At 40.4% G+C, this 72,089-nt stretch overlaps 2 protein-coding genes across 2 annotated transcripts; both read right to left on the reverse strand.

The window, feature by feature from the left end:
• Nucleotides 1-9,395: 9,395 nt before the first annotated feature.
• RDH14 (retinol dehydrogenase 14) lies at nt 9,396-14,341 on the reverse strand. The gene is made up of 2 exons (XM_069580251.1): nt 13,829-14,341; nt 9,396-10,446 (listed from the first exon to the last, which is right to left on the reverse strand). The coding sequence occupies exons 1-2, from the start codon at nt 14,219-14,221 to the stop codon at nt 9,829-9,831; spliced, it is 1,011 nt and encodes a 336-aa protein (XP_069436352.1). The 5' UTR covers nt 14,222-14,341; the 3' UTR covers nt 9,396-9,828.
• A 2,858-nt stretch (nt 14,342-17,199) lies between these two features.
• Nucleotides 17,200-32,028, reverse strand: NT5C1B (5'-nucleotidase, cytosolic IB). Its single transcript, XM_069580249.1, has 9 exons — nt 31,996-32,028; nt 29,870-29,959; nt 28,599-28,736; nt 26,392-26,871; nt 25,934-26,101; nt 24,721-24,850; nt 23,167-23,289; nt 22,577-22,761; nt 17,200-17,523 (listed from the first exon to the last, which is right to left on the reverse strand). The coding sequence occupies exons 1-9, from the start codon at nt 32,026-32,028 to the stop codon at nt 17,200-17,202; spliced, it is 1,671 nt and encodes a 556-aa protein (XP_069436350.1).
• Nucleotides 32,029-72,089: the final 40,061 nt, after the last annotated feature.

Genomic DNA, 72,089 nt, shown 5'->3' on the forward strand with positions numbered 1-72,089 from the left:
ATAGGAAAATCCAGCATTACTTTCACAACTCAGAAAGGCCTTCTTTTCCTTGTGAAGGTTGAAGTCACTCTCTAAGGAAAACAAAGACACCATCTTCCAAACCAGTTAAGTCAGCTCCATCTACCCTGGCTATCAGCAGGGTAGTAGACCGCTTAGTTTTAGGTCATTAATTAATGAATTAAATAATCATCCTAATATCTTGTGAGTAATACATATATTACAGCTCTGTACCAGATGTTAACAGGAAATAAGAATGTTCAAACATGTCCCTACTTTCTGCTTCTTAAAAACTGACATCTAGACTACAAATCTTCTCTCACCTTTACTTCTCTGATTTGATTTGCAACAGATAAATAGAAATATTTAGTCGTAGGGTAGCCCAAGTTTCAGTTATGAATGTCTTTTCAATCTGTTCACACTACCCCAAACACTTATGTAGGATTATCCATTACAAGTCTTTCTACAATCTTAATCAAATTGCCTGCTAAAGGAAGCCTGATATTTATTACATTTTTTCTTAAATGGAAAACAGCTGTGATAAATTAATTCACTCACCAGAAATCTCATATTAGAAATGATTCTCAGATATTTTCTTAACTGCCAGTCTTTCCAACTATGAATAATATATTCCTCCACCCCTGTGTCTTTGAGCATGGCTAATTCACTTGGCCCCTTTTCTACCTCTCTGTGAGGTATACTAGAGGCAAAATGTCTCCTGAGCCAGACTAACAATATTTAGATGATAAACAGATATTTAAAAGAAGAAGAAAAAAAGAATCACTCAGAAGGCAGCATAGTCAGCCACAACAGAATGCAGGATTACAAGGTCCACCTTAAGATCCAGATCCATCCAGAGCATCAGCTCCCCTCCCCTACTTACACAGGTATCACTGCTAATGTCATCAAATATGCCACCTCAGAATTAACTTCCTCTCTTCTGGTTCTATAATAACAAATCAAGATTCTGATTTCATTCCCCAAGTGAATTTCTTTATTTGAGTATAAAATGCTACCCAAAGGAAAGAGACTTCCCTCTCCTTTTGTGGGTTTTTTGTTATCAATGGATATTTGGACAAATTCAAATATCTGAAGCTGCTAAGCTAAGACCCAAACACTGTATACTGATATTCCCAAAGACTTGCCATGTTGTCTGCCTCTCATCATCAGCCCCCTCTCTTTCAAGCTGTAATATTAAATTTCTTCGTGTTTTCACTTGCTCATTTGCAATGTGATTTTTATTTACAAATTTATGTTTCTTCCCTCTAGTCAGTAACTCCAGTGGTCTGTTTTCTCTATAGAAAACAAAATCTATCCCAGATATTTTAAGGAGGAAGAGATAGATTATAGTACACTAGGTGCCTAGAGACTAATGGGAAGGGCTGGAAAAGTGGGATAGGTTGTAGTCCCAGGAATGACTCCAGAAACACAACAGAACTGACCTGCAAGGGGGAATCTGGAGGGTGCCCATGGAAATCCTGAGTCACAACTGGCAGCACCACAGCTAATAGTTGGGATCAAGAATCTGGGATCAGGAGCCCGTCACAACTGCAGTCCCCTCTCAATAACCATTAAGAAGTGAATGGACAGAATTATGAAGTCTCTCCCAATTGCCTCTTGCTATCAAAAAATAAAATAAAATTTAGAAAAACAACCAAAACCCCCTACCAAACTAGACAAAAAGAAATTACTCTGTACCCACAGCCTTTTTTGCCAGCAGAAAATAGCCAAAAACACCAGGAAGAAATATTTCTTTTAAATTATCTCTTCAAAATGTCACTGTAGGGGTATCTTCTTGCTGGAAACAGATTTTCATCCAGAACATAGATAATGTATGTTTTTTTGCTTCCAGTGTTACAACTCTCCAATCTATGCAAGCTAAGAAGCATGCTCCAGATGTGGGTGGCAAAGTAAACTGAATTGCAATTGGCCACATCTAGAATATTTTTGGTTCTATTCATCTTATGTTTCTATGAATTTAATATGTTATATGGGAGTTAACCTATCTTTCACATAAGCTACTGCTCACAGGTGATCACTTGATGCATGTATATGCATTTGTGGGTAAGATTGAAGTCATCCACTGGAGTTCAGTTCAGTTCAGTCACTCAGTCGTGTCTGACTCTTTGCAACCCCATGAACTGCAGCACGCCAGGCCTCCCTGTCCATCACCAACTCCTGGAGTCCACCCAAACCCATGTCCATCAAGTTGATGCCATCCAACCACCTCATCCTCTGTTGTCCCCTTCTCCTCCTGCCCTCAATCTTTCCAAGCACCAGGGTCTTTTCCAATGAGTCAGCTCTTTGCATCAGGTGGCCAAGTATTGGAGTTTCAGCCTCAACATCAGTCCTTTCAATGAACACCCACTGCTGATCTCCTTTAGGATGGACTGGTTGGATTTCCTTGCAGTCCAAGGGACTCTCAAGAGTCTTCTTCAGTTCAAAAGCATCAATTCTTCGGCACTCAGCTTTCTTTATAGTCCAAATCTCACATCCATACATGACCAATGAAAAACCATAGCCTTGACTACACGGACCTTTGTTGGAAAAATAATGTCTCTGCTTTTTAATATGCTGTCTAGGTTAGTCATAACTTTCCTTCCAAGGAGTAAGTGTCTTTTAATTTCATGCTGCAATCGCCATCTGCAGTGACTTTGGAGCCCCCAAAAATAAAGTTTGACACTGTTTCCACTGTTTCCCCATCTATTTCCCATGAAGTGATGGGACCAGAGGCCATGATCTTCATTTCCTGAATGTTGAGCTTTAAGCCAACTTTTTCTTTCTTCTCTTTCACTTTCATCAAGAGGCTGCTTAGTTCTTCTTCACTTTCTGCTATAAAGGTGGTGTCATCTGCATATCTGAGGTTATCGATATTTCTCCTGGCAATCTTGATTCCAGCTTGTGCTTCCTCCAGGCCAGTGTTTCTCATGATGTACTCTGTATATAAGTTAAATAAGCAGGGTGACAATATACAGCCTTGACGTAGTCCTTTTCCTATTTGGAACTAGTCTGTTGTTCCATGTCCAGTTCTAACTGTTGCCTCCTGACCTGCATTCAGGTTTCTCAAGAGGCAGGTCGGGTGGTCTGGTATGCCCATCTCTTTCAGAATTTTCCACTGTTTGTTTTGATCCACACAGTCAAAGGCTTTGGCATAGTCAGTAAAGCAGAAATAGATGTTAGGAGTTAGTTGCAAGTTATACTTAGTATGATGTCCTATGTGAGATCCTATATAGTTTCATTCCAATGGAGGCTATAACTAATGATTAACTATGTAACGTGTGTATCATTAAGTGTCCCCATAGCACACATAAAGAGGAAAAGTAGATAAATTCTCATTGGAAAGAATACTCTCATTTGATTTTTTGCAGCATTTACTTTAATGAGATATTGTTGTTGTTCAGTTGCCAAGTCATGTCCAAGTCTTTGTGACCCCATGGACTGTGGCATGCCAGGCTTCCGTGTCCCTCACTATCTCCCGGAGTTTGCCCAAGTTCATGTCCGTTGAATTAGTGATACCATCCAACCATCTCATCCTCTGTCGCCCTCTTCTCCTTCTGCCTTCAATCTTCCCCTTCAATATAATGAGATACAGATCCCAACTCTGCTGTTCCTTTCCTTTCTACTTTGCCATAATTTTCTAATTTAAGTATATTTGCTTTTTTATAGCTTCCATTAGTTTTTCAAAATATAGTTATCTTCTTTTCCAGTTCACAGGAAATTATAGAGCAAAAAACGTGTGCTCAGAGAAAAATGGAAAATACACAGTGACTTTTGCAACACCCTCAGCTTCATTTATCTATAGGATGGCTCGTGATAGCTTTGTGTGAGCTTTTGAAAGTTCAGCCAAGCCAGCTGCAGTGATCAGCACGGAGACAATAGCTCCCACACACGGGGCTACATGGATTAAAGAACCCGATCCATCAGTAAATCTGCCAGATGGCAGTGGAAGAAAGCTTGTAACTCTCTCACTTTCATTTCAACAGCAGCAAACAATGTTCCATGTTTAAAATAAACTCTTCCAGATGAGCTAAAGATAAACTCTGAGGTGGGTGGACTTGAGCTTGCTAGGCTGCAGCTCTGAAGTGTTTGATTACATTAACACAAAATCCCTGGGTAGAACCTGTTTCTGTCAACAGAATGCTTAGACTCGAACACCTACTACACAAAGCCATTTCCTGTGCTTTCATGGGTTGGTGGCAGAAACTCACTTGGCTTTTTTCACTGAACTAATAATGATTGTGTGTGTGTGTGTATATATGTGTGTGTGTGTGTGTGTATACACATATATCCCTGTTGAACATTTCCTCAAAGCATGTATACAACTCCTGGTGCTGCTGCTGCTGCTGCTAAGTCGCTTCAGTCGTGTCCGACTCTGTGCAACCCCATAGACGGCAGCCCACCAGCTCCGCCGTCCCTGGGATTCTCCAGGCAAGAACACTGGGGTGGGTTGCCATTTCCTTTTGCAATGCATGAAAGTGAAAAGTGAAAGTGAAGTCGCTCAGTCGTGTCCGACTCTTCGCAACCCCATGGACTGCAGCCCACCAGGCTCCTCCGTCCACGGGATTTTCCAGGCAAAAGTACTGGAGTGGGGTGCCATTGCCTTGTCCTAGATATACCTAAAATGGCAACACTGTGTGTAGGTCTGCACAGATAAAAGTGTTTTGAATATATTTACAACTGAAACTTCTATTTACTCACTCATTACTGCTCCCTTAGTAGCAAAAAAGATGCCATTAGGATTTAGTCTTTCTGCTAATGACTGGATAACTATTCAATCTATGGGCTATACAAAAAACAAAAACAGGAAGAAAAACAAAAGTACAAGTATTTTCTTAAGTTAGAATTTACAAAGGAAGCTTGAAAACAGATTTTAAGACCTGCAACTTAAGACAGATCAAGCTGTGATGCATCATGTGCGACATGGCAACTTCTGAAGATACAATGACATAGTGAAAAATAATTCTATTAAAAGTGTTCAAGAATTTATTGGTTTAATGCAATCTGTAGGAGCTTTAAATGAGAGAGAGCAGCAAACAGTTGATGATGAAAATACGTGTTCAGTTCAATTGCTCAGTCATGTCCGACTCTTTGCGATCCCATGAACCGCAGCACGCCAGGCCTCCCTGTCCATCACCAACTCCTGGAGTTCACCCAAACCCATGTCTATTGAGTCGGTGATGCCATCCAATCATCTCATCCTCTGTCATCTCCTGCCCTCAATCTTTCCCAGCATCAGGGTCTTTTCAAATGAGTCAACTCTTCGCATCAGGTGGCCAAAGTATTGTAGTTTCAGCTTCAAAATCAGTCCTACCAATAAACACACAGGACTGAGGCTACAAAAAATATTTAGGACCAAATATATCAAATAAATATATTGGGACATTAAAAAATAAAAAAATATTCCCAAATTTAGATCAGAAGGCTTTGGGAAAATATGATACAAATACATTCATAACCAGTTCCTCCAAACTGAAATTTTTCTTATATGTCAGTGATAGCTCTATTTTATACAACAGAAGCCTTCTTATTTGAACTTGGTGGGTCACATGAAAAGTCAATTAAAGAAGGAAATTGTAAAAATGAATAATATGCACTGCAACATTATTATTTGAAGTAAAAACATTTAACATATTCATTAATTTCCCAACTTCTGATATAAAGCTAAGGGTTTGTCTTCACTATTTTTCTGAGTATGAGCTCACTTAGAATTCTATCTTCTAATATTCACATAAATAGGGTAGTCTATGATTTCCAGCTTTTGTGTCTCTAGAATGGAGTGAAAGTTTAAAGCCACTTGCAAAGACTGAATATGGACAACTTTTAGATTTTTATAATATTTATTTTTAAGTATTTGACATTTGTTTTGAGACTTTATCTGACAATAAGTTTCTATTGATTCACCTTCATTTAGCTTTTACAGAGCACTCAGCTTTGTTTTCATAAAATTTCATTATCTCTTTGTATTTATATTTCATCAGTTTGCTTTATGATTAATAACTTCTTGTGTGATTAATAAGAGGAATAGTTAACATACACGTGTAGGTTTGGTTTGGTTTCCTTTGCTGCCTCCTAGGTACCCCGAACCTTAGAATAATGCCTGACACATTCTAGGTATTCAATAAATATTTATTAAACAAGTAAATGAATGGTACAGAACTTACTCTTCCTAAATGTATCACAGAACAGGTGGGGGCAGAAGTTCCAGTGATATTCTAGAGGGAGGCTGCCAACCTAGTGCCTCCCCAGCTGTGGGCATCAGTCACCATGTTCTACAAAAAGAACAGAGAACTGGTTATTATAGCCATTCTGTTAGAGATGATCGCTGGCTAACAGTGCTTCTACTGTACTTTGATTAAACATCGACTGTAGCAAAAACTCTCTCTTTGTATAACACTGAGTGCTCCCTCTAACTTTCCTTTAGGAATATTCTCTATTCCTCCATGTTAACCTGTAACTAACTTAACTCCCTGCTGTCCAGAGAAGGTTTGGGAAACATGTGAAGCTCCTTCTGTGGGGCCAAGCTCCTGAAGAGTGACTAGGAACATGTCTTCACTGCAGTGTTCCTTAGCACATTTGGAATCAATTAAATATTTAAATACAGGTTCTCTCAGATCTCAGGCCAGGCCCAGCAGGTTTGTGAGAGAGGGAGCTGAAAGCAGATAACTGCTATTCTTCACTCCAGAATCTGGAGCTGCAGAGAGATTTGAAAAATACACTCTCTCCACTTCCTGGGTCTGCAAGCAAACAGCCAAATGAGATGAGAATGACTAAGAGAAACAACATGAGCCTTATTAAGAAAACGGGAGTAACAGTGTACTTGAGAGCTGCTGCCTTACACCGTGTCTTAAAAACAAATAGAATATATTTGGATGCTGCATAAGTACAACAGTATGGCCTGAGTGATCCAAGAATGTTTTTATATTTTTTAAGGATTGTCAAAAAAAGAATATGTAGCAGAAAAATAATATATACCTGTGGCTTAATAACCTTAAGTATTTACAATCTAGCCTTTTATAAAAATTGTTTAAAATTATGTTTTAAAATTATTTATGTTGACTGTGCTTAGTCTTTGTTGCAGCTTGGTCTTCTCTAGTTGCTGTGTGTGGGCTGAGTTGTGGTATGTGGGCTCTTAATTCCCCAAACGAGGATCAAACCCAGGACCCCTGCATTTAGGAGTGCGGAATCTTATCCATTGGACCATCAGGGATGTACCCAATCTAGCATTTAAAAAAAAAAGTTTGCTGAATCTTGATTTAGACCTTTTTTTTCCCACTATGTGTACTCAACTAATTACTATTAATAGTATGGGGACAACAGAGGATGAAATGGTTGGATGGTATCACCGACTTGATGGACATGAGTTTGAACAAGCTTCAGGAGTTGGTGAACAGGGAAGCCTGGAGAACTGCAGTCCATGGGGTCGCAAAGAGTCAGACCCAACTGAACGACTGAACTGAACTGATTAACAGTACAGTGATAAGGTACGTTGGGATGAGTAAATGAACACGTGGCAGGCATTTTGTTAAACTCTTTAGTCTGTTGGTTTCTTCACTGAACAATCCTCCAAAATAGGCATTCATGTCTCAATGACAGAGCCAAGAAAACAAAAGCTCAGAGAGGTTAAGTAACTTGGCAAGGTCACAAAGTTGTTCATTAAACCCAGTGTGGTGGTATATTTAAGTAGTGGGGTCACTGTCCTAATTAAATACTACTTAGAATCCCACTATATAAAATAGTTACTCTGAGCAAAGTTGAGGCAGAAGACCCAGAAGTCTCACCTTTTCAGAATAACCTGTTTGAAATAGACATCAGCATTTCAAAAGATTTAAGTCAATAACCAATGGGTTTCCAAATCAATTATTCCATTGTATGGCATGTTACATGCTTATCTCAACAACAGTTTGCTAAGGGTAAGAGTATCATAGTAACAAAACTGCCTTTTTCTTATTTTCTTGTCCAGTGAAATAGAAGTAAGTCAACAGAAAGGGGAAAGGAAAGCAAAAGGTTTAAATACTCTTCAAAATCTAACTACTTCTACTATAGTGATTAGGGTTCGAGTCCACTGAACACCACGTGGGAAGGACATCTTCCCAATGGCAGCTTATTTGACCTAAGAGTTGGTGTTTCCAGACAAGTTTCTAGTTTTCCATGATAAGTTAATATATCCAATTTTATTATAGTGCCACAAATAAGAACTCTGAAAGGCTCAACTCTTACAAAAACGTCCCAAATCCCCTGAAAAGCATCAGGTATCAAAATACAGCCAGAAAAGATGGTATTAAATGAAAAAAAAAAAAGTTTACTTTTTAATGAAGTCAAGGTGTAGGACAGATTTATTAGCTTCCATTTTTCCAGGTTGCATTCTGATGTATTTCCTGCCTGTATTTCTAAATTCAGCAGGTCTTCTTTAGGATTATTTTTTTAAAATACATTTCAAAGAACATGATGCAGCTATAATGACTACACCTGCACAGACACACCTGTGATGATACAAACACTCAGTGCTTCTCATATTTACAACCCAGTGCCCTAAGAGGAAACAGACCTTTTATACCATCTGCCAAGATGCTGCCTTTCTTAAAAAGAACTGATACTGGTAACCAGATATTACAGTCAGGACTGCTTCTGGTCAAAATGGTCATTAAATTCTGTGTAGCTCAGTCTATTCTTTACTGTCATAATTCACTTTTCCAATATTATGAGATGGTTAAAACAGATAGTTAAAATTATTTTTGATGCCTATAATATTCCTACTTAATTTTAATACTTATTTATTCATACATAATTCATTATTCAATATGTACTGTGTATCAGGTACAATACTTGGTTCTTGAGGAAATAAATCTAGTAAGAACATATTTCCTTGGATAATTCCTATCCCAACTGCCTAACTGGAGTTATGAGCAAATAATTAGTGTGCTAAATTGCTTGTTAAACTTCAAGTACTCAAAAAGCTCATGTGTCTAGAGTCTGTCATATTGGACATTGCAGACAGAATTATTTCTGTCACTCAGAAAATCCTACTGGACAGCACTGAGTGAAGAGTACAAGGTAAGCCTGTGGCCAGTTCAGGGAGAGTCTCAAAAGTATATTAAAAAGTTTAACTGGAAATCGCTTCTAAACTACTAAATTCCACAAATTTCTTTCAGGAAAAGCCTTTGAGAACTCCATTCTCAAAGCATTGCTATAATCTGGCTTACCCATGCAGCTTCTATATTTGAATAATACTTCAAATTTTAGAAATAATACTTCAAATTTTAATATTTTAGAAATATTACTTCTTAAAGCAGTGTGAAAATGTGTGGGAAGAAAATACACTGGGCATACCATTGGTAGAGGCTAATGATATCATAAAGGACTAAATTCAGTGAAGCTTCTAAAGAAACACACAATTAAGAATCTGTATCAATAAATTTATTCCAGGTAAGAATTGTGCATTCACACCAGGCATATTATTTCACCACAAAAGCCAGTATCATCATTAAGATATTTAGCACTAAATATACCATAAAACTCACAGGTATGTGAAAAACTTCTCACGGTATCTATTTCAAGTCATTAAATTCTTTAATATTTGTAATCCATGCATAAACATATCACTGATAATTATTGATATGTTATTATATATATTTAAAACATCTTTTGGGAAATTTTATGCTCTCCAAATAATAACCTCTTAGTAATTTAAAAATACCTCTATGAACCTCTTAGTAGTGCTATTGTAAAACCAAAATTGTATTTTCAAGCAGCAAGGATCCAAGACACACCATTCCTGATTAAAGAGAGGGCTGACATCCGGTTTTCCAAATAGCTCTCATCCATTCCTTGTCCCTATTTTAATATGCCAACCATTACTTCACTGATATCCCAAAGTTTTCTCGCCACAGACTCATCCATAGCTTTGGGCAACAGTTCTTCCTCTTTACAGTCCCCAAAGTACTTGCCTGAAACACCTTCCACCTCAGGTGAAGAGGCCAAATACACTGCAGTCTGGGCCCCCTCTTCTGGAGTTTTGAAGAAAGCCCATGACACTAAATTGAAAAGTGGTCTGACTAACAGTGGGATGTGTATGTGCCTCCCGAGGTTAGTTCGCACTATGCCAGGGTGTAACACATTCACAGTGACGCTGGTGCCTTCCAAGCGGCGGGCGAGTTCTCTGGTAAAAAGAATGTTCGCCAGTTTGCTCCGACTGTAACAGAAGCTTTTATTATAGCTCTGTTCACTGTTTAAGTCTTCAAAGTTGATGTCTCCGTATTTGTAAAGTTTAGAGGAAACGACCACAATTCTGCTGGGAGCTGAACTTTTGAGGAGTCCCAGGAGAAGGTTGGTGAGTAGGAAGTGTCCCAAATGGTTCACGCCAAACTGCATCTCAAATCCATCTTCAGTCTTCATATAAGGGCACTGGAAGACTCCAGCGTTATTGATCAAAACATCCAGTCTAGGCTCTTCCTTCAAATGGCAAAAAGAGAATGGCAGAATTAGGAAGACAGGCCTTAAACGTGTCTAAAACGAAATTAAAAAAAAAAAATCCCACTAACTACTAAAATTCTAAAAAATGCCTCTATGAATTTTTAACAACCGAGAGAAAAAAGGACGATGACAACTTGAACGTGTACGAGGTGCCTGACCTGTGCTTTTCACATTATCATCATCTACTCTTAACAACTCTATAAGCAAACTGAAGCACTAAAGTTAGGTGATCTATCCAGTATCACAGGGCTCCTCAGTGGCAAGCAAAAATCTGAAGGTGAGATTGACACCAATGGCCCTATTCTTAATTGGTAAGCTAGACTGATTTTCTAATTGAGATTTTTAAACCAAAGCAAGACAACCAATGTGAGCTCGAAAGTGGACCTACAGCAGAAGACAGGTCAGCACTGTTCACTCCCAGGGATAAGTCAGGATTGCTTTACTCTGGTTTTCTAAAAGTACAAGGCACCCTGCAGATAGAGCACCTTCAAGTTGTTTCCTTACAACTGGGCCAAGCAATAGAGAGCATCAGGGATACAAATTAAGACTGGAGAGAACGTCATGAATAAATCAAAGAAACATTAAGACAAAAATTATATTTATACAAGTATACAAATATCAGAACCACCACCATGAATCAGATATACCAAGTCTCACAAAAACAGCAAAGGAGACTAACAGGAGGTAGGCCCCAAAAGCACCTTTGACCTCTATTACGATTTTAGAATTCACAGTTCTTTTTTCCTATATGAAAGGCTTTCAAGCTTCAAAGGGCCCCCAGCTTCGGAGATCTATATAGTTAGAATTCTGCAGTTTGATCATATCCTTCTGCATCCCTCCAGATTAAAGTCCTAAAATTTAGACTGTCCTAAAAGGGAAGTCTTTTAATTCCTTACTTAATGTAAGGTGGCTTTCCCTCATCCTTTCCTGGTTCCTCTGTCTCTTTTGATAGGCAGAGGGGAAAAAAAAAAAAGAAACATAAAACGTGTTCCAGGTGTAAAGACACAGTGATGACCCACAATTATATAAATCTGAGGTCAAATTTCAAATATTACTGGTCCTTTTGCCAAACATAAGTGAAAAGAAAAATGTGTTAAATTTCACAACTGTTATCAGAGCCTACCTGTCAGAGGATTACTATTTCTCATTCTGTCTGTCTCAGCACCTTTTGCTTTTCCAATAGTCAACTTCAAAAAGAAGGCAAAAGTTCACCCGTGGGGGAAAGAAAGGAGTGTTCTTTTCAGTAATCCTTTGGAAGAGTTTCCTGTATTAATCATTTCTGAGCCATCATTCTTTGCTGGGCTTGTGTATTTTAAGACTTTATCATTTACTGTTTTTTAAGTTCTAGAAGATAAATGAGATAAATACCAAGAATACCAACTTGTGGGAAATTTACACTTCCTTTTTTTGAATTCTGATTACAGTCACTGAACTACTGAACTTCAGAGCCAGAAAGGAACTTAATACATACTTAGCAGGAAGGACAACAACTTTGTTATCTGTTTATCTCCTCAACTTTTAATTGGTTCTGTCAAGTGCCTTTACTTTTCAAAGTAATAAAAAACCATAGTATCAAGGAATAAGTATACACTGCTGCCCCATCTACACCTTTAATGAATAGGAAGGTCCACTTTTGATCCTTCCAACATCTCATAAACTATTACTTCTTATTTTCTAAACCTGTTTTACTTGATAATGAAATACTAGTCCTAAAAACAAAATGAAACAAACCTCTTTAGATCTGTAACAGCTTCCCAACTGTGCATTAAGGAACCCTAAGAGTCACAAGGAACTCTCAGGATGATCTGGAGTGTTTTAAATTTCACGGCAAACAAAACAATATATTGCTCAACATCTCAAAAACTACAGTCTCCAAGTGGCGCACAGCTTCAACATTTTATATTGAATATATTCAACATAATATATTCTATATTCCTTCTGATGATGTCCTATCTTTGCAAAGGGGAGTGTTTAGCAGTTGTTGTAAGAAATCCAAGTATGATGTTAAAAATCAGCAGAGAACAGAAATGAGGGTGGCAAAGTCCAATCTGATTCCAACAAGCTGGTACAGTGAACAGATGCACATTTCCCAATAGTATACTGATGGTTATGATAATTATGGTTACTAAAAAATGAAATATCTTTTATTTCAGCTATGTGTATTTTTTTTTCCAAACAGCTATTGTTATAGAAATAATTAATAGGTTGTTTGGACCTAGTTACTTAATGAATAAACTAGGTATTTGTTTTGACCCAAGGGCATCATGAAAAAATTAGAACTGTATGGAGCTTCTGTTTTAGACCCAGGAGACTTCTTTTCATATGGGCTCTTTTTTTTTATGCCAGCTAATTCTAGACATCACTCTTCTGAAGACCTCTGGCAAGTCACCTCTGCAGGAAACCCTTCTATCACAAATTCAGCAGAGGACATCCATTTCAGTGTATTATTTACTATCTAAATAAAGAAATCCTCTACCTCACTGGCACACAGCAGAAGTACAGGGGTTAAAAGCAAGGACTTTAGAGAGATCCTGGGCCAATTACTTAGCCTACCTATGCCTTAATGGCCTTAGGATGCAAAATGGGGATAGTAATGCCGACTTCACAGGGTTACAGTGAGGACCAGATGACAATAGCAGCCAAAGTCACTTTAATTTCATTAAAAATTAGAAGCATATATATATATATATCTGAAATGCTTAGAACAGCTCCTGGCACACAGGCATTTTCAATAAATACTAGGTATGATATTTTTATTTCGGTCCCTATTTAGAGCACATGACCACTGGCATTCCAAGCTCCAGTCTATTTGAAAATTAGGCCAGAGTCCCCGCTAAAGATACTACTCAAGAATTCACTGGTGGCAGAGAGCACCTTCCTACTGCAGCAGGGAAAAATTAAAAAAAAAAAAAAAAAGACTTGCTTCAAGGTCCCTGGCGAGCAACCTCCCCTATCTGCTCTCAGGCTCTTTGAGAGATGGCTTAGTGCAAAAGAGTCACTTGGGACATAGGAAAAAAAAAACAATCAGAGAACTGGCGTGTCTCCTCCTGGGCTGTCCTCACATGACAAGAGGAAACGTTCAGAAATTCGCTTATTTTCCTCTTGGGTCCACTTTTTCCCCCCCAACATTTTTGGAAGACAAAAGACTGCCCTACCAATTTTTCCAGCTTTCAATTCCCCAGCCGCCTCCATCACTCGATCATTTCTACTCCTGGCCTCGGTCATTCCCAAGGTCACACCCCCTCGACTGTGGGCGGTCCTTTCCTCGTTCAACCCATGGCCCTCCAGGGCCCGCCCTGTCCGCCGAGACCCCCCACAATGGCCGGTCGCGGATCTCCAGCAGGTGCCCCGAGCCCCACACCTGGAGCATCTCCTGACAGAAGGAGCGCACGGAGCTCAGCGAGGAAAGGTCCAACTCCTTGACGACGAGCTCGCCGGCACCGCCGGAGGTGGGCCCCGAGTCGGGGCCTCCCGTCGGCCAGACCTCGCGGCGGAGCTGACCCGCCGCCTCCTCGGCGCGCTCGCGGTCCCGGCAGCCCATGATCACTCGAGCCCCCAGGCGCAACAGCTCGGCCGCTGTGGCGCGGCCCAGGCCGCTGTTCGCCCCCGTGATCAGCACGGTCTTCCCGCGCATGAGGCCGGAGTCCCCGCCTTGGTGCAGCCGCTGGACGCTGGACCCCACAAACCGCCGGGCGGCTAGCCACAGGATCCCACCTAGTGCAGCCAGTAACGCTGCCGCGGTACCCGCTGCCATAGCCGCCGGGGCCGAGGGCCCACCGGCCCTTGCGCGGGACTTCCGGGGTCGCGGCTTGCCGGGTCCAAAGCCGGCCACCTGTACGCAAAGGACACTGGGCACGCGGCTCGTCGTCTCCTGAAGGCGGCGTGGGGCATGCTGGGACTTGTAGTCTCCTTTCCGAGGACACCTGATTGGCTAAGAGTGTCCGGCGTTTGTGGTGCCTCGGTGGAATGGGCTCCCATCGCTCGAGGAGGGTGACCGCAGGTCCTTAGATTTTCAGGCTCCTGAGGTCACTTCCCACGGAGATCCCAGAGTGGTGGTGGCCTTGCCTGTGGGAATGCCTAATGACTACTTTGAATTTACGAATCTCTTTATAGGTTGCTTTACAAATCCCACAATTCAGAGCTAGTTTACTGTGTTTTCCGTTTAGATCATCTGGGACTTGTTAACCCTCAGTTCAGTTTACCTTCATTCTCTGAAGGATGGTCCCTGTGGAACTGAAGTCTGAGGAAACGCTCCCCTCCACACACCCCCCCACCCCTATAGCTGATGCTAAGAACTTAAGCAGCATGAATCAGAATAGATCTGCGGTTTTCAGACTTCGGCGTTGCATCGGAATCACCCGCAGGACACGTAAAAACAGGAATTTCAGGGTCCAGGCACTAGCGTTTCGAATTCATTAGAAGCCAAGATGGAACCTGAGACTTTGCATTTCTAACAGGTTCCCAGGTGATTCTGATGCGGCTGATCTGGGGACCACGATCTGGGAACGGAAGACTATTGTAGCATTGGTCACTGTATAAAAAGTCATCCTCAGATGGTCTAATGGGACACTGTGAGAGATACACTGTGGAAAGCTTGGACTTACTGTACATATAGACTTACAAACAGGCTCATCCACAAGTGTCTTCTTTCCTGTTTGCAGAGGATATTAAATGTAACAAGGAAGTGAAAGTGTTTTTTACATTGTAAAATGCTTCAGAAATGAGGGAGGTGGGGGTGGCTATTGCCACAGAGATACATCTTTAAGCTGCAAACTTCAAACTTTAGGCCAAATTACTCTTAAACTGGAATACATTTATCTACTCACCCATCTAGTGTGTGCCAGGCCCAGTGCCCTGTGAGAGTCACAAGGAAATAGGGTACTATTTCTGCCCTCAGGATGCCTACTGTCTGGTACAGAGACCTCCCTGCTTGCTTCCATTCTAAAATCTTCAGGACAAAAGAAGAGACACACAGCTTTTATAATTTGAACTACACTCCACAGATGATTTTGATAATCCCTCCTCCACTTCCTTATATTTGGGAAGGATATAAAATGCAACCAAAGGCATTATATTAATACAAAGAGCAAACGGGTAGGATGCCAGAAGGTAGTTTCTTATGAGTGCTGAGAATGGAGCTCAGAGATGGGACGAGCACCGGGAACAACAGTCTTGAAAGGGAAGCCTTTATTCCACCCTACCTGTAACTTGAAGCTGCCTCTCCAACTCACTGAGCCAGGAGCACATGTTTCCTCTCTCTCTTCCTTTCTCTCCTTCCACATCTTCCCATCCTTCAAAGCCCACCTTCATTTCCTGACAACTTCCAGCCCATATAGATCTCTGCTTCAACCTCATGTGTGATCCTCAGTTGGCACTGAAGACTTAACCCTCTGGTGTTGGGTATTTGAACTTATACATTTGATTTCTTCTAAGGGATTGTTAAATAGGATGGGATGGAATAATATCTGAGTCTGTCTTGTGGCCTTATTATTGGGGAATGCATAGAAAAGAGTAGGTACTCAGAAAGCATAATGACTGATATTATTTTAGACTGGCTTACATCCAGTTAGGAAGCAGATCAAAAAGTCTGTGTCAGCAGTGGTCTGGTTTACTAGAACTAGGGATGGAATATGTGGGTGGGGTAGAGAAGAAATGGAGTAGAAGGAGCAAGAGAGGCTATGAGGAAGAGAAATAGCATATAGCTTTTGAAGTGAGATCTGAATTTGAATCTTAGTCCTACCATTTATTACCTGCACATCGCTGGTCAAACTATTTAATCCTTTTGAGTGTTAGGTTCTTCATTGATTCAAAAAGAAAAAGGGAAGGTAATAATGTCATGAAGTTTGCTTTGATGAAAAATAAAGTAACCATTGAAAATAACTAGCTCATTGTTTCTAACATTGTAGTAGATTACGATTACTAACCAATCAATGCTGCTTCTTTTTTTTTTTTTTTTTTTTGTAAACGAAAATCACAATAGAATGACAATGAACCTAGGAAACTACACTTACTGTCACATTTTGAAGTGGTAGCCAAGACTTCTTTCCTCATACAAACATTGGACCTACCTGCCAGAACCAAAGCCAGAGACTTCAGATATGAAGCCATGTAGTCCAGAGGCAATGAACCCACCGAATAAGCTTCAAAGATTCTAGGATGCTCTGTCTGGAACTTATCTTGGATGAAAGTAACTTGTATGAATAACTAGCTTCTTTATTTCTGAATGAGCAATATCAAAATTGGTATACTCAGGCAGGTAGAGTGGTATTTTCATTTTTGCATTGACAGAAAGGCAGGGACCACAGACTAAAAAGCTCCAGTTTTCCAGGGTGTACTTAACCCCTCTCTTTCCATTTGTGAAGACCCACTCTTCTATAACAATGATGGGTAATGATTCTAGCTACCAACATCCAAAAATGAGAAATGCTATGTAAAACTAAGTAGGCTTCTGACATAGCCCTTTTGCAAGTTCTAAACTTACTCTAGAGTCACCAGTATGACTTATACACAGAGGTAGTTGCAATGTTATCAATAGCATTAACAGCTTGAACGGAAGTAGCTTAAAGGTAACTTGAGAGTTCAAAATGTTTTTAAAAACTCAAGAGAAAACCTTTCCAAATGAACAAAGTTGTGAGCTCTAGTCTACTGAAATACCTAATTACCCTAGGGATCCACGGGTGTTTCCATAATACCAGATTCGATGCTTTATTTCTCCTCCCCAGCCCTGATTGTTCACTTTTGACTAATTCCATAAGGTACATGAGTTGTGGTGGTGCCATATTTCTGCGCCCCTTCAATGTGGAACATATGATCATCAAAGAAGAGATGGGGCCTTATCTTTGCCAAAATGGGACCTTTGGGGGCTCCAGCAAGGAAAAGAGCTTCGTCTATCTCTAGACCCCAGCGGCGAAGGGTTTTCAGCACGCGGGCGCCTGAACTGGCTGCACTCCTGGCTGTAACCAGGTAGGTCCGGATAGGGCAACATAACCGTTCGTCTTTGGCATAAAACTTCTTTTGCAGTCTGCCTAAATCTTCCATAAAGCCTTTCAAGGGACCCTGCAAAAGGAACATATGTCACAGCTGTCATCCAGGGAGCAAAAGGAAGTGAATGCTAAAAAAGCAGATATTTATAAGAAACTTGTAATACTGCATGAAGCATGAAGTATAGGCCAGTAATACAATGCTGAAACTCCTTCGTTTATTGTGATTATATTTCCCTGTATGGAACCATCCTTGCATTCTTAGAATACAAAATAGGATGGCCATATAATTTATTATTTGAACACACATATTTTAAGAGTGAAAGAAGCTTCTGTAAAAAGTTGAACCAGGGCAACAGACATAAACCATCCATGGGAAAATGGGCTTACTCTAAAGTATAGCTTAGAACTGAACCAAAAGCACTACTTTTAAAATTTATTTATTTTTGTAGAATTGTACATTTTAATATTTATATAAAGTGTACTTTTCTATCTTGTTCAATTTCTTCAGGGTTTGAATCCAATCTTGTCTATATGTACTGTACTTTATATATACCCTACTTCACACTTACTTTTATCTTCAACCTTTCTGAACACTTACTTTTAGCCGTACCTCTGGCACAGGACAGAGAATTGGATTTTGCTATGTGATATAATCATAAAGTCTTAATTTTAAAAAACAAAACTTGAGTTTATAGTGTAGGTGAAATTAAAATGTATGACAGTATCACAAAACATGGGAGGGAGGAATTAAGCGTATACTATTGTAAGTTTCTTCCATTATACATGATGTGGCATAATATTATTTGAAAGTAGACTGTTATTAATTAAGGTTGTATATTATATATCTGATGCTAACTACTATAAAATCTAACATGGGTAATAAATCATTAATGGTTATACAATTTTAGGAATCCCAAAACATACAATATATACAACAAGTGCTAAGTCACTTCAGTCGTGTCTGACTCTTTGTGACCCCATGGACCATAGCCCTCCAGGCTACCCTGTCTGTGGGATTCTCCAGGCAAGAATAATGGCATGGGTTGCCATTTCCTCCTCCAGGGGATTGTCCCAACCCAGGGATTGAACCTGTGTCTCTTATATATCCTGCATTGGCAGGCAGATTCTTTACCACTGGTGTCACCTGGGAAGCCCCCATGTACGATAAGTTAAAAAGCAAAAATAATAAAAGAAAAAAACAAATTAAAGTCACTAAAGATGAAACAAATTAAAAAAATAGGAAGATGGTAGATTTTAATCCGAGGCTTCCCTGGTGGCTCAGGTGGTAAAGAATTTGCCTACAGTGCAGGAGACCCAGGTTTGATCCCTGAATCAGGAAGATCCTCTGAAGAAGGAAATGGCAACCCACTCCAGTATTCTTGCTTGGGAAATCTCATGAACAGAGAGACGGGCAGGCTACAGTCCATGGGGTCTCAAAGAGTTGGACACCACTGAGTGACTTAACAACAGCAACAAATAAGTTTCTGCTAATTGAAGGACACTGAATAATATTTAAAGAATTAAAAACAAGCACAGACTGAGAGAAAATATGTGCAAAGAAATATATGATAAAGGACTTGTACCCAGAATATATAAAGAACTCTCAGATCTCAATAATAAAATAAAAAACAACCCAATTCACATGAGCAAGAGATCTGAACAGAAATTTTTGCCAAAGAATACATATAATGGCAAATAAGCACTTAATAAAATGTTCAATATCATTTATCATTCAGTTCAGTTCAGTTCAGTCACTCAGTCATGTCCGAGTCTTTGCGACCCCATGAATCACAGCACGCCAGGCGTTGCTGTCCATCACCAACTCCCGGAGTTCACTCAGACTCACGTCCATCGAGTCGGTGATGCCATCCAGCCATCTCATTCTCTGTTGCCCCCTTCTCCTCCTGCCCCCAATCCCTCCCAGCATCAGAGTCTTTTCCAATGAGTCAACTCTTCACACGAGGTGGCCAAAGTACTGGAGTTTCAACTTTAGCATCATTCCTTCCAAAGAACACCCAGGACTGATCTCCTTCAGAATGGACTGGTTGGATCTCCTTGCAGTCCAAGGGATTCTCAAGAGTCTTCTCGAACACCACAGTTCAAAAGCATCAACTCTTCAGTGCTCAGCTTTCTTCACAGTCCAACTCTCACATGCATACATGACCACTGGAAAAACTATAGCCTTGACTAGACGATCCTTTGTTGGCAAAGTAATGTCTCTGCTTTTCAACATGCTGTCTAGGTTGGTTATAACTTTTCTTCCAAGGAGTTAGTGTCTTTTAACTTCATGGCTGCCGTCACCATCAGCAGTGATTTTGGAGCCCCCCAAATATAAAGTCTGACACTGTTTCCACTGTTTCCCCATCTATTTCCCATGAAGTGATGGGACCAGATGCCATGGTCTTTGTTTTTTGAATGTTCAGCTTTAAGCCAACTTTTTCACTCTCCACTTTCCGATCAAGTGTAGTATCGTTTGTCATTAGAATAATGCAAATTAAAATCACAAATTAATAATCACTATTATGTAACCACTGAACAGCTTAAAACAAATAGATGAAAAACAACTGACATCACCAAATACTGGCAAGGATGCAGAGAAAAAGATCTCTCATGGAAATGCAAAGTGGTATGACCATTTTGGAAAATAGTTTCCTTAAAGTTAAACATAGATTTATCCTGTGACCTAGAAATCTTACTCCAAGGCATTTACCTATGAGAAATGAGATTTTATGTTACACAGAATCCTGTGTGAAAATGCTTAAAGTAGCTTTATTTATAAATGTCCCAAACTGGAAATGACCTAAATATTCTCCAGTAGGTAAACTGCTAAAAACATATGGTCCATCCATAGAACAGGCTGCCTCTGCTGCTGCTAAGTCACTTTAGTCGTGTCTGACTCTGTGAGACCCCATAAACAGCAGCCCACTGGGCTCCCCAGTCCCTGGGATTCTCCAGGCAAGAAAACTGGAGTGGGTTGCCATTTCCTTCCCCAATGCAGGAAAGTGAAATGTGAAAGCAAAGTCGCACAGTCATGTCCGATTCTTAGTGACACCATGAACTACGGTCTACCAGGCTTCTCCGTCCCTGGGATTTTCCAGGCAAGAGTACTGGAGTGGGTTGCCATTGCCTTCTCCGTAGAACAGGCTAGTACTCAGCCCAAAAAGGAATGCGCTACTGATACACGAATGACATAAATGAATCTTAAATGCACCATTTGAAGTAAAATAAGTCAAATTCAAAAGACTGCATCCTTTGGGGCTCCATTTATATGATACCTGAAGAGGCAAAACATTAGGGACAGAAATCAGATTAGTGGTTGACAGATCCTAAAGAGAGGGAGTACAATGACTTACAAAGAAACACAAGTGAATTTTGTTAGTATTTTGAGTTTGATCATGGTTTCGTGTCTGTACGCGTATGTTTGCCAAAACTCTCAGAACCACGCACTAAAAATGATGAATTATACTATATATGAAGTACACCTCAACAACTCTGATTAAAACACACATAGACACATACACACCCATGTGCGCATGCACACACACACACACACACATACACAGAGATCACTATTCTAGAATGGCAAAATGAGACAGATATCAAATCGGGAGACAATGAGAGTGGATAAATTAATCCTGTCCAGCTGTCCCATTTGCTGGTGACTCTCAGATCTCCTCCATTTGAGACAATTGAACATTGTTATGACCAAACCACAAGCCCCATGGCCAACATCACTGAAAGTCATGGCTAGGAACCATACCTCATAACTTCTTTCCCATCAGTGGAAACATCTGGCAAAGTCTGGTCTTCATAGAAGAGCTACCCTTTCTATGTGAAAAGTAGCATATTTTTCCACCGTCAGAAGGACCATATTATGGAAACAAGTATGCTTAATAAAATTAATTGGGTATTTTTCCAATAACTAGTGTTGAGCTTCACAATTGTTTAATGGGAAAAATGATTTAAAATATGGAAAAAAGGAACTGATAAGTACAGAATCTAAAAGAAAGTTTTATTATTTCTCTGAGATGAGGAAAATGGTGTTTTAAGATTATCTTGAAATAATTATTTTCAGAATTTTTAAATGCTATCTTTTAGAGATCTTGTACATTTTAATAATATTTAAAGGCTAATATACAATTGGCTCTAAATTTCAGCAAAGCAGGCATATCAATTATAACAAAGGGTATTCCTCTTATTAGTAAATTTTGTTAACACTGAACAACTTCTTGACATGAGCTCAAGACTTCTAAACAAGCTATTTAGGAAGAGACTATGAAGTTAAACACACACATGAACACATAGAAATTAAATATCACTTGAGCTGTAATGTGTGGTAAATTAGTAAAACATTCAGCTTTCAACTAGTCTCTTCATAGTTTTATAAATGTAAGAAAACTAACAATATTTAAGTACATCTTAAGTTCAAGAAGAACTGAGAAAAAAATGCCAATAAAAAAAAGGTCTTGGTAAGATTCACAGCTTAAACCTGAATGATCTATTGTTTCCTATTCAGTTTGGAGAAAATTTTGATATTCAGATCTCCTTTGGTTCCAAAGTTGTAGGTTTTGTTTATTTTGGACCACAACTTTAACACTTCAATTCATGGATTGATTTCCGCAAATCTAACATTTTAATTTCAGTTTGATTCATTGTTCATAGTTTGCACTTGTTTGAGGCTCATTATTTGACTGCATTCAAACTATCAGTTTTGCAGATTTTTCCCAATCATGTTATGCCTTCATGGAGTTTGAGGTCGTGGATGAGAGGTTCAACAAGTTTACCGACTGGCTGGAAATGATCTTACTATTTTGAGAACTTATTATGTAGAATTGGCTAATTGGTAAGCTGTATTACCTCTCTTTACTTATAATTTGGAGGAGATGAACTCTTTATCATGAGAAGAGGATAGAAATATTTCCAAAAGGATAAAAGAACACTAAAATTAAAAAAAAAGTTGGCAGCAGATACTTTAAAATGAGGAGTTCATGAAAGAAAGAGAGAAAGCTACAAAGGATAAGAAGTGAAAAGTGCCTTAAAAAATTCATAAATCATCACAGTGAAGAAATAATTATATCTATATGTTGGAAAATAGATCAAAATTAAGTAGCTTTCACTGAACCTACCTGACCAAGAGGCTTATTGTCTGCTATGGCTTCGTGTTGGAAGCATTTGTCTGGCCCATGATCCTTGGTACCATGTTCAGGCTCCTCACAAAAGAGGACGGCGTCCCCATCAAAGACCACACGGAGCTGTGTGTCACAGTAAGCCACGTCCTTGGCGCTGTCATACATTGTTGCAGAGGCAATCCCTGGCAGACCATTGAAATTAATAAATAGTCTTCTTAGGACCATGAGTTTTAGTATCTACTATTTAAAACAAAAAAAGAACAGTCCTCCCAGACCTTGAATTTCCTCTCTGGCTATTACCTGACAACTCAACTCCTCTTCACAACCACACATCTCAAACGAGCTGTCTTTGAGCTGCCTCTGTTGCTATAAGGGATGGGAGAGTGTAAAATCGGTATAGGACAATCACTGAAGATGTCCGCCTCAAGGAAGGTCAAAGCTCTAAAAGACAACCTTAAGGGCTGCCACTTGTGGAAACATCTTAGCAGAAAATCCAATGACAATGATGTAAACAACACAATCATTGAAGCCCAGTGAAACACTAGTGAGACTTCCTTATTAATGAGAAAGAAAAAAACAAGGAATACCTTCTTGTATTGCTTCTAGTACTTTTTCAGAATCCGCAGAAACATACAAGTTGGTAAGATATGCCTTCAAATAGCCAATGGGGCTTTTTCCTCCAGTTAGACAGAAGCGGTCAATTAGTAATCCTATTATCAGGCAAGAAAGACTTTGTTATGGCAGAGACTAAAGACAGCATGCTTACTGGAAATGCAAATGAAAGCTGCCTTCAGAATAACTGAGTGCTAAAGAAATTTTAGAATTACGTTCAGAGTACCAACATTGAAAAATGTCTCAGCTATTTTATATAATAGTAGGTATGTCTGGTGCATGATTATTTATGAAGTATATCCAGATAGGCCATGCCAGTTTACTGTCAAAACAGCTGTTATGGCAGGCATTATTATCCTCATTATAGAAAAGGAGACTGAGACATAAATACTTGTTTAAGCCCACTAGAAAACATTGACTCTTGTCTAGGCTAGAACAGTGCACCTTTACTTCAGCTATAGCATCCTCACTTGATGAGAGGGCCAGTTGAAATGTGGCTCTATTTTTAAATACCATTTCTGTATTTTCTTAGTAACAATACAATGCAATAGCCAGTAGTGATAGGATTTAAACTATTTCCCTAAAACTGAAGAACAAAAGGTCTGAAATTGTCTCCCTTGACTTGAAATTTTAAATGAGGTCATTATCAGACTAAAAATTAATAGACCTTTAAATGCCTTCTGAATCAACAACAGTTTTTAAAAAAACACTAGATGCTGGTGAGAAGTCTGTAAAATAGGCACTTACATACACTATGGATGAAAGTATGAATTAGTACAGACTGTCTAGAAAGTAATTTTATATTTAGTGATAAAAATATTTTTAAATTAAACTTATTTATTTTTAATTGAAGGATAACCACTTTGCCAAATTTAAATCTTATTTTTGCTTGGACATATCCGTAAGACTGGATATGTCACTTAGCAAATAGGCTAAAGGTCTCCACATAAGTCAGGCAAATTCATAAGAGGAAAAATGGGGACCTCCCTTGAAACTCTCTAACACACTGATGGAGATGTCACGAAGAGAATAGTGTCAAACAAATTTTCCCCGTAAAGGAATAAAGACAGTTTTGCTGGCATAGGTATGAATTTGATGTATGGGGCAAGCAGCTGGGGAGAGTCAGATGTTAAGAGTGGAAAGGAAAGGTAAAAACCTTAAAACCTTTAACATGCATCTGTGGTGAGCAAGAAGTCTGATCACACAGAGAAAGCCCTAGGTTGACGGCTCCTTGAAGTCAAGTTCAGAAGTGGAAAACATAAAACAGAGAAATATATTGCAGGACCTGGGATTAAGACTTTGAAATTCACACTTGACAAGTTAAGTCCAGAGCTTTGGGCCCGACTGGGCTGAAGTTAAAAATGAACATGGCCTCTCTTGTTCTGACATAGGCAAATAAACATTCTCACGCAGAAGGGGGTGTCAGTATCAAAGAGGCTGCATTAGTTAGGCCACGGCGAGCAAAATAACATGGCTTCTCTCTTCTAGAGCAGCAAGCTGTTTCTCCACACGGTATTTATTTTACTTACCGTAGTGATTGACGCTGTTTATAAGTCGCACTCCCACTTGGGCATGGTTATTAGTCATCAGTACAATATCAAATAAGTCCTGTTCGTCAGGATACAGCTCACGGAGTCTACAGTTGACATGCTGCAGTGCCTGAAGGTTACAAACACGAATGTGTGTGAGGAGGGCCAGGCAAGGTGGGCATCGGGGGTCTGGAGGGAACAGATGCCTTAGGTGTCCAATTCAAGCTCCAAAGGCTCTTCTCTGAGAGATTGTGCTTCCTTTAAGGCAGGGTTATGCCATTCATTTCAGTATTTTCAGCCTCTCCTACAAAGGACCTCAGCGAATGTTTATTGAAAGATGGGTGATGTTTTGGTTTGCTAGAATTATTTCTGTGAGGTAGACATAGGATCAGGCTAACCCTTTTAGGGTTTGTCTATTTCTGTTTTTGATTCATAAAACCTGCCTTTTTTGGTCATCTGATGATTATTTTTTATTGTGAAACATACAGGCTGCTTCAAGAGTTCTCATGCTATCCTTGCACAGGGGCCATGTTAATGGTCATTCCAATGTTAGCACAAGTGCCGCCAAAGTGAGCATTTTGTCTATTTTTTAAATGTGAGTCTTTAGAATAGGATTGTGGTTTCCTGCAGTGATTCCACTATGCTCCATAACTACTTTCTACTTACAACTAGTGGAGGTGTCATTTGTTTCTGCCTGGTTATGATGTTATTGTATCATATTTGTATAAGCTGTATAGGGGATCAGAGCTAGAAGTGCTACACATTTCAGTGTAAATTCCAAGATTACTTTCTCTATTAAAATCATGCCCCTATGTACCAAGAGCATCTTGACTTTTTTAATGTGCTGGGTTTGGGCAGGAGAAGCTAATGTGAATTTCAGCTTATTTGAATGGGGTGTTTCATTTCTACTACTTGGAATTGTAAACTCATTATTGCTTCTGGTTATTGCTCCTTCTGTGGAGGGAATGATCGTTTCTGTTACAAATCTCAGGATTTGGACTCAGAGTTCCAAATCCCGGGCTGCAGTCCCTCCCTCAACAGTGTTGAAGTTTCTTTGAAAATAAAAAGTGCCCTAGGGTCAACTTGCAAATGGCAAGAATGACAAGGGTGGGCTAGGAATGATAGGGAAAACTGGATGAGATCCTGAGGGTTGGCATGGGTCCTTGCCTGCCCTCTAGAGTCCTGGAGGGCCAGAGACAGCTTTGCCGAGTACCTTGACAAAGCGGAAGGCCGGCCCTGGGGTCAAGACAACATTCTCGTTCATAAGCTGATACTCCATGTATTTCTCCAGACCCTCTTCATCATAGATTTTCCTGCTATCCATCATGTTGAAGAGTGCCCCGGATGACACAGCAACGGTGATGGCATGCTTCGGTTTGGGCTGCAGAGAGGGGCACCAACAGGAGGACAGTCACACAGATACAAAGGGGTCAGGAATAGAGCTCATGCCAGGGTAGAGTGGGAAGCAAATAGGTGGTCCTGGCTTGGAGGACTGGGATGCTGGAGACAGCCAAGAATGGGATCCTGGAGTCTCCAGGGCAGAGGGGGAGGTTTAGGGAGGAGAAGCAGTGGCCTTCGCGAGCTTCCCTGCACCACGGAGAGGAGCCAGGCCTCAGGGCTGGGCTGCGTGGGGGTAAACCCGGGTGCCCAGGGGAGGCGGGCCCTGCTCACCGGCCTGGGGCGCGAGCAGTTGGGTGTCTTCTCGTACAGTGTTCTCACAGACGCCCAGTAGGCCTCGTCCTCGTCCTCCTCTTCCTCTCGTTTTCTGGCCAGGTCGGACACACAGTCGTGGTCCATCTGAGAGGGGTAGAGCATCCTGCGCTGAGTATAGGATTTCCATTCGGAGGGAGGCGTGCGCGAGTATTCCCGCTGGTGCGTGTCCCTGGAGTCGCGCGAGTCCCGGGAGTCTCTCTTATCCCGGCTCTCGCGCATCTCCCGCCCAGTGCTGTGAGACCAGGTGTCAGGATTCTCAGTCTTGGTGGTGCGCCGGGACGTGGTCTGCAGCTGGGCCTCCGGGGACATGGAAGACCGTGAGTCGAGCGGCATGTTTTGCGTGGGTGGCGAGGGCTGTGCCGACAGCTGCTTTGGCGACTCCTCTCGATGGCTAGGAGAGGTGGATGAAGTCCGGGAGGTCGTGGAGCTACTGGGGAGCTGGAACAAGAAAGTGGGCCTCTGGGTTCCATGTTTGCTTAGGGGCCCTGTACTCCTCTCTGCCCAGCTGGCGTCAAGGAGCTGTCCCTTCTTTCTGTTCCATTCCTAGCTCTTACGTGGATCCTGGTTCATCTCGGCGCCTTTTAAATAGGGCTTAGGAGAAAGAAATGGCAACCCACTCCAGTGTTCTTGCCTGGAGAATCCCAGGGACGGGGGAGATTGGTGGGTTGTCGTCTATGGGGTCGCACAGAGTCGGACACGACTGAAGCAACTTAGCAGCAGCAGCAGCAGCAGCAGCAGCAGCAGCAGCAGTAGTAATTTAGTTGCTAAGTCATGTCCGATTCTTACTACCCTATGGACTGTAGCCTGCCAGGCTCCTCTAGGGATTCTCCAGGTAAGAATACTGGAGTGGGCTGCCATTTCCTTCTCCAGGGGATCTTCCTGACCCAGGAATCAAACCTGGGTCTCCTGCATTGCAGGCAGATTCTTTACCAACTGAGCTATGAGGGAAGCCCTTAAATAGGGCTTAAGGGGCTCCAAATATTAGACATTTCTGTTATGTGAACACAAAGACAGCTCTCATTTTCCCCAGCTGCCCGGTCAGCACCTCTCACTTTCTTTGTTCATTTCCTTTTGTGATAGACAGGGTGGAGGTCCTTTTCCTTGCTCCTACATCGCTGGCACACACTTCGCAATGTTCTGTCACTTTGTTCACATACAACTGCTTAGTCAGAGACCTCCAGGTAGGACAGAGGGCTTGAGTAAGGGAACTTGCGTGGCCCTGTCTCCACCTGCCACTTCCAGTTAACTCAGTGAGTGGCTGGACCAGAAGTCCCCACCACTGAAGGCACTATAAAGCATCTCAGGGCATGTGTCTCCACCTTTGCCCCCTGTGGTTAAAGCAGTGAATGCTGGGAAGGTCGGCAGGCTAGAGAATCAAGTGACTCCCCTTCAGAGTTTCTTGTGCCAGGGAAGTTCAACTGGAGAGAATTATCTTCCTAAACTGGAAGCAATCTTTCTAGAGAAAGGACTCTTTCACTAAGGTGTACGAGAGATTATTAAGCATCCATATATCATTCCAGCTTTTGTGACTGTTTCACAAGTTTCCAAAGGCATGAGTGAGTGAAGTCACCCAGTCGTGTCCGACTCTTTGTGATCCCATAGACAGTAGCCTACCAGGCTCCTCCGTCAATGGGATTTTCTTGGTTAAATTATTGAGCCAGTCCTCACAGAGACAGACAGATTGTTTCTCCCAGTGCCTGGGACCGGGTCACCCTCTGCATTCAAAAACTTAATCTCACGGCAGACTTTTTCTTTTGTGTGACTAGGCCTAGTTAAGGGCTCACAGCGTCACACAACCTAGTATTCTTCAACAATTTATCTCCTTTGTTGACCTTTTCACCCCCTCTTCTGCGTCTTGAGTACTCAATGAATAGTTTTTAAATGTGTGAAGTAAGGAAGGAGAAACCATGGAGTTTAATCATTCAGGGAGCCATTTAGAGACTTAGAGACTCTAGGTTTTGATCTAGTTCTGTGGGCATTACTAGTGAGAAATCTTCAGTTTCCTTATGCTGGGGATTAGTGGGGGTGGGAGTTTGTGACACTCATTAGCTGAAAGATATAAGATACACAGAACAGGGCCTGGCACATAGGAAGTATCAATGCACATTATTGTTATTATTACTATTATTCTGCAATGTGCTCTTCCCTTTCGTGCCCATCTCTACCTTAAGACTGGTGTTCTTGCTTCTGGACTCCTCTGCTGATGGAGGTCTGGTGGATGGGCTCCGTGAAGTTCGAGACCACTGATTTCGCACTACGTACCCTCGAGAGTCTGACTTCGGCAAAGTTAATTCTTGTGATCCCTTTTGAGGAGAGAAGAGACCCAGAAGTGTAATACCCCACCTCCCCACCCCCTGTCTTTCCACACATGTGCTGATGAAATAGCCATGTCAAGCTAAATATGGCAGTGCTTAGTGAGAAGGTCCCTGCCCTCTATAACCTGTAATTCAGCCTTATCCCTTGTGTATTTTTCTAGCTCTGATTGAATCCTAACTTCTGTGAGGATCCATGAAGTGGGAATCTACCTGGAAGGGCATCCAAAACCAAGAAGCAAATCTGATATCTCATGTTTTTTCACCTGTGACTCTAAGAGTCTTATGCAAAGCTTAGTAGAGTTGAGCATTCTTCCTTCCTTTTCCCCACTTCTTTCCTTAAGGATAAGCCTCTTAGCAGATGCTGAAAAGACATCTCCAGCATTTTTGACCAGACTGCAAAGATGAAAGCAGCTGATACCTGGTCAAGGCTGCAGCAGGGCTCCAGGCAGCTGCAGGGGAAGGCATAGCGCCCTCTAACACTCCCTTTGGGAGGAACAGGATGGAGGAGACCATGGAGAGTCAAGTGGACATTTCTATTCCCGTATCCTTCCCCTCACCCAGGTTGCCTGCGGCTCCCCTCCAAAATCAATAGTTTGATCTCTGCTCACCCTGATCATCGTGATCTGCCGGCCCTGCTCCCACAACAGGCACATGTGAATATAAATACGTATTGTGCGGCAGGGGCTAAGAAGTACTTTTCCCTCAGCTGCACAAAGGCAGCGTCTACACGATGGGTGACCCCTCATGGAGCAACATCTCAGCGAGTGATTCGGTATGACTGCACGCCTCATCTGAAAGATGGTGCAGAAAATGGTCAATGTGATGGCCAGACTCCCCTGCCCTCCCTGATTTGAACGTAGACCAGTCTCTTCCCTTAGGCTGAGCAGAGGTTTCTACACCGCTTGTTCTGCATGAACACTGGGATGTGGGCTGGATTGGGAGGCAGGGACCAGCTAGTTTCTTTTAGGTTTTTCTTGACCTCTCCACAAAGGCATTAAGTATCCCTTAATGCACATCTTGATAGCTCGGTCTTTTCTCCCCAAACTCCACTGCCCCCTAATATTTTTTGTTATGCTGTCTACTCTTTAATTCTCTCACCATCTCTAAAGAGGTCAGCTCACCTGAGTGGTCAGACGAACTGATTTCTCGGAATCCTTTCTAGATTTGTCTCCTTCTAGGCTGTCTTTTGAGTACCTCGATCCAGTCTCATTCTTAATACGGAAACAAAGAATGTTTATTAATTTTTTACCTCAGGGACATTAGAAACCTTGGGTATGGGGAATGAAAGGATAAATAAGAATTAGAATTTGTCTCTTTGCCATTATCAAAAAATATAAATTTTAGATATTTTTTCCCCTGTTCTAACAAGCATGAGTAAAAAGAATACATATCAGAGAACCATACGAACAAATTTTTAATATAGAAATTTGTTGATGTATAGATTTGAGGTGGTGGTAGTTTAGGTGCTAAGTTGTGTCTGACTCTTGTGACCCCATGGACTGTAGCCCACCAGGCTTCTCTGTCCATGGGATTTCCCAGGCAAGAAATACTGGAGTGAGTTGCCATTTCCTTCTCCAGGGCATCTTCCTGACCCAGAGACTGAACCTGGGGCTCCTGCTTTACAGGCGTTCTCCTGCATTTCAGATGGATTTTTTACCGACTGAGCCCCCAAGAAAGCCCAATAGATTTTGAGACATGAAGCGTTTATCATTTGAGAAATGATAGTGGGGGAAATGCTTTGGGTGAATTTCCCAGAGGTCAGTACCGCTTGGAATTAAATGTGGAGTTGCTCACACAGAACAGTTTTTTCCCCATTACTCAGAAGTTTGCTGCTTATGGAACTTTTTTATTTGCCATGTAGAATTGAAACTTCTCTTTTTTTTTTCCCCATAAACCAATTTTCTGTAGATCTGTGCCTCATCAATAATATATTTTTAAAATCAAAGACCTTAATCCTGTAGAAATCAATCAACAGGCATGTATTCTATCCATATCATCTAACTATTCATAGCATCAAGAGTGAAAAGAGGTTTCTTATCAATAAACTAACAGGGAAGGCCATGCAGGGAAACACAAGAAGATAACTCATTTCATGGACATCTATTCAATTTTTTTTTTTTCATTTTCAATGGAAGAAAATACTATTTTACTAGACCAGTATTTCTATTGCTTCCTGCCAATTCAGTAACTATAATGCAGTCAAGATTAATATTATTTATCTGTTTAAGGAGCTCAACTTCCAGCATAAATTGAGGTGTTCAAGGGCAGTCTGTTAGTCTCTTTATGCTCTGCATCTTGCACTCATGAAAATTTCAGGTTGAGTGATTGAGTCTGTGTCTGAAGAGAATGGCATAGCTGTGCAGTCCTAGAACTAATCCTAAAATCTTTTTGTCACTGTGCCCCCAAATACACACACACCACCACCACCACCACCACCATAAAATCCTGCCACTTCTAACTCCAAAAGATATTTTAATCCAGTCCCTCTTCTCCGTTTCTTTTACCATTGCCTTGTTCTAGGCCTTTAGATCATTATGGACATGTAATCTTAAAATACAGCTCTTAACCAGATTTCACGGCCTCAAATCCTCTCAACTTCTAGGTCTATCTACTCGATTTATTCATGATATTTATAAAATATAAATCTACTGATGCTTTATTTTCAAGTGCACTCTTCATTCGCTTAGAGAGACAAGAGACTCATGCTGTATCCTGTCTACCTCTAACTTGTATACCCTCCACTCTACATTTTATCTATATTTTATTTATGCCAAATGACTTGTGTTTGTCTGTATACCACCCTTATTTTCTTAAAACCGCCTTTTCCCCCTCAGTGTTCTTCAAAGCTAAGCTCAGCATGACCTGGGAGAAGTTCCCAGTGTTAAACATTCCTCCCTGTTGCCTGTGTCTTTTGTACATACTTTACTGAGCACCAAATTGTACTTTGTTTATGTATGCTCTTTCCTACTAGGCTGTGCATTCTTCAAAGATAGCAACTGTGTTTCACCTCTTACCACTAGCATATGAGCATCTGCTCAATGAATGCTGATTATCGGATGGACTTATACCACATGCTTTCATCTCCTTTTCCTCCACTCTCCATGTTCTTTACTTCTCCTTTTGTCTCTATGTGTGGCCATCCTCTGAAATTTGATTGCTGCAAAGCAGTGCCCCAGAGCAAATGATGGGCTGACATCTATGTTTCCTCAGTTCTTTGGCAAGATTCTAGGATATTCAATTCACTGACCTTCTTTTTCTGTTTCAGAGATGTTTGACTCATTTCTCTAACTACTGATATTCTTTTGTTGTTATGTAGGTTTTCTTCTCCCCAGCTCCATTTCCTGTTGTTTCTGTTGCTCAGTTTAGGTTTGCATTTAGAATGTCAAATTTATGACATCACATGTGATTCCATAGTAACCAGCTGACTCTGTGAATATGTGACGTTTTAAAAAAAGAAATAGTATTTATTTGAGTGCATCCATTCATAACCATTGTCTGGGTTTTTATGAATCAACGTCTAACCAATGTTCAAATGTTTAATATGTAGCATCATCAGCGTTACTGTTTCCTTCTTTTTAAGCCTAATATTTCTAAGTTACTCATCTTATCAATCCCATTTGTGGCTGTACATTTTCTGGTACTTCCAAAATGAATGGCAGACTCATTTGTGGGCCTGATCATTTCTTATTATTTATCCTGACAGACTTTGGAGAACTTTCTGAAAATCTGGAGGCTATTTTTAATAGCTGAGACCTATTCTGCGCTTGAGTGTAGCTTCAGTGTTTGGTGTATCTTTCACAATGGCAAGGCCATGTCCATTCATTAAGTTAAAGTACTTAATGTGGATAGACATAGTGTGGCAGAATGACATTTGCACTGTTTTGCCTGGTGTTTGCCCCATCCCGAAACATCTAAACATACATCTGTCCCTCTTGTGTACACACAGAGAAAAATACGTAAAATCCAGTCCCTGACTCTGGTGTATAAGGTCCAATAATGTTCTTCACTTATGGTTCTGATTTTAGGTCAGAGACATGCGCCATGCCAATCTGATATTGACAAGCCATTATGGACTGAGACAGGAGAAGTTTTGACAGCTTTAATCAAAGTTCTCCAGAGGTCTTCTAGATAGTTGGTTATGTACACTCCAGGTTAGACTGCCTGGTTTTGCATCCTTAAATTCTGTCCCCTTCCATCCTCCATATCTCACTGTGATCTCTGACAAGTTGTTTAATTGTCCCAAATCTCAATATCCTCATTTAGAAAATGAAGATAATGATGGTATCAGCACCAAATGGCGGTTGTGATAGTTGAAATATTATAAAGTTTTGAAGACAGTGGCATTTATGAGTTAGCAGTGGACACTGTCCATGTCACAAAACGGATAGCTTGGGGCACTTGGGCCTCATATTAGTCAACATAGCTGCACTTTTCCTGAGACAACAGAATGGATTATGGAAGGAAAGAAAACTTTGATTTTCCTGTTGTCTCCATTTGCCACTTGAATTGGTTTGCTGTGTCCATTTTCTCCTGGTGTGTAACAAATCACCTTTTAGTTATCAGCTTAAACAAGTCTGTTTATTATCTCATAGTTCCTCAAACTAGAAGTCTAAGTGGGCTTAACTGAGTTCACTGCTCAGGATCACCTAAGGCTGAAACCAAGGTGTACGCCAGGATGGGTTGGAAGCTCTGAGGAAGAATCTGCTTCCAAGTCTGTTCATGTTCAAGGAATCCAGTTTCCTGCAACTGTAGGACTGAAGTCCAAGTTGCTGGATGTTGGCCAGGGTTTACTCAGCTCCCAGAGGCCATTCTCAGGTCCTTGCCCCAAACTCTCCTTCTCATTAATGGGGAACCTCCCTCATGTTGAATTCCTCTCTTATCTTGAAACTCTCTGCCTTTCTCTTCTGTTAAGAGACAGAGACAATGCTTTGTTCTTAAAGAAATCAAATGATTAGGTTATGCCTACTTGGAAAAAATCTCCTTTTAATGTAACCAAGTCAGCTGATGAGTAAGCTAAATGATAGCTACAAAATCTCTTTGTAGAACATATTATGGAGGTGATGTCCCACTGCATACAGGGGGAAGGAATCATTTAAGGATAAGGGTCTTTTGTGGGGCCATCATCTTAAACTGTGTCCGCCACACTCACTTAACTTACTTTACCTTAGTGACCTGTCAAATCAGGAGCTAAAAGAGTAAAACCCAGGCTTGAAAATTATTGACCACCATCTTCTACCTCAAAGAATATAGGCTAACTAGGACTTCTTTAGGCACTTGATTTAAATACCTTTTCTATTTTTTGAAAGTGTGGGCTGGGAAAGTTAATAGATGGAGAGGTGTCTGAGCTTATTCTTAAGTCTTTTGGATTCAAGTGTTTGGATATTTTTGGAGGAAAATAGCCCTCTGATAGTCTGTGACTGTTGAAGCAGTCGTGGAACAGACCTGGGAGCACTTGACACCTATTGAGTGTTTGTTGTTGTTTAGCTGCTCAGTCATGTGCTACTCTTTGCGACCCCATAGACTGTAGCCCACCAGCCCCCTCCGTCCATGGGGTTTCCCAAGTAAGAAAGAATACTGTGGGTTGTGATTTCCTCCACCAGGGAATCTTCTCAACCCAAGGACTGAACCTGCATCTCCTGCACTGGGAGATGGCTTCTTTACCACTGAACCACTGCTGCTGCTGCTGCTAAGTCGCTTCAGTCGTGTCCGACTCTGTGTGACCCCACAGATGGCAGCCCACCAGGTTCCCCCATCCCTGGGATTCTCCAAGCAAGAACACTGGAGTGGGTTGCCATTTCCTTCTCCAATGCATAAAAGTGAAAAGTGAAAGTGAAGTTGCTCAGTCGTATTGACTCTTCACGACCACATGGACTGCAGTCCACCAGGCTCCTCCATCCATGGGATTCTCCAGGGAAGAGTACTGAAGTGGGTTGCCATTGGGAAGTCCAGTGATTTTTTTTTTTTCCTAAAAATAAACTCATCAGTGGCCACAGAACTGGAAAAGGTTAGATTTCATTCCAGTCCCAAAGAAAGGCAATGCCAAAGAATGCTCAAACTACCACACAATTGCACTCATCTCACACACGCTAGTAAAGTAATACTCAAAATTCTCCAAGCCAGGCTTTAGCAGTACGTGAACCATGAACTTCCAGATGTTCAAGCTGGTTTTAGAAAAGGCAGAGGAACCAAAGATCAAATTGCCAACATCCGCTGGATCATTGAAAAAGCAAGAGAGTTCCAGAAAAACATCTATTTCTGCTTTATTGACTATACCAAAGCCTTTGACTGTGTGGATCACTACAAACTGTGGAAAGTTATGAAAGAAATGGGCATACCAGACCACCTGACCTGCCTCTTGAGAAACCTATATGCAGGTCAGGAAGCAACAGTTAGAACTGGACATGAAACAACAGACTAGTTCCAAATAGGAAAAGGAGTACATCAAGGCTGTATATTGTCACCCTGCTTATTTAACTTTTATGCAGAGTACATCATGAGAAACACTGGGCTGGAAGGAACACAAGCTGGAATCAAGATTGCTGGGAGAAATGTCAACAACTTTAGATATGCAGATAATAACACCCTGATGGCAGAAAGTGAAGAACTGAAAAGCCTCTTGATGAAAGTGAAAGAGGAAAGTGAAAAAGTGGGCTTAAAGCTCAACATTCAGGAAAGTGAGAACATGGCATCCAGTCCTGTCACTTCATGGCAAATAGATGGGGAAACAGTGGAAACAGTGACTGACTTTATTTTGGGGGGGCTCCAAAATCACTGCAGATGGTGATTGCAGCCATGAAATTAAAAGATGCTTACTCCTTGGAAGGAAAGTTATGACCAACCTAGACAGCATATTAAAAAGCAGAGACATTACTTTGTCAACAAAGATCTGTCTAGTCAAGGCTATGCTTTTTCCAGTGGTCATGTATGGATGTGAGAGCTGGACTATAAAGAAAGCTGAGCGCCAAAGAATTGATGCTTTTGAACTGTGGTGTTGGAGAAAACTCTTGAGAGTCCCTTGGACTGCAAGCAGATCCAACCAATCCATCCTAAAGGAGATCAGCAGTGGTTGTTCATTGGAAGGACTGAAGTTGAAGGTGAAACTCCATTCCTTTGGCCACCTGATGCGAAGAGCTGACTCATTTGAGAAGACCCTGATGCTGGGAAGGATTGAGGGCCGGAGGAGAAGGGGACGACAGAGGATGAGATGGTTGGATGACATCACCGACTCAATGGACATGAGTTTGGGTAAACTCCGGGAGTTGGTGATGGACAGGGAGGCCTTGCGTGCTGTGGTTCTTGGGGTCACAAAGAGTCGGATATGACTGAGCAACTGAACTGAACTGAAAAATAAATGTGAAGATAAAGTGATTTATCCTTTTTACTCCTTTCTATAGAAATGAAGTCATCACTCATGATTGACCTTCAAAATATATACCTGAGGTATCAATGTGGGTTTTCAAGTCAAATAAACCTGCATTTAAAAGCTAGTCCTGCTGCTAATTGTTTGGTAAACCTCTCAACATCTCAGTAAATCCCGCAACATCTCTGAACCTTTTTTTTTTTTATCTCTATAAGATGAGTATTATGATATATAGTTTGAGGCTATCCTAGGGAGAAAATTATGTGTAATGCTTTTAATTTGTTTGGCCCAGAATTCCTGGTTTTGCGGTTAACTAGGTCACACACATTATTTTGCAGTCCCTCTCATCAGGAAGTAGGGATTTCCCACCTCTTGAATCAGGCCTGCCTGTGACTTGTTTTATCTACGGTGTTGCTGGGAAGTAGCATTGTGTGAGTTCTAGAACCTCAAAAGCTTGCAGTAGCTCATTTTCCCTTCTGAAACGCATAAGGATGGTCTGAAATCTCTATGAATGAAAAAATATGGACCATGAGAGCTCATGATTTTGATGAGGCAAGTTGTCCAAAGTCACAAAATTGGCAGCAGATAGAATCAAGTTTCTAACTCAGTCATATCTGCATCTGAAACTTAACAATGATTGCTTTTTTTGTTTGTTTGTTTAATCACACTTCCTCATCTAGGAGCTTCTCCAGTGGCCCATTCTTGTATCCCCAGCTTAACAACAGGTCAGTTGGAAACCCTATGCAGTTAATTGAATAGTCTAAATAATTAGATCAGGCAAGCCTTGCAAGTTTCTAAATATGAGCCTTATCCAATGAGACCATGTCTCTACAAGTCACAGAGCATGAATAAGGAGAAACTTCTCATATCAATCCTGCTGATGGTGTGTGTGAATAGTATTCTTGCTATGAGCTGATAAGTGGAAATTCCTCATCCAGAATATTGATTGAAGGGCAGCATGCATATACCAGGCCCTGCCCACATGGCAGTTATGTGAGTGTTCTGTTTACATGGGTCAAGTCTGCAAAGTACAAGTTCTGGGACGGTTATCCAGAGAAGAGAGTATGCTGCTCAGCATTCACCAGTGAAGAATAAGTTGTTTTTGAAGTTCATATTTCTTGAGTGTGTCCATCTTGATTATCCATATGAATCAGGAGAAACTGTGGATTTAGGTAGCCAGATAACTCTGTGGCACAGGCTAATGTGATGTGATTGATGGATTGGGAAAAAATGAAAAAATGTAAAACACTTGTAATTTATTATTATTTATTTTAGATTTTTTTTGATGTGGACCATTTTTAAAGTCTTTATTGAATTTGTTACAGTATTGTTTCTGTTTTATGTTTTGGTTTATTGGCCTCAAGGTATGTGGAATCTTATTTCACTGACCAGGGATTGAACCTGTGACTCCTGCATTGGAAGGCAGAGTCCTAACCATTGGACAACTATGGAAGTTCCTAGAAAATATATATTTTTAAAGTTATCTGGAGGGGAATCATAAAGTTAAAGATGCTTTTTTAAAGTATAAGTCCTTTAAAAAAAAGAACTGTTACTTAATTGCTATGTAGATTAGCATTCTGAACTTTAATCTTCCCATCTGTAAAATAGGAATTAAGTGTTTATATGCGTCTCACAATTTTGTCATGAAACTTGAATGAAATCATGCAAGCATGTAGCACAGTTCACAGTGAGTTCTTAATAACACATACCTCCAAGACAACTTCCATTAATATATATATATGTATATATCTGCATGTTTGAACAGGGAGAAAAGGTCAATTGAAAGATGGCCAAAGGGCTTAAAAATTGGGCAGGCTAAGTAGAAATTGGTGACCACTTTCTCATAAAGGTGAGAGAACTTGGTGCCAGTGTGAAATCAGGGTCTTGATCTTTTTAAAAAAATCATGAGGAATTTTTTCCACTTCTCATTTGGCTAAGCCAAAATGGTCCATGTTCACCTTTTTTCCTCCATCCTGCCTTCAACACTTACTTTCATAAGTAAAGTTAACAAATGATCCCATTTCTCCCATTAGTAACAGCCATTAGCAGGAATGTTCAACACTCACCAACATTAACCAAACCCTAATTAGCCAAACACGGCCTTCCACCCCTTACAATGCACACCTTTCTTTTCCCATGCCTGCTATGACTCTCCTAAAAGAAACATTTATAGAACTCCCCTCCTTAGCCCACTCTCCCTCACATCATTAATCAGCTTGCTATGCCTCATCCAAAGGGGAAAAAAAAAAAAAGTATTCAGTTTCCTGTTGCATGCTGGCCAGATGAGCAAGTGCTAAGCAGAACTTCAGTATGTACCCTCATGTTCACGGCACATACGCAGCTGCACCTGGGACTACAGTGTGTTAAGGAGGACGTGTCCTGGATTTCACAGAGGCCGTCTGGTTCTGTATGATTCTGTGGTGCTTCCACTTTCCAGAGTCAAGTCTTGAGCAGAACAAAGCAGGGGAATACTGTCTAGCCTGGGACCTGGAGGCCGCTATCAGCTTGCTCAGAGAACCTATTATCTGAGAGGGGCTCTGAGGACTCAGAGCTTTAAAAAAAGGAAAAAAGAGAAGGTTGAGATGTCAACACATATGCATGTTCATCACACTGCCCCTGCATTGTCACCAAGTTATTTCCTGTGTGGAGGTGACAGTGGTAGGAACTTCACTTCTGGGCTCCAGGAACTCCCAGGCAGCATGTCTGCCTCCTTGGCCAGGTGGTATGTTGTGGAGATAAGTAAAGAGTTTGTGGTCTGCAGACTTGGCTTTGAGCATTAATGCTGCCACTTCCTATGGGTCTCTGCAAGTTCCTTAAGCTCACAGCCTGTTTCCTCATTTGTAAGATAGGAATGATAATAATACTGACCTCATAGAGAGAAAAGAAACAAGAAATGTGAAGGACGAAGCACAGTGCCTGGCACAGAACAGGCACTCAGTAACCATCATTGTCCCAGGTCCCCTGCCTCCTGATTCACCTGCAAAAACAAATTTCAGGGACTCTGGGGAGGATTTTATCTGGACCCTGTGACCACCTAGGGAGGGCCTTGCCCTGAACTTTAGTGCCCCATGAACAGGAGACTAGGAGTCTTTTCTCTTTGTTTTACTTTGGCCTGTTTTTTATTTGGGGTCTGTGTGATTTCCTGGCAACAGCCCTGTTGGTGGTGAGAAAATATGCGTGTTTGCTATTTGAGGAGCAAGCAGCTTGTTTCTAGAGGTTCCTCCCCCACAACATGGTTGTAAAATGTAGGTCAGCAAAGAGTGTCTCTTAGCCCAGCACAGCTCAAAGTAGAATCTCAAGTCTAGTCTACCTTGGATTCTGTATTCCTAGGGATGCATATGGGCCAAATTAACTTTCATTGAATAATCTAAGCTACTCCATTTTGTAAGGTTCTGGGAAAAGAGCCTTTGGAAATCCAAGAGCCTTTGGAAATCCCCTGACCTCACCCCACCACCTGCGAACCAATCAGAACCCTTGGCCAGCCTGGGAAATTCGAATCAAGCCCGGGAAATGGGAACCAATCAGCACCTGTGGTCAGCCCGGGAAACGAGAACCAATCAGAACTCAGCACCTAACCCTTCACCAGAAGGTGACCAATCAGACCCGGAGACTCCTGTTTTTCGAATTTTTCGCGCGAGAATACCCTATATAAGCAATGTAACCCAGCGCTCAGGGCTCCTCCCTATAGCTGCTGTGTCGGTATCGGTGGGAGCCCCAGCTCGAGTTTGGTAATAAAAACTCTCTTGCTTTTGCATCGGATATCGGCTCCCTGGTGGTCATTGGGGGATTTCACGACTTGGGCATAACATTTGGGGGGCTCGTCCGGGATCTCCCACCGGCTCCACGGGAAGCCCGATCCGGAGAGTCATCTGCAGTCGGTAAGCTTTTTTCTGTCTTTCTTTTCCTTTCTGGCAGGGCCTGGTATCTGAGACCGGTATACGACTCAGGCGGATGTGCCAGAGAGTCACCGATGGGGGTCATTGGGAGATGTCCCTGACCCCAGCGGGGTGGGGACGGAGTGCCCCTGTTCTCTGTAAACAATAGCGGGTCACTCCTGACCGGCCGGAGGCCGCCGTCATTCGGTTTTACCTCCGGACTCTCGGAGGTGTATTTCTCCTGTCTCTCTGTCTGTCTGTGTGGCTGTTCTTATTGTCTGTGTTAATTTACCAACATCTGACTGATCCAGGGACGATGGGGCAATGCCATTCTAGCCCCACACCTCTATCCTTGGTTACTGATAATTTTAAGGAGGTCAAGATGTGTGCTCATGACCTCAGTGTAGAAATTAAAAGGAATAAATTAATCACTTTTTGCAGCACAGAATGGCAGACCTTCCATGTAGGCTGGCCCTCAGAAGGCACCTTTGACTTGGGAACTGTACACCGAGTCCGAGATATCATCTTCTGACCGCAGATCAGACACCCTGACCAAGTTCCCGTTTGTCAGCACGTGTGTCTCCTCGGACAATTCATTTCCGAGTGTTAGACAAGAGCCCAGTTTCGGGCTCTGGAAGGGGTCCCTCTTCCTGCAACAAATGGTGACTCTGGTGGGGACTCTTCTTCGCCAAGACTGACATCCTAACCACTCGGGGTACTCAGGGGCCAGCTTGCCTGCCAATGGACCAGACCCAGCAGCTGCAACTGGGACCCTTTTGTCCCTGGTCTCCTCCTGACATGGACAACTGGCCAGAGTGCCCCGACTGGTAAGGGACAAGAGACTTTATTGATCTCTCTCCCCTTCCCTCTCTGTCTCCTCTCCTTAACCCTTCCTATCCTTCCCTGTTTTTCTAGTCCCCTGGTCCTGGACGCAGGAATCTGGTCGAAGGGCCTTCAGCCTGAGCTGAGGATTGGAGACTGATCACCACCTCTTGGCAGAGAACTCGAATTCTGGTTCTGATTTTCGGTAGGGCCGAGTTCCAGTCCTCCCTTCTCTGGAGGCCCAGGGAAAAGTCCCGTAATGCCTGGGTATCTGCAAGTGGCAGGAGACGTCTGTAAGGCCACCCCTTTTGCCCCCCTCTCCTGCCTCCTCCCCCTTCTTCTTTCAACCTGGCTTCCTTTCCTCCCTTGAAATCTTTGATGTTAGTACTTAGATCTGAAGTTCTGTGTCTCTATAGGAGTTTTTCTGAGAGACTGTATTTTTGTATTTAAGGGCTTCCCTGGTGGAGCCGAGGTTAAAGCGTCTGCCTGCAATATTGGAGACCTGGGTTTGATCCCTGGGTCGAGAAGATCCCCTGGAGAAGGAAATTTTGCTTTGTCTGGCCACCATGTGGTTTAGACCTGCTGCCATTTTGTTAGAACTTGATTTTCTTTCCCTATGCCTTGAGACCAGGGCTCTCAGGAACACTTATCTAGACCATCTCTAACTCCTGACACTGAGGAAAAAGAAAGAAAAAAAAAAAGACTTGAAGCTAGATCTTGCACTGTGTCTGTCTACATATGTCTTGGTATGTCTTTGTCTCTGGGTAATAATTTTGAGGTTAATTTGTATATGAGCTCTATTTATTTGGCTTAAAAAAAAGTAAGCACTTACAAATCAAGTAATTCTAAATTAAACAATAAATTCCAGGTTCATACGAACTGGGAAATATTCAGTGTTAAATACCTGATATTAATGTTTGTTTGTTGACCTATCTAATATAAACATGTCTTAGAGTAATTAACATTAAGTAGAATATTTTCATTGTACCTAGGTTTAATATAACTTAAATATTATATCTGTTACAAGTTTGTCAACAAGGAAATTACCTCAAGTGAAAAAACTTCTAAAAAATGTAAATAAGATATGAGCTTTTATATCTCTAGCTTCAGAGGGCCCCTGAAGCATCCCAAGGAGAGATATTAAACTGTGTTTATTTGGTTGGTTAAATTACATGGAAAAGATTATCAGATGAGTAATAAATCTGCTCATGTTATAATGTATGGTAAAATTACTAATACAGATATCCTAAAAATTATATGAAATTTTTAACATTCTGATATGTCCTGGTATTTTAATGGAAAACCTGATGACTTCACAAAAATTAGCAAAAGGACTGAATGAACCAGCGAATATGCTTATAACTTTTATGGTTTCTATCTGAAAAATTATGGGGTTGAATCTTATGTTTTCAGGGAGTAGGAAAAATCTTCCTCTCAAACTAATTATGATAATACTTTGGTAAAATTAAACGTTATAAACAAAACAATTATATTTTCTATCTGACTCCTCCAAAAATTGGAAGTTCTTAGGTTTCCAGTAGGTTTATCAAATGAGTTAGGAAGGTTATCTCATGGATACAAAAAATCTCAAGAAATTTTTAAGACCTTAAAAAGGGAAGAATTCACCTAGATGTGTTAGGCAAAATCTGTGATAAGCCTTTGGTGTGAGTTTCCCAGCCCTGTTTTATTTTAAAAATTCAGTCTGAGACTATAAATGTTTCAGCAAAATAAAAAGCCTATAATCAATTATGGTTATAAAAATCATCAGACCAAAATTAGTGAGAACAGACCTATTTTGCGAACAAACTAGCCTTAATTTTGGTTATATTTAATAAAAATAAGGGTAACTTTAAGGAGAAAAAGATATTTCGAAATGCTAAATACCAGTTTGTTAATGGAGGTCTGCATCTAGTAAGACTCATATCTTAGATAGTTCTTTGCTGTTATGTGATGTTAATGTAAAATTTAATTGAATTCTTGAAGAACACCCTAAGTTTGTTTCTGAAGCTTATCTCAGTAATCTATCTTTGGATGAAGATCAGATGCCTCATGACCTGCAACCAGGACTGGAAAAAGACATAATTTAAGGGACTGTCTCCAACATGCATGGAAGGACTTTTTTATCAGGAGAAACTACACTACACCAGGATGAGAAGATGACGATATCAGAGGTAGACAGCTTCCCCGAGATGCTGGACCTGATTCGTATGATCATTTATGTTTTCTTGACTTCTTAGACCTTTGCATATAAGTCAAATGCTTTTCTATCATAGGCCTGATCCTATGCTAGTTTTAAAAATCAATCCAATTGTTGGGTTTGTGGCCAATTACCTGCATCTAGTTCTGGGTTACCTTGGTAAATTTCTCTATTACCAGACTCTAACTGGTTGGCCCTGAGAAAATTTACTTAAAAAATTAAATCATACTAAAGATAATCAGTCTAGTGACACTAGAAAACTGGGCTATGTGCCTTATAGATAGTGCCAATATATAATTACCCTGGAAGATAAAGATTCTACAGGGCAGACTAAGTCAGATGACCTGAAGATATACTGGGCTACATCTAATGGAAGTTCTTAACATAAGTCTTACTTGTGGCTTTACTAATACTGCTGGCTATGTTATTTGTATTTCACCTGTTTTACAAAATTGCTGTTTCTTACACTGTCCAATATGTGTGTGAGGACTCTAATAGAATAATATATAGTCCCATATGAGATCGATGATGGTAACAGTGTAACGCTAGATATGGCTAGAAGCAACAAGAGGGAATATTTTCCTGGACCAAAAAGCTAGTAAGACAGGTGGTCCAGAGAATTTTAGATACTGTTTTATGGCCTAGTCCAGTAACAGCACATTGAGTGGCCTGTTTACCTGAGAATGGACACTCTCAGCACCATGGGATAAAATAGTCATGAAGTGCTCCCCCTCATAATCATGGTCAAGTTTATGAGCAAAAAGGGGCTCTGCCAACTGAAGACTGACACTCGCCATCTGTATCTACGAAGATTAAATCATAGCCACGGCAACTGCTGCCTTTCAATGCCCCTGAAAGGAGTTCAGGGTGAAAATCAGGAATGAGGCACTCTGTGCTCTGAGAAAAACTGGCAGAACAGGGCTTCAGATAGTTAGATCTTTTCAGGAAAAGATTTTGAGTCCCAATTCTTGCATCTTCTCATACCTAGAGAAACACTGACGTCATTAACAGTGAAATCTGGTTTGGACATTAAGGAAAAGTTTACAATTAAAAGTCGAAATAGAGTAGCTATGGTTCAGATACCCTGGGAAATAACTAGGTGATGCTATGGGTGTACTTTCAGATTAGACTTTGTATTGCTAGACACTTGAGTTTTCTGAGTCGTGTCAGGCTTGGAGCCACCATTTTCAAAACAATGTCTGCTGGAAGCTACTAATCTTACTTTTTATAAAACTAGGCAACTGGCTACATGGCTACAAGTCTCCCTGAAGTGCCAGGTCCAGACTGGGTTTCAGGCCTATTCTTCTAAAAAGAAATGAGATTTATTTTGTCTACTAAATTCCAGTTATCACTGCTCCAACTACTTATAATTGGGTCTGTTACACTAAAATGGCAAACCAAGGGATTAGGATTTTAATCATATGAGACTCAGATCTAGAACTTGGAACTCAGAAATACTTCCGATTCAGTGTCTATACTCCAAGCTGGGGCAGTCTTATGCCCCATTTTGACAGGAAGTTAACACAGTCATAGTTGCCTAGTTCCCTAAAATTAAAATTGAGTGGGACTCTGTGGGGCTCTGGAGTACAGATCTGTTCTGTGTTCTCCTTTTCTTATCTATAGGATATAGACTTTGTTCAGCCTCCTTGGCCTTCCCTGAATTCCAAAGCATGGATTCAAACAATTGCTAATCAGGGAAGGGAGGGGATACAAAAGCAAACAATCAAAGGTTGGTATAGCCTCCAGACAGAGTCCTGGTTCCTACGCAAAGAAATATGCATAACAATGTCTTTGAGCCCCCACCCAGGTGGAAGATGGTAACTTCAGACTGAACACAAGATTCCTGGAGCACAGCTCTGTGGCCTCACCACCAACCCATCAGAAGGGGTCACAAAGCCTGCAACCCTCACCCCAAATGTTGCCTTCTGTTTCCGGGGACCAGATATGACCATCTTGTTAGGTCTCCTGTTTGACCCTTGTCTATTTCATCTCTGAGAGCGGCCAACTAAATTGCTGTTACTGCAAAGGTAGAAGCTGGTTTCAGATGTGGAAAACCCCAGCTTAGATCAGGTAGAGAGAGACTTCTGCTTTATTAGGCAGGTCTACGCCCATGCACAGCAGGAAGAAGTTACAGAAGAAAGAGACCTCTGCCCCAATTCCCAAGAAGTATCTTGAGTATTAAGTCTCTCAAGGGGGCGTATGTGCTGCGTTAGGGGAAGAATGTTGTTCTTATGTGAATCACTCGGGGGTAGTCAGGGAGTCCCTGGCCAAGATAAGAGAAGGGCTGAGTCAGAGAAAAAGAGAAAGAAATGTCTCAAACCTGGTTTGACTCCTGGTTCAATTCATCCCCCTGGTTCGTAACTCTCATATCCTCCTTGGTGGGGCCCCTGATTATCTTGTTACTGCTACTCACCCTCAGGCCATGCTTACTAAACTAACTAGTGGCCTTCATTAAAAGCCTCATCAACACAGTGCAGCTCATGGTACTCAGATCCCAATATGCGGCCCTACCAACGGTCCCAGGAGACCGTTAGCAGGAGACAATATAGAGCTGACCTCAGACCCATGATTGGGTCTGTCCTGGATCCTAGAGAAGGAGGGAATGAAGAATCAAAGCTACTCCATTTTGTAAGGTTCCCGGAAAAGAGCCTTTGGAAATCCAAGAGCCTTTGGAAATCCCCTGACCTCACCACACCACCTGTGAACCAATCAGAACCCTTGGCCAGCCTGGGAAACGAGAACCAATCAGAACTCAACACCTAACCCTTCACCAGAAGGTGACCAGTCAGACCTGGAGACTCCTGTTTTTTGAATTTTTCACACGAGAATTTCCTATATAAGCAATGTAACCCAGAGCTCAGGGCTCCTCCCTATAGCTGCTGCGTTGGTATTGGTGGGAGCCCCAGCTTGAGTTTGGTAACAAAACCTCTCTTGCTTTTGCATCGGATATCGGCTCCCTGGTGGTCATTGGGAGATTTTGTGACTTGGGCATAACATCATAACACTTTTCAGTCTTTTGAAGTTTGACTTCAAGATTGGTAACCTTTTTTCTTTTCTGGCTAGTCTACTTGGCTGCCTACTTTCTCCTTTCCAGTAAAATCACAAAGCTTACTTCTACTCCTGTGTTCCTATTTCATGGATGGCACTACCATCCTCACAGTAGTTCAGGTAAAATCCTGGGTTTATCCTAGACCCCTGCATCTTCCTCCCTATCACATCCTGTTGCTCATTAGAATCTTTTGGCTTAAGATCATTAACATTCTTCAAGATCAGCCACGTCCTCCCATCACACATCCTTTTACTGTGTGTTTCCTTTCTTCTAAAAGTAGTCTCTAGTAAGCAGCATATAGATGGGTCTCTCTTTTTTTAAATCAATTCACTCACTCTTTGTCTTTTGATTGGCAAATTTAGTCCATTTACATTTAAATTAACTGTTAATAGATATGTACTTATTGCCATTTTGTTAGTTGTTTTCTGGGTCTTTTGTTTGTTTTGCAGTTTTTCTCTGTTTATTTCTTGTATGTCTCTAGAAAGAACAACCCTTAGACTACCCAAGGAAAAAAGAGGACTCAAATAGTTAAAGTCATAAATTAAAGAGGAGAAGTTATAAGTGATATTGCTGCTGCTAAGTCACTTCAGTTGTGTCCAACTCTGTGCGACCCATAGATGGCAGCCCACCAGGCTCCACCATCCCTGGGATTCTCCAGGCAAGAACACTGAAGTGGGTTGCCATTTCCTTCTCCAATGCATGAAAGTGAAAAGTGACAGTGAAGTCGCTCAGTTAGAAATACAGAAGATCATAAGCGACTACTATAGACAATTGTTGCTTAGTTGTTAAGTTGTGTCAGGCTCTTTTGCAACTCCATGGGCCATAGGCTCCTCTGACCATGGGATTCTCCCAGGCAAGAATACTGGAGTGGGTTGCCATTTCCTTCTCCAGGGGATCTTCCTGACCTAGGAATTTAACTCACGTCTCTTGTATTACAGATACATTTCCTGCATTACAGGCAGATTCTTTAACACTGAGCCACCAGGGAAGCCTATACAATTGTATATCAACAAATTGTGTGATCTGGAAGCTCCTAAAACATACAATTTTCCAAGACCAATGAGAAGAAAACATAAAATCTGAAATGGATTAGTAAGGGATTTGAAACATTAATGCAAATTCTTCCAATAAACAACACACCAGGACCAGACAACTTGACTGCCAATTCTAAAAACCTGCAAAGATTTAATACCTGCCCTGAGATTCTCCCTAAAAATCAAGAAGGGAAACCTTCCAAACATACTTGATGAATATGAATATCAGCATTGCCCTGATACCAAAATCAGACAAAGACATCACAAAATAAAAAAAAAAAAGAAAGAAAGAAAGAAAGAAAACTGTAGGCCAATATCCTTGATGAGCATAGATGCAAAAATCCTCAATAAAATATTAGAAAACCAAATCCAAAAATATATTAAAGTGATCATACATCACAGTCAATTGGGACTTATTCTAGGGACATAAGGATGGTTCAACATCTGCAAATCAGTCATTGTGATACATTTATATTAACAAACTGAAGAATGAAAACCATATGATCTTCTCGATAGATGCATGAAGCACTTTTGACAAAATTCACCATCCATTTATGATAAAACTCTCAACAAAGAGGATGTAGAGGGAATGTCCCTCAACATAATAAAGGCCATATACAATAAACTCATGAATAATATCATATACAATATTGAAAAGCTGAAAGATTTTCCTTTAAGATTGGGAACAAGACAAGGATGCCCCTATTACCACTTCAGCATAGAATTGGAAGTCCTAGCCACAGAAATTAGGCAAGAAAAAGAAATAAAATGCATCTGAATTGGAAAGGAAAAAGTAAAATCGTTACCATTTGCAGATAACATGATGCAATATATGGCGAACCCTAAAGACTCCACTAAAAAGCTGTTAGAATTAATAAATGAATTTGGTAAAATCATAGTATACAGAACAAGTATACAGAAATCTGTGCTGTTTCTATATACTAAGCTGTCAGAAAGAGAAATGAAAATAATTTACAATTGCATCAAAATGAATAAAATACCTGGGAATAAATTTAACCAAGGAGAAAGACCTGCACACTGAAAACTATAAGACACAAATGAAAGAAATCAAAGAAAACACAAATAAATTGAAAGATATTTCATGTTCAAAGATTGGAAGAGATGATGTTAAAATGGCCATATTACCTAAGGCAACCAACAGATTCAGTGCAATCCCTATCAAAATGACAATGACATTTCACAGAACTAGAGCAAAAAATTCCAAAATTTTTATGGAACTACAGATGATGCTGAATAGCCAAAACAATCTTGAAAGACAGCAAAGCTGGAGGACTTATGCACCTTGATTTCAAGCTACCACAAAAACTAGTAATCAAAGCAGTATATTTCTGGCGCAAAATTGGACACGTATCAATGGAACATCATTGATAGCTCAGGAATAAAGCCACACATATATGGACAGTAAATTTATGACAAAGGAATGAAGAACATACAATGGAGAAAGAATAATAAATTTTCAATAAGTGCTGTTGAGAAAACTGAACAGATACAAGCAAAAGAATGAAACTAAACCACTATTTTACACCATACACAAAAATGAATTCGAAATCAACTAAAGACTTAAACGTAAAGTCTGAAACCATAAAATTTCTAGAAGAAAATATGGGGAGTGATTTCATTGACATTGGTCTTAGCAATGTTTTTGTGGCTCTAACTAAAAGCAAGGGCTGCTGCTGCTAAGTCGCTTCAGTCGTATCCGACTCTGTGCAGCCCCAAGACGGCAGCCCATCAGGTTCCTCCATCCCTGGGATTCTCCAGGCAAGAATACTGGAGTGGGTTGCCATTTCCTTCTCCAAGGGTAGCAAAGGCAAAAATAAGTATTGAACTAAGAAGATGTGTTTATAAAGTATGTTTCTTCATGCTTTTATGGATTTCTATAAGATTATTATTTTATACATTTCATAGATTTCTGTTTTATTCAATGGGTAAAAACTCACTAATATCATCATTTATTTAGATGCACAATTTTTTTCCAGATTTGGCCAGTAAGAGCTCTTCCAAGTAACCTCTTATGTGTCTTTGATTTGCCCCCATAATTCTTTCAGTTCTTTTCTACTTTCTGAAATAACAGAGCTCTAAGGACTTATCTTACACTTTCTCTCTTCCACTTCTGGAATTAGCTATTAATATTTCTTGAGAGCTCTGTTTTGTTTTAGTATTTAGAAACCAGTATATAGGCATTAAGTGGTTTGTCGCTTCTAGTATATCACAGCTTCTAGTTTCTTCCAGTTGGTGGAGATTTGTAATAGAGTCTCACACACACCTATGTTTATTTCCATATCTGTTTATCTACCTACATGTCTATAGTATTAAAACTCATGAATTTATTCTGGTATCCTCAAATGCAATCAGCTCTATATGATTCACTTTAATGTCTTTTTCTGTATTTGTAATTCCCTTATTTGGGCTTCCATCAACATATTTTTTCACTTAGTTCTAGTGTAAAGATTGGATAGTTTTGGAATTGCTAACCCATAACACTGTAGTAGTTTTTTAAATAGATTAAGAACCTTTTTCCTTGTTGTCCTGCCTCCAATGTTTCTTGCCCCAGTTTCTTACATACACATAGCTATCAGACCAAATTTTAAACATTTAACACTAGAAACACTCCTTTATACTCAAGAGATAATGAAAGATAAAATGCAAAAGATTCAAAAAGAACCTAGGTCATTTTGAGAACAATATTTGAAATCAGAGTAAGTACCATGTTTATGGGCTTCCCTGGTGGCTCAGATAATAATGCGTCTGCCTGCAATGTGGGAGACCTCGGTTCGATCCCTGGGTTGGGAATATGCTCTGGAGAAGGAAATGGCAACCCACTCTAGTATTCTTGCCTGGAAAAGTCCATGGACGGAGGAGCCTGGTAGGCTACAGTCCATGGGGTCACAAAGAGTTGGCCACGACTGAACAACTTTTCTTTCACCATGTTTATGAAAAGGATTAGATTAGAGTCCTAATTTTGTTAAGTTATGTAGCATCTAGGTCATTGAAGATACTTATCCTATCCAGCAGGGCTTCCCGGGTGGCTCAGACGGTAAAGTGTCTGCCCACAGTGTGGCAGACCTGGGTTCGATCCCTGGGTTGGGAAGATCCCCTGGAGAAGGAAATGGCAACCTGAATAATATTCTAATGTGAGAAACTCCTTAGCTACTCATATTGACTTTGACTATATAAAGACCTTGTGATCATTTGAGTTATTTGTGTGCATGGACTTTTTCATAGTGATGAGAAAGAAAATGTAAGCATGATATGTTTCAAAGTACAAATAGACTCGTTTATAATATGTGTTGGTAAAGAGTCTGCCTGTGATGCAGAAGACCCAGGTTTGATCCCTGGGTCGGGATGATCCCCTGGAGAAGGGAATGGTAACACATTCCAGTATTCCACCCTGGAGAACTCCATGGACTGAGGAGACTGGCAGGCTACAGTCCATGGAGTCACAAAGAATTGGGCATGACTGAGCAACTTGAAAAAAAGCAACTTATATATTTTTTAGAAGTCTTTATTGAATTTGTTATACTATTTCTTCTGTTATTTATGTTCTGTTTTCTTTTGGCTGCGTGACATTACCAAGAAATGAACCTACACACCCTGCATTGGAAGACGAAGTCTTAAAACCACTGGACCACCAGGAAAGTCCCTTCATTGGTATCTTTGAAATAATTATTGAACTAAAACTCCATTACTTATTTTCCTGTGGAAGATGTCGGTTATTTATTAAATCTTTACCCTGCTCTATAAAGTAGACTCAAACATGAGAGCTAGGTATTTCCCCAAGCACTATATTCCTCTTAAAAACTAAGGATGTGATACTTGCATACAGTGGACTATTACTCACCCATAAAAAAGAGCAGATATGAGTCCATTGTAGTGATGTGATGAACTGAGAGCCTATTATCAGTTCAGTTCAGTTCAGTCACTCAGTTGTGTCCGACTCTTTGTGACCCCATGAAGAGCAGCATGCCAGGCCTCCCTGTCCATCACCAACTCACAGAGTCCACCCAAACCCATGCCCACTGAGTCGGTGATGCCATCCAACCATCTCATCATCTGTCATCACCTTCTCCTGTTCTCAATCTTTCCAAGCATCAGAGTCTTCTCAAATGAGTCAGCTCTTCTCATCAGGTGGCCAAAGTTTTGGAGTTTCAGTCAATATCAGTCCCCCCAATGAACACCCAGGACTGATCTCCTTTAGGACAGACTGGTTGGATCTGCTTGCAGTCCAAGGGACTCTCAAGAGTCTTCTTCAACACCACAGTTCAAAAGCATCAATTTTTCGGCACTCAGCTTTCTTTATAGTCCAACTCTCACATCCAAACATGACCACTGGAAAAACCATAGCCTTGACTAGACCGACCTTTGTTGGCAAAGTAATGTCTCTGCTTTTCAATATGCTGTCTAGGTTGGTCTTAACTTTCTTTCCAAGGAGTAAGCGTCTTTTAATTTCATGGCTGCAATCACCATCTGCAGTGATTTTGGAGCCCCCAAAAATAAAGTCAGCCACTGTTTCTACTGTTTCCCCATCTTTTTGCCATGAAGTGACAGGACCGGATACCATGATCTTAGTTTCCTGAATGTTGAGCTTTAAGCCAACTTTTTCACTTTCCTCTTTCACTTTCATCAAGAGGCTGTTTAGTTCTTCTTCACTTTCTGTCATAAGGGTGATGTCATCTGCATATCTGAGGTTCTTGATATTTCTCCCAGCAATCTTGATTCCAGCTTGTGCTTCCAGCCAGCATTTCTCCTCTGTATAGACGTTAAATAAGCAGGGTGACAATATACAGCCTTGACGTAGTCCTTTTCCTATTTGGAACTAGTCTGTTGTTCCATGTCCAGTTCTAACTGTTGCTTCCTTACCTGCATACAGGTTTCTCAAGAGGCAGGTCACGTGGTCTGGTATGCCCATCTCTTGAAGAATTTTCCACAGTTTGTTGTGATCCACACAGTCAAAGGCTTTGGCATAGTCAATAAAGCAGAAATAGATTTTTTTTGGAACTCTCTTGCTTTTTTGATGATCCAGCAGATGTTGGCAATTTGATCTTTGGTTCCTCTGCTTTTTCTAAAACCAGCTTGAACATCTGAAAGTTCACAGTTCACGTTTTGCTGAAGCCTGGCTTGGAGAATTTTAAGCATTATTTTACTAGTGTGTGAGATGAGTGCAATTGTGCAGTAGTTTGAGCATTCTTTGGCATTGCCTTTCTTTGGAATTGGATGTGATGAACTTAGAGCCTGTTATACAGAGTGAATTAAGTCAGAAAGAGAAAAGCAAATATTATATATTAATGCACATATATGGCATCTAGAAAAATGGTACTGATGGACTTTTTGCAGGAAAGGATTGGAGACACAGACATAGAAAATGGACTTGGGGACACAGCAGAGAAAAGTGAGATTTGGACGAATTGAGAAAGTGGCATTGACACATATCCTCTATCATGTGTGAAATGGATAGTGGGAAGCTGCTATATAATATAGGGAAGCCAGCCTGGCCCTCTGTGATGACCTAGAAGGGTGGAATGGGGGAGAGGAGGGAGATTCACAAGGGAGGGGATATATTTATATGTAATTATGACTGATTCACATTGTTGTATGGCAAAAGCCAACACAACACTGTAAAGCAATTTTCCTCCAATTAGGAAAAAAAAAGCTAATGCAAGCAAGAGAATTTTGAAACTACTAAGTTAGTGCAAATCTTATCAGGTTTACATGCTCCATGATGCTCCTCTAACATTATATAACCCTCTATTATCAAACATATTACAGGACACTGTGGTTGTCATTTGTATGTCTATCCCTTCTGCCATCACCTTGATTATACTTTGTACTCGAGTGCATAAATTGGCCTGCTTCATCACAGGCCTCAATAAATATTTCTGAAGGAATGAAGGAAGGAAGTCACCTTTTGAAATGAATGGACTTCTCTTTCTCTAAGATCTCTTTAACCCATTCATTTCCAAGCTTGATCTTACAACGTGAAACTGATATAGGAAAGGAAGAGCATACCTACATTTTCACAATAGGATCTGCACAGCCATAGATGGATTATAAGCAAACACATATACTGAGAAAGTGCTAGATACCAGATGATTACTGTGTTTATTTGTTTTCAGTCTTACAGCAACTCAGTGATGAAGGAAATAAGAATCTCACTTTGCAGATAAGTGTCATGGGAACTGAGTAACTTTCTGGGGAAATGAAGAAACCCCAACTAAACGCTGTTTATCTGACTTTGAAACAATTGTTTTGCTATGTGACTGCCCACCAAAGTTTGGATGATATCAGGGCTATGCCAAGTAGGAACATCAAGAGGAAGCACAATGAAAAAATTAAGTAATGTATGAAATTATGTTGAGAAGCATCACCAAAATAAGTGAACTTACCAAGTAAATACACTGGCTAGTACAAGTAGCTGGTTGTATTGGCGAGGAAGTGTGACACTTTTGGTGGGACAATAGGTTTTTATAAATTGTGGTTTAATGGAGTAGATGATATTTCGGATACCATCAAGAAAAATGGACTTATTTTACAAATGAAGAAACCAAAGTCTAGAAAGAGGAATGGACTTAACCTAAGGTCACAAAGCAGATCAATGATGGAAGCAAGAAGAGAAACCAGGGCTTTGCAGTCTATCTCTCCTTACTATATCTAGCTGCTTTATTTCATTTTATTTTCTCATAGTCCATCTTTCTCATTTGCTTCAATTCAATAACAAAACTCGTATTGAGAATCAGCTTTGTAACAAGCATTATATTAGGCATTTGAAGTCCGAAGGCAGGAGAATGAAATCGGGTTAGTAAAACACTCGTCTCTTTTTCTCTCTGTCTCTCTGTTCTCGACAATGGATGGCCTCCTCCCTGAGTGCAGACAGAGGTCAGAACGTTCCTGTAACATGAACATGTCCTTTGCGTTTTGTCCTCTCTTTACTGTGCATGTGTTCTGAGGCTCAGTGTCACATTATGCAGTGCCCACTGATAAAGAGTAGGCCAAGAATGGACGAGCATGATTATGAAGAGGGGGAAAATGTCCAGATGTTAGTAGCTCATGATGTTTTAATTTAGAGTAGTAGTGCTTTCCCCAGCACCATCACCAAAGGTTTGTCCTTGGTTTATTTGTGTTATCACTGCAGTGACGACGGAGTTAAATGCCGCCTTTGAAAAGAGGATTTTTGCTTGTTTCATTTATATTCTACTGTTCTTTCATTAAACATTTCTAAATATCCATGGGGCCCAGTTCTTACAAAAATAAATCAGATAAACCTAGGGTTCTTGCCAAGTCAAATATCTACAGTTTCTGGCAATTATGTAATTTCCAACTCTGCTTCAGTAACTATTGCTGATAAGTCAATCGTCATAAAGAGAAATATTCCAGACCAATCTTTATTAGTGTGTCCTTCACTGATATAGGCAAAGTCTTATTTTAAAAGCAGAGTTCTAACTTTTTTTTATCCCTAGTGAATAGCTTCTCATCATAACAATTTATATCTGGATAATGTCATAGTAAAATATAAAAATGGTAAATTAAAGCCCATGAAATTAGGTTCTGCTGTTATGAATAAAAACTGCTCTGGTTTTCACCATTTTGTTATGATGGCACTGTCTTATAATGCAACTTTGCAGTAATGTATTTCTGGCATTGCCAGTTGATTTGGCCCAGACAAAAGCAATATTTAGAAAGGTACTCTGTAGAACTGCTTTAGGAAGAACGAACTTGAGAATCATGTGCTAATTTAAATACCTTCTTAAAGCTGAAGTTAAACACATTATTGATCAGGAAAGGCTTTTATAGAGAGAGAAACTGCTATTGTATATGTGGTCTAAAATAAACAAACTGAAAATACCAGCTTGCTATGTTTTTCCAAAGTTACATATCTGTTTGGTGCAGATAAACATTGCTTAACATTAATATATTAAAATAAAAACATTATTTTCAAATAAGGATCTCTGCCTGTGCTTTGAGAAGAATCCTCTAGAGACATTCTTCTCTGTAGCTACAACTCACATGCTATGAACTTGCTTTTATCAGGGTCATTCAGACTGTAAAGAATCTGCCTGCAACATAGGAGACCTGGGTTCTATCTCTGGGTCAAGAAGATCTTCTGGAGAAGAGAATGTCTATCCACTCCAGTATTCTTGCCTGGAGAACCCCCATGGCCAGAGGAGCCTGGTGGGCTACAGTTCTTGGGATTGCTTCCCTGGCAGTTCAGCTGATAAAGAATCTGCCTTCAATGCAGGAGACCTGGTTCAATTCCTGGGTCAGAAAAATCCCCTGGAGAAAGGATAGGCTACCTACTCCAATATTCTTGGGCTTCCCTGGTGGCTCAGCTAGTAAAGAATCTGCCTGCAATGTGGGAGACCTGGGTTCAATCCCTGGGTTGGGAAGATCTCTTGGAGAAGGGATATGCTAGCCACTCCAGTATTCTGGCCTGGAGAATTCCATGGGCTATACAGTCCATGAAGTTGCAAAGAGTTGGATACAACTGAGCGACTTTCACTATAAGTGATGCCATATGGTATTTATCTTTCTCTCTGACTTACTTTACTCAGTATGACAATCTCTATATCCATCCATGTTATAGAATATTTTTGCTCAAAATTTCTCATTCATTTCCTATTTTGGCCTAGGAGGCAGGGTTTCATTCCTATGTTACAAATGAGGAAGTTGGGGCTCACACCAGCTCTTATGCACTTTGATTACAGCACTCCTAGCAAGTAGACTTGCTAGCCTTGAGACTCAACCAGACTTTCTGCTTTTTGACCATCCCCCATCTGAACACTGCATCAGAGTTGGGAGGTGGTCTTTTCTGATGAACAGCAGTAGAGGTTTACCATTCTGATGAAATTGCCCAGGAGATAAACCCAGCTTTTGTTTCTGTGAGGGGAAAGTAGTCTGGTACAGTCATCTTAGTTTAGATGCTGTCCTCTCACAAGATTGAGTGATAGCCAAGGTGAGTTAATAATTCTTTCCCACCTCACACTCCTGTGAATTCAGTGAGAAAGGAGCAAACGGATGGACCCCTGTGTCAAAGAGCTCAAACCTTTAGATTCTCTAACAGCGGGCTTGCTTTGCAAACAGTTATCAGAAGTATTTTGTTGGTAGAGACAATGTATTTTAATTTTTGGAAGATTTTCAGATGCCTTTCATTGCCAGAATCAATTTAAAATAAAAGTTGGAAAAATGGGAATAGAGCTTTATTCCTAATGGCTAGGAGTTTTTTCTTTCAGTTTTCTACCTCTTTGTGTATACTTTAGGGCTGGCTGAGTAGAAGCTTCCAGTCATAAGACATGTGGAGACAATCAGCCTAGATAGTTAAGAAAAACTCAACTGAAGAGCTAGACTGGTTGAAGAGGACTAGAAGCAGGGTTCTATAGGCTGTTAAGGCAAATAATCTATAACTAAAATGTATAGTGTTACAAGTGAAAGTGAAAGAAAGAAAGTGAAGTAGCTCAGTTGTGTCCGACTCTTTGTGACCCTGTGGACTGTAGCCTACCAGGCTCTTCCCTCCATGGGATTCTCCAGGCAAGAATACTGGAGTGGGTTGCCATTTCCTTCTCCAAAGGGTAGGGCTAAAAGAAAATATGCTAACTGCACACCAGGAAAGCACTGGCTTTTTTTAGTTTAGTCACTCAGTTGTGTCCGATTCTTTGCGACCCCATGAACCACAGCACGCCAGGCCTCCCTGTCCATCACCAACTCCCGGAGTCCACCCATACCCATGTCCATTGAGTCAGTGATGGCATCCAATCATCTCATTCTCTGTTGTCCACTCTCCTGCCCTCAATCTTTCCCAGCATCAGGGTTTTCTCAAATGAGTCAACTCTTCGCGTGAGGTGGCCAAAGGACTGGAGTTTCAGCTTCAACATCAGTCCTTCAAACGAATACCCAGGACTGATCTCCTTTAGGATGGACTGGTTGGATCTCCTTGCAGTCCAAGGGACTCTCAAGAGTCTTCTCCAACACCACAGTTCAAAAGCATCAATTCTTTGCCACTCAGCTTTCTTTATAGTCCAACTCTCACATCCATACATGACCACTGGATAAACCATGGCCTTGACTAGACAGACCTTTGTTGACAAAGTAATGTCTCTGTTTTTTAATATGCTGTCTAGGTTGATCATAGCTTTCCTTCCAAGGAGTAAGCGTCTTTTAATTTCATGGCTGCAATCACCATCTGCAGTGATTTTGGAGACCAGAATTGGCTTTTTAGCAAAATGCAAAACAACATACTGGAATAATTTTGAAAGCAAATGATTTTTAAGTTGCAAAATTTAGAGTGCAAAAGGTGTCCTTTCTGTTTCTTGGTTTGCATCCAATCCACTTTGGGCTAAGAGTATAGATTTCAAACTGTTGGACGATGGTGCTTGTTGTCAGTCTGTGTGTGTGTGGGACCAGGACAGGTGAACTGTATATTGTAGAGTGATGAACGTATAAATCATCAGCTGGGGTCTTAGGGCCATTTATGTAATTGAATAACAGGAGTTAACCATGATGCTGTCTTACTTGTCACTTTCTCTACTAGATTATAAAACTTCTTTGCTGAAATGGAATGTTTTAGTGAATTGTGGGGAGGGGAGGTTATTCAAGGAGGAACCTGGACCTGCCATTGTGGATCCCTTTTGGTGTGGTGGGTCATCTGGTTATAAGGTCAGGCAGTGAATATCTCCCCTTTTGAGGCCCTCTACTGGATTCTTTCCTTTTCCTGCTGATCTGGTTGTCAGACTTCATATTGTTGATCTTTCTTTTAAACAACAGTATCAAACAACGAGGGATATCTTTTGAAGTTTCAGGTCAGTACTTAATGAAGGATCCAGAGAGCCACCTGGCTACCAAAATCTTCTGGAGGATGAGGTCTCACCTAAATGTGGGGCAGGGCATTTGAATCCTGCCTCTTTTGGTCTATATCTTTATTGTTCATACGTTAATGGAATAACAGCTACAGGCCAATAAAACATCAGTTGTCCATGTGACCCTCTTGTCCGTGCCCAGCCTTTATCTTACTGTGATCGCAGTGTGAGATAGGCATCTTTGGGATAGGAAGAAAGAAGTCAGACATATTCTTCCTTGTTTCTTCCAACGGTGACAGATATTCCAGCAGTGACTCCTGGCTTCCTGCTTTCTGTGTTTCAGGGAATGACCCACAGTTGATGCAACCCCATTCTTCTGCAGCTGTCATGGGGTGCAGCGGTGTGGCTGGGTGGCTTTTAGAGATAGGGAAGGATGGCTGGGCTCCCACGTATTTCATTTAGAATTAATTTGGGAACTAGAACACTTGGATTCTCTGCTGCTCTTGTTTTATCTGGGATTGTTCTACAGGGATGGGGAGAGAGGGGTCTGCAAAGGCAATGATAGTGGGGCATCCACAGCGAGGTGTAAAAGCTTGGAATTTCTGCACAATCCCTGGGAGTGTGCTCCTCTGAATTAGAAAGCTCTAGTTTTAGCTTGATAAACTGTTTTCCAGTTAATTCAATTGTTTAGACCCTGCTGGAGCTAGAATAATGAGTATGCAGAGTAGAAACTGTGGCTTTCTGAAGTGATATCATAAATGTGATTGCCAGATTGAACAAATAAAAATTCAGGTTGGCCGATTCAACTGGTATTTCAGATAAACAATAAATGATTTCTCACTGTAAGTATGTTCCAAGTATTACATGTCCTTAGTCACTCATTTGTGTCCGACTCTTTGTGATCCCAGGAACTCTAGTCTGCCAGTCTCCTCTGTCCATGGGGAGTCTCCAGGCAAGAATACTGGAGTGGGTTGCCATGCCCTCCTCCAGGGGATCTTCCCAACCTAGGGATCAAACTCAGGTCTCCTGCATTGCAGGCAGATTCTTTACTGTTTGGGTCACCAGGGAAGCCTGAAAATATTGCATGAAACTTCTAAAATATTGCATAGAACATACTTAGAATAAAAAAGATATTTATTATAAATTCAAATTTGATTGAGCATTCTCTATTTTAGGGGCTTCCCAGGTAGCACTAGTGATAAAGAATCCACCAGCCAATGCAGGAGACACAAGAGACATGGGTTCAATCCCTGGGTCAGGAAGATCCCCTGGAGGAAGACATGGCAACCCACTCCAGTATTTTTGCCTGGAGAATCCCATAGACAGAGGAGTCTGGCTGGCTACAGTTTGATGGACATGACTGTGACTGAGCACTGTTTTTTATCTGGCAACCCTATTCATGGATAATTAAAGATAATATTGGTGTTGTTCACAGAAACTAATTTATTTGATCAAGGATAATTTCACTAAAATCAATAGATATATTGATATATAGATATTTGTCCCCATTTTTTAGGCAAATTACAGCAACAGGATAAAATACATGTTTTCTGCTTTATGTTGTGGAAATAATGGGAATACCCACACAAATATGAATTTTCATTTGTCCCCAATATGATAATATGCTATACAGTTTTGAGTTTCTTTTTGTTTAACTCATGAAGATGATGCCTAAATATAAAATTAGTATACATAGTGAATCATGGATTGGATACACTGGGAAGATTTAAACAGATAATCTTATTCTGATTTTATTAATATATGCTCCTTGTAGAACATTTATAAAACACATAATAAAAATATGCCTGTAATGTTTCATATATAGTCTTACGAATTTGTTGTAATAAAACGTTCTGAGATTTTGTTGTAATACAATTTTGTTACCTTTTTAAAAATTCACCATTACATCATGAATGTCTTTTTATTTCATTAAAAGCATTTAGAAGATATTTTAAGAGAGACATAAATTCTTTTTCCTTATTGTTTTGATTTCTTTTCCTGCTCTAATGTTAAAGTGAAGATACTGATAAATCACTCTTATTAGTATCACTGATTACTTTCTTTGGATATATTTATGGAAATATCTTTACTCCGATCTTTAGTTCAAAACATTTGTAGGACTTGAGCTCTGTGTTGCTAGTGCTGTTAAATGGAGACCCACGCTTCTGTTCCAGTGCTTTGGCAGGAGAGACGTCTCCTGGAGTTTTTGTGTCTTCCTGCCTCTCCATACTCCTTTCCACAGGAATAGGCATGCCACATCTAATGGGTGAGTTTGGAAGCAAGTGGTTTGGTTTAGCTCCTAAATTCAATTTCTTTCAGATGTGGCTGCTCTGGGTCTTCTCTTTGCCATGAGGGCGTATTACCAGGGAACTCTGGCCAGCTGCACAGGCCTCCAGTTGTCCACTCCACTTTTGGGTAAAGTTTGGAAGGAATTTTAGAAAGTTCACTATGACTTTTCATTTAATTCATATCCTCTTATCTAGTTATTTTAAGTAATACATCGGATGTTGGGTCTCTCTGACAGCCATGTCTGATTCTCAACTAGTCCAGAACTCAAACTGTGGTGAAAAGTGTTAATATCACAAAACTCCAGACATAAGCTCCTTGACCAAAAATAATTGAGCCATAGTTAGAGGGATTCGAATTCAGAGTTGAAAATAACAGAGAGGAATGAGGTTTTGCATACCACTAAGCACTGGCATGAGGTGTTACAGCTTTTTTTTGCATTTTTCTTACAGTTGGGGGCCTTCAAGCTTGGCAGTTAGTATGGTACATGTTGTAGCTCTGTGGCTGGGATTATTAATTCGTATGGGGCATCAAAACTCTGGTAAACATGAGCTGGATGGTCCTCAGTGTGTCACCTTGATCTGGTTACAAAGACATGGCTTTGGGTGAGATTGGAAATTAGGTTGCTGAGAAAAGGGACCTCTTAGTTCCTGTTAAAAATGATTTTACAATTAGAATATAGACTTTTAAACTATTTTCCAGTGAAATATATTTTTTCCCTTCTCTGTACTTTAGCATTTTTTTAGCATGCGTAGCAGTCCAGGACTGAATACTTAAAAGATAGCTAAGCTTCATAAAGAGTGGGCCGCAGCCACGTGCAGGTTCTGTTAGCTCTGTCTCAATCTTGTGGAATTCCAGAGACAGAGTACATTTTGCTTGTTCACTTCTCAAAACTCTTCTGCTTTTCTTTAGTCGATGATTTAGCACCTCAACTATGGAGCTTTGTCCTAGATTTCTAGACATTTTAGTATCTGATCTGTGAGAAAGAATTTCCTGTGTTTCAAATCTTCCAAGGGGCAGCTCTAGGTTTTGGGAGAATCAGAAGCTTAAGAGAAAAAAAAAATACAGAAGTTTTAATATAATATTAGGTGTGAAAATAAAAATTTATTAAGACAATGAAACAAAATCACAACAAATTACTGGCAGCTTGGTGATCCAGATTTCTCTTTTTGAAATCTCTTTGCCAGTTTATCAGAAATGCTAAATATCCAGAAATCCTTCCTGGTTGTAGCCTTACTTTCCTTTCCTGCCAGAACACTCTGTGGCTTCTAGAACTCATAAGAGCAGGCCCCGATGTGTAAGCTTTATTAAGCTTCATCAGTTTATCTCTGCCTTCTTCAGAGCCTGTCCTTCTACACCCTATTAGTTATTTGAGAAGACATTTACCTCTCCCAGAAGGATGAAAACATGCCTCAAGGAGATTATCCTCCCCACTTAGAATTTTGAGGTTCCTCGTGAACAGAAAAATGTAGTCTAACAGAAGAAAAGTGCTCATATCAAGGGGTGCTAAGCTAAATTATATCCTCTGCTCCATTCATAAGTTAAAGTCCTAACCTCCAGCACCTCAGAATGTGAAATAGGGCCTATATCTGGAGATAGGGCCTTTAAAGAGATAATTAATGTAAAATGTTAATTTCTCAGTCATGTCCAGCTCTTTGTGACCCCATGGACTGTAGCCCGCCAGGCTCCTCTGTCCATGGGACTTCCCAGGCAAGAATACTGGAGTGGGTTGCCATTTCCTTCTTCAGGAGATCTTCCCGATCCAGGGATCAAACCTGGGTCTCCCTCACTGCAGCAGATTCTTTACCATCTGAGCCAGCAACGAGGCTCAAATTAGTGTAAAACAAGGTCCTATGGCTGGGCCCTAACTCAGTATGACTGGTGTCCTTGTAAGGACCGGAAATCAGAACATAGACACAGACATAAGACAGTGTGAAGGCAAAGCGAGAAGATGATCACCTACAAGCCTCAGAAGGAGCCAAAACTGCCAACACCTTGACCTTGGACCATCAGCTTCCAGAACTGTGAGAAAATGAATTTCTAAACAGGAAGTACCTAATCCACGCGGGTATCAGATGTGGGAAAGCAGTGGATTGTCAGGTATGGTAATCATAGGGCTGAAGACAGAAGCCTGGGCCTCCCCACACCCTTTTAGAGGTGACTGCTAACATACAGGCCTAAATTGTTGATCTTAGCTCTCCCGGCAGTGTTTATTTGAACAATTCAACATTTCACTGAGTAGCAGGTGATTAAGCATGAATTTACAGAGAAGAGATCCGTAGGTGGCACAGTCAGAAAACAGCCACCGCCTGCAGTCAGCGGTTACTCCAACCAAGAATGAGATCTGAAAAGGCAGCAGGAGGGATGGTTACAAGGCATTTGCAACAGATTGGAATGCAAGACAAAAAAGTGCAAGACAGAGGACAAGGAGCTGACTCTGGGAGCTGCTCACAGGGAACTGACCCAGTTCTCCAGAGAGGATGCCTCAGGGCACAGCATTCTGCAGGCGCTTGACTCTCAGGATGACCCGTTCCTTCCCTCATGCTTGTGGTCTTGGAAGCTGTGTGATTTAGTATGCCATCCTACTAGAAAGCAGTGGCCCCTCCTTCAGCCTCTATTTCACAGTATTAGTTTGCTAAGGTTGCTGTGCAGTCTAATCTTTTTATAGGGCATAAAAATATTTGAATATGCTGATACTAAGAAAATATTCATTGAATGAATTCAGAGATTTTTGAATGAAATGTCAGATTTCTCAGACACTGGAAGGAAGTCTAGTCTCATGGAAAGGGCACATTGGAAATATTAATGGCTCATGATGACAGAAAGATAAAGCACCATGTTACCAAGAAAAGTATCTTGCCATTCTATTGTAGACCAAGATTCTAGTCATGCATCAGATTTGTCTGAGGGTGATTTAAATTTAGAAGTATCCAGGCCCAGCTCTGAGATCTGACTCAGGAAGCTTGGGGTGAACCCTGTTAACCTTCATTTTCATAAATACCCCTTGATGATACTGCTGTGCAAAGCTGGGAGCCACTGTTCTAGACTATCGTTATTGATATTGGAATCATTCATTGAACATTACAGATCTCTGGTAGAGACTTAGAGTTTATATCCGTTTTTACTTCCACAAAATCTGTAATCACAGATTGCTTCATGAGGTTTGTATTTCATAAACTTGCTTTAGAAGTGCTGCATGAAATATTTCAAGTTTCAATAAAGTTATATTTGATCATTTTCCACATTCTGTTTTATCAAATAAAAATGATTTTGATTATTTGATTGATTATTTGGTTGATTATTAGGAAATAAAAATATACTTATGTTTAAAAACTAGAAAATTCCATAATTTTTTACTAATTTCAATTTTAATTGTAACAATTCTATAACTGTTTACATCTCAATGATTCTTTTGGCTAAAATGTGAACCTCTTATTTACTTTTTTAGCCTGTATTTCTTGTTGTCTAGTAGACACAACCATTTGTATGACTTGCTAATTCCTTAATTTCAACCAAATTCCTTGCATTATTTCCATCCCTCTTTTTCTGATACTTCTCTCCAAAACAAAAAGACAGTGGTCTTCTAAAGGAGGATGATTTCTTTTTTGTCAGCTTGTTGTTCAGTCACTCAGTCATATCCCAGTCTTTGCGACCCCACGGACTGCAGCAAACCAGGCATCCCTGTCCCTCACCATCTCCCAGACCTTGCTCAAACTCATGTTCATTGAGTTGATGATGCCATCCAACCATCAGGGTTTTTTTTTTTTTTTGTCAATTACATTCCTTAAAACTTGGCTTCAGTTTGGATTATTCTGTCCTTCTCAGTATACAAGTAAGCTACAGGCCATAGTGATTATTCCTTCATAGATTTTTCTGGGCTTTGTCCCTTTTCCTCTTTTTCTACTGTCACTCATTCATACCTCTACTATCTGCTGTAATTATCTATTTGTTATGCACTGAATTGTGTTGTTCCAAAATTAATATATTGAAGCCCTAACTACCACCACCCCCCCCCCCCCCGCAACATGACTATATTTGGAGATAAAGCTTCTAAAGGGGTAATTAAAATTGGATGGAGTCATAAATTTGTGACCCTGCACTCATCTCACATGCTAGTAAAGTAATGCTTAAAATTCTCCAAGCCAGGCTTCAACAATATGTAAACCGTGAACTTTCAGATGTTCAAGCTGCTTTTAGTAAAGGCTTTGACCAGAGATCAACTTGTGAACATCTGCTGAATCATCAAAAAAGCAAGAGGTTCCAGAAAAAACATCTATTTCTGCTTTATTGACTATACCAAAGTCTTTGACTGTGTGGATCACAATAAACTGGAAAATTCTGAAAGAGATGGGAATACCAGAGCACCGGACCTGCCTCTTGAGAAATCTGTATGCAGGTCAGGAAGCCACAGTTAGAACGGGACATAGAACAACAGACTGGTTCCAAATAGGAAAAGGACTATGTCAAGGCTGTATATTGTCACCCTGCTTATTTAACTTATATGAAGAGTACATCATGAGAAATGCTGGGCTGGAAGAAGCACAAGCTGGAATCAAGATTGCTGGGAGAAATATCAGATATGCAGATGACACCACCCTTATGGCAGGAAGTGAAGAACTAAACAGCCTCTTGATGAAAGAGAAAGAGGAAAGTGAAAAAGTTGGCTTAAAGCTCAACATTCAGAAAACTAAGATCATGGATGGGATCCAGTCCCATCACTTCATGGCAAATAGATGGGGAAACAGTGGGAACAGTGGCTGACTTTATTTTTTGGGGCTCCAAAATCACTGCAGATGATGATTGCAGCAATGAAATTAAAAGACGCTTACTCCTTGGAAGGAAAGTTATGACCAACCTAGACAGCATATTCAAAAGCAGAGACATTACTTTGCCAACAAAGGTCCGTGTAGTCAAGGCTATGGTTTTTCCAGTGGTCATGTATGGATGTGAGAGTTGGACTATAAAGAAAGCTGAGTGGCAAAGAATTGATGCTTTTGAACTGTGGTGTTGGAGAAGACTCTTGAGAGTCCCTTGGGCTGCAAGGAGACCCAACCAATCCATCCTAAAGGAGATCAGTCCTGGGTGTTCATTGGAAGGGCTAATGTTGAAGCCGAAACTTCAGTTCTTTGGCCACCTGATGTGAAGGGCTGACTCATTTGAGAAGACTCTGATGCTGGGAAAGATTGAGGGCAGGTGGAGTAGGGGACAACAGAGGATGAGATGGTTGGATGGCATCACCAACTATATAGACATCGGTTTGGGTGGACTCCGGGAGTTGGTGATGGACCGGGAGGTCTGGCATGCTGTGGTTCATGGGGTTGCAAAGAGTCAGATATGACTGAGCAACTGAAGTGAACTGAACTAAATCGAATAGGACTGGTTTCCTTATAAAAAGAGGAAGAAACACCAGAGTTGATGCAATCTCTTTCTCTCTCTAGCCTCAGACCACATGAAGACAGAAGAAAGATAGTTTCCATTTATAAGGGCTTTCCAAGTGGTGTTAGTGGTAAAGAACCTGCCTGCCAATGCAGGAGACATAAGAGATGCAGGTTTGATCCCTGGGTTGGGAAGATCCCTTGGAGAAGGGCATGGCAGCCCACCCCAGTATTCTTGCCTGGAGAATCCTATGAACAGAGGAGCCTGGAGGGCTGCAGTCCATGTGTTTGCAGAGTTGGACAAGACTGAGCAACTTGTCATGCCCTCCTCCAGGGGATCTTCCCGACCCAGGGCCTGAACCAAGGTCTCTCACATTAAAGGCAGATACTTGACCATCTGAGCCACCAGGGAAGCCCAAGCGCAGACACACACATACACACACAAAATTCATTTATGATAACAATTTTAATTGCTTGCCTACTGTTCATCTCTCTGTGTAGTGCAATATTTTTAACCTGTTTCTTGTTTTGGAAAGCTGTTTAGAGAGTAGGTGACAAGATAGAGAGCTAAAGTGTATAAAGTTAGCCACTACACTTTTACTCTTTCATTCATGGGGCAAGCTGGTCACTTTGTCTTTCCAGCCCATAATGCCTTTATTTGTAAATTGAGTGTTTGGATGGAATATGTTATAAAGACCTTTCTCTGACTTCCACCCAGATTTCTTTGACATCTCAGTAAGTTAGTCCTCCTATTTTTTTCTAATACACTTTGGTGTATTTGTGTCTCTATTTTATTACTTTCATCTCTCTTATAATTACTTGTCAAAAGTTTATACCCATTAGATTTTAAAGTATCTGTGGTCAATGAATATGCTGGACTTCAGCACCTGGCATGATGTTTCATATGTTACAGGTGCTTAATTTTATCTATTGATCAAGTGAGTAGTAATTTCTCATTTGGCCAAATGATGACACTTATTTCTATATGCTCAGTCACCTATTAAGAATTTTATAGAATTCTTATCAGGGCTTCCCTCATAGCTCAGTTGGTAAAGAATCCACCTGCAACACAGGAGACCCCAGTTCGATTCCTGGGTCGGGAAGGTCCCCTGGAGAAGGGATACTGCACCAGTGTTCTTGGGCTTCCCTTGTGGCTCAGCTGGTAAAGAACTGCCTGCAATGTAGGAGACCTGGGTTCAATCCCTCGGTTGAGAAGATCCCCTGGAGAAGGGAAATGCTACCCACTCCAGTATCCTGGCCTGGAGAATTCCATGGACTGTCTGGTCCATGGGGTTACAAAGAGTCAGACACGACTGAGCAACTTTCACTCCTTGGATAACTCACTTGGGGGGGATAAAAATATTGGTCTTGTTTTCCTTTGATGGATTGGGTAGAGTTAATGGTGGCCCTGTCTGTGGAGTACACTGGAGCAGAAAGTCTTGGGGTCAAGTGGACTTCTCAAGGAAGTTCACTCAAGGTGGCCAGAGGAATCAAATAAAGAAAACTGTGTTGTTGAGAAAAACCAAGGTTGAAGCTAGGAAAGTGGGGTAAGTGACAGATGTAGCAGGCAAGGTAAGGATGATGATAATGGGCAGCAAGTTTAGTAGACAGAGAGTGGAAGGCAGTATGAAATCAGCTGCAAAAAATGGATTGAGAGAGTGATATAGAACTGAAACAGTGAACAAAACAAAGTGCAGGCTCTTGTGTTTGTCTTGTGCCTGCTGTGCCTGTAGGTGGGCAGGGAAGTATGGGATTGGTGACCTAAAGAATTACACAGGGTAGGGGAGTTTTTAAGGCCCTGAGTAAATCATTTCTGAGGATTTATAAGATACCCCTATTCTCTGATAGGTATAGCAGTGAACTTAAAAATGGGCTATAAGCAGACAATTTGCTTTAAATTCTACTTTTTAGAAACTAAAATGTTTTCCCATTAATTCAGTGTTGCATGAAGATTGATTAGATTTCCAAGACAATCAAATAGCACTATTTTATGTGTATTTTTCTAACAGTGTTATAGAAATGTTTAAATTTTTTTTTGGGGGGGGTGGAATCAAGCATATGTTATCTTTTCAGATTGCCTGATTAAGGAATAGTTCTAATATATGTGTTATACTTAGCTGTTTCTTAGTCAGAAATAACTAAAATACTTCTGTAACTTACCACTGTTGTGCTTGAAATTATAATAATTTTTTTGATTTCTTCATCTTGTGGGAGTAAGTGCATCAATTTCCATTTTAAGCCTCCATTTGATATTAAATTTAGAACAACTTGTTCAAATCTTGTAGCTTTTATCTTGAATAAATATTGCTAAATTTTTATTGAACAACTTGGCTTAAATTTAGTTTTGGAGAGTCACCAAAATCTTTTGCTTCTTCATTTATTTAATCAAATCCAAATTCATTTTCATTTTCCTCCTTGGTAAAGTTATTTCATTAGGCATCTCTTTGCCCAGCTTATAAAATTTAAATCTTTTCTTGTAGTGGTTCACTTAAATAGCACACATTCTTTGCTTTTATATTCAGAAATGTAGTATGTGTATTGTTTAAATTTGGTCCCATATTAAATTATTGCCAGGCTTTCTTCACTTCTAGGACTGTGAAGAACCTTTTGAGGTTACCCTATACTAACCCTTGCGTGCGTGCTAAGTTGCTTCAGTTGTGTCTGATTCTTTGCGACCCAATGGACTGTAACCTGCCAGGGATTCTCCAGGCAAGAACGCTGGATTGGATTGCCATTGTCTCCTCCAAGGGATCTTCCTGACCCAGGGATCGAACCCACATCTCTTGTGTCTCTTGCTCTGGCAGGTGGATTCTTTACCACTAGCACCACCTGGGAAGCCCTTAAAATATAGTATGCTCAATCAAATTTGAATTTATAATAAACAGCTTTTTTATTCGAAGAGATGAGGGTTTGAGAATCAGCACCACTAGACTGATTTCTCTTCCTGGTTCTGCATCCACACATCCAAGTTTATTGTTCCATGCCATTCTCCTTTGGCTGCCCATTGTCCTCATTGTTCCCTGATTATGCCCCTTCTCGCCAAACTTGTTGTAGCCCTAAAACTATTCATTATAATTGTTCCTTGGAAGAACTTGAGGTACTGTGCTGAGAACCTTCATGTTTTCCAAGGAAAGTGCTATAAAAATTGCACGTAAACAAGAATTATTGTTTTAGATGAGCTCTTCCAAGACAAATCATCCATGCTACTAGTTTCTGGCACAACCCTATCGCTAACCATCCATCTTAATCATATTTGAAGCTGAAGCACTTTTCTTACCTCATACTCTTCCTTCCCTCCTCATTTTCTGACATTTCCAATTCTTGCCAAATTTTTTTTTTTTTTTTTTTTGATTAGAGGTTGCATGGGTTACTACCTGGTCTGTGATGATGTCTTTAGTCAGGCTGAGATGTATATTGAATGCGGAAGCTCTACAATGAGGGCTTGGGACTCGTATATTTGCTGCTCTTTTCTTAAAGATATCTCTGTTGAGGCAGCTAATAGTCAGACAAATAATGGCTGGTTGACACACTTAAGTCAGTTACTGAACCATGAGCATGATTTGTCCTTAGTGAAATGTAACTTCTTTACAATGGCAGGAGGGGATGGGGAAGAAATGTTGGGAGTTTTGGAGATCAGAGTGAAGTAATGACTGTAGCTTTATGTTCTTCCCTTTTGTTCTTTGAGAAATAAGAACAATAGCCTACTTATGTATGTGTTAGGTACTTTTGTTAAGCAGTTTAACATGAATTATACCATAATCTTAATAGTACAGTGATGAAATAGATATTGTACTCCTAATTCATGGATGTAGAGACTGAGGCTTACTGAATTTCAAGTACCTTGTTTTGTCACATATCTGTTAAGTGTCAGAGTCAAGATTGAACCTACACAAGTCAGTTTTTAAGGCTTGAGCTCCTAATCATTGTGTTAAATTTGGGTTTTCCTTCACTGTATTGGATCTTACCTTTTTTTTAAAAAAAAAAATCTTCTAGTGTATTTTATGTCCTTATCTCTTCATCCAAACCTTGGGAGACTGTACATTTTACAGCTCTATCCAGTACAAAAGATCCTAAGTTACTTCACTGGAATTAGCAATGCAATATTAAATTTAGACAGAACATTAAGCTATGCCAACTCCAAAACCCCCTTAATTCCTGACAGTCTGTGATTTTGGAGAGGGATCTGGGTCTGAGCCACTGCTGCACCCTTTTCTAACTACATAACCTGAGATAAGAAACATTACCTCTCAGGGCTTCAATTTCCTTTTCTGTAAAATAAGAATAAAGAGATGTATCTCAGAACTGATAAGCTTTAGTGAAACATTGAGCACAAAGTCTAGTGTTTCCCATCTTTATAACTAGATTATTCAGATGGTTAATTTTCTCAGCCATGATTAGTGTTTTAAGATGACTCTCATTTCTTAAGATCCCGTTAATTAGAAAAAGCATGGCCATTGTGGTTTAGATAAAGTGTGTGTTTTCACAAAGGCAAGGCTTTATCAACTGATGGACATCTATAGAATCTCAAAATAGTAAGTGACCCTAAAGATGATCTAATCCAAATCTTTTATTTTATATATCTCAACACCGAAACCCAAAGAGATTAAATGGATTTCCCCAAATCACACACTAACTTGGTGGTAATTTCAAAGCCACTAATTATTTTACCTGATTCTAGGACCATGTTTTACTGCAGAATACTAATAAACTCAGGATGAAGGATGGGGTTAGAAGGTAAGCTATTTCAATTACATTATAAAAAGAGATTTTGATGTCCAGTTTATTTCTGTTTCTATGCTAGTAATTGTTTATGCTCTAAACATTATTCATAGTAAAGCACTAGGGGGGAAATCAGACTGTAGAATTCACCGGACCCGGATTTAAGATGCAGATCTATTACTTATTAGGTATTTGGCCCTAAAGTTTAAAACTCTGTTTCCTCATCAGTAAAATGGGGGTAATGATTATAATTTTCTAGTGCTTAGAAGGATTAAATGAGATATTACATGTGAAGTGCTTAGTGAAAGTCATCATTTTATAAACAGTAACACCTAGTGCTAGCAATATTAACACAATGGGAATCACTTCAGTTACCATTACAGCTATACCATCCATGGGTGAATTTTCAGTGTAATAAAAAATGCCTGATTTCTAGTGAAAATCAATAAATGCCAGGAGCAAATATTTATCCAAAATGTCCTTTGACTATAGCCTGCTCGTACCACTGACTGATTTAGGAAACTCTCCTGAAACACCCATATGATGTCTAGTAGTGAACCAGTCCATACAATTTTAATACATGGGCTTTTACTGAGAAGAGTTGCTTATTGTCACCAGAAAGCCATTTATATTTTCCTGCCTTTGGGTAAGTAAATCTGAGAAAATACATCGTACAGTTAGTTATGGAGAATGGAGATTTCAAGGAAGAGACTGATGTCAGTAATAGCAATACTCCAAATTTTTAAATAAAGCTAAAACTAGATACAATTTCTGTTTGCTAATTCTTCTGTTTAAAGAGGTCTGCTGAAACTCCGATGGAGATAGGAAAATACATATATATGCAAGAGTGTCAATTGTTTTTAGGAAGGACTGTGGGTGAATGAGCTAGTTTTGTAGAATGATAAGCACCATTAGGTGAAATGCTTTCTTCTATTTTTTCTAACTTTTGCTTGAACAGTAAAGTGTAACAGTACATTTTTGTGTCTTATTAATAATTTCTTGAATCATAGAACTATGGGAGAAATGGATAATAATCCATTTTTATGGAATTCAAGGCAGTTGATATCTGGCATCCCAGAAATGTAGGCTATGCTATTTCAAATTGGAAGAGTTCTTAAAATAATAAATTCTGTAGTTCGTCTTATACCAAAGAAAATCCAATATTTTCTGGGCTAGATTTTATACAAATAACAGTGTCCTGATATCTGTTTGCAAATGTTCTCTGTCTGTTTACTTATATTAGCTGTGTTTGTAAAAAAATAGGATTACTGTTACAAAATAGTAGTTTGATTACTTTAGTCCAGTGATAATGGAATGTAGAAGGAAGGGGAAATTGAGTCAGTGCAAATTTTGTAAATTAATTCAATTTGAAACCTTGGACCAGTTCCTAGAGTCTAAATTGATTAGACATTATGACCATACATTGTTCAAATATAATGGATATGTAGAAATTGGCTTAGATTTGACTGTTTATTACTGCTATGCTTGACAGTATTTTAAAGGAATCTCTAAACATATACTAGCAATCTCCTTTTCATTCTTGAATCATTAGAGCTACAAGTTCAGGAAAAATCTAAAGAGATGGATGGACAGACAGAGTAGAGAGATTGAGATAGAGATAGATGTAGAATAGAGGTAGAGAAATGAAAGAGGAAGAAGGGAGAAAAAGAAGAGGAGAAGGGGGAAAGAGGAGGATTCAAGAAAGGATGGAGGGAGGAAGGGAGGGAGGGAGAGAGAGAAATGAATTAAATGACACTTGTCCAGAGCAGCTATTACTCACTTTAACTTTTATCCTTTAATCCCAAAGTGAGAGGCAATAGCA

The sequence above is a fragment of the Ovis canadensis genome, chromosome 3 (genome assembly GCF_042477335.2).
Source record: "Ovis canadensis isolate MfBH-ARS-UI-01 breed Bighorn chromosome 3, ARS-UI_OviCan_v2, whole genome shotgun sequence".
In the NCBI taxonomy this organism is placed as follows: domain Eukaryota; kingdom Metazoa; phylum Chordata; class Mammalia; order Artiodactyla; family Bovidae; genus Ovis; species Ovis canadensis.

Bases quoted from the DNA above. Each gene is read 5' to 3' on its own strand.
- NT5C1B (XM_069580249.1), bottom strand. From the start codon at position 32,028: ATGAGTCAAACATCTCTGAAACAGAAAAAGAAG. The intron at 29,960-31,995 runs GTCAGTGAATTG...TTCCGTATTAAG, and splicing joins CTCTGAAACAGAAAAAGAAG to AATGAGACTGGATCGAGGTA. The intron at 24,851-25,933 runs GTACTCGGCAAA...TGTAACCTTCAG, and splicing joins CGGCCTTCCGCTTTGTCAAG to GCACTGCAGCATGTCAACTG.
- RDH14 (XM_069580251.1), bottom strand. From the start codon at position 14,221: ATGGCAGCGGGTACCGCGGCAGCGTTACTGGCTGCACTAGGTGGGATC. The intron at 10,447-13,828 runs GTGTGGGGCTCG...TGCCATTTGAAG, and splicing joins TCTGTCAGGAGATGCTCCAG to GAAGAGCCTAGACTGGATGT.